General features: G+C 43.8%; 1 protein-coding gene across 1 annotated transcript; it reads right to left on the bottom strand.

The window, feature by feature from the left end:
* Positions 1-21,602: 21,602 nt before the first annotated feature.
* On the bottom strand, positions 21,603-44,315 carry NEFH (neurofilament heavy chain). Its single transcript, XM_069760010.1, has 4 exons — positions 43,335-44,315; positions 42,152-42,351; positions 32,873-32,997; positions 21,603-26,808 (listed from the first exon to the last, which is right to left on the bottom strand). The coding sequence occupies exons 1-4, from the start codon at positions 44,104-44,106 to the stop codon at positions 23,862-23,864; spliced, it is 4,044 nt and encodes a 1,347-aa protein (XP_069616111.1). The 5' UTR covers positions 44,107-44,315; the 3' UTR covers positions 21,603-23,861.
* Positions 44,316-72,089: the final 27,774 nt, after the last annotated feature.

Here is a 72,089-nt window from a genome sequence, read left to right as displayed (position 1 = left end):
ATATCATGAAAGATTAGTAGTACAGATGGGTATAGCCAATAAAATTGTCAGTTCTATTTTCATTTACCCTATGATTACACAAATGTGGGATAAATTGCTTAGGGCCACAGACTATCTAGATGATTAAATTTGGGATATATTGGATATACTTAATACTACTGTTGCTGTCCAAAACTAACTTATCATAGTCACTAATCAACACATTGTAGTACTGGATTATTTAACAGGAGCACAGGGTGGTATGTGTCAGATTATTGGACCCGCATGCTGTTATTATACAGATCCAAATAGTACTCTAAAGTTAAAGTTAGAAGATATTCAAAGACTCAGAGATCAATATGATAAAGACAATGACCGTAATAAGGACAGTTGGTGGGCAGACACCTTCTCCTTTTTAATCCAGCCAATTGGTTTGAGGGACTTGCGGCTGGATAGCTGGAATCTTGCAAAGTTTGTTTCACATCGTTGCCTTTATCCTTGTCATGTATGTAATACTAAAACTTGTTTTTTTTGGTGTATTTCTGTATGTATTAGGAAATTCTGCACTAAGACAACTAATGATGAAACCAAAAGCGTTGCCACCCCTGCTCTTCTCTACACCGATTTTACAAAGTTACCTGATGAAGATGTTGAAGCCAAGCGCATGGCTATCTTCAAAAGATCCCCACCACTGTTATCAATAATTGTTATTCGTAAATTCTAGTATACAGGGGGGACGGGTACGCCGCAACAGCCATGGCTGGTAACATGGCACCAGTCATGTGAAGACCAGTACCCCTCGAGCTTATAGCTTGGGATAGTACCTCTGATACTGGACATTAATTAACAAAATTTATCTAGGGGGGAATGTGAAGGAACAAATTAAGAAGGATTCTCCATTTTGTGCTTTTCGACTCCATTTTGTTGTTTTGAATATAAATTTTGTTAGTAGACTAAAGTTTACAGATGTTATGAAACCTTGATGAGACCTTGATTGTTGCAATCTGCCAGGACATGAGACTGAGGGTATATTGTTCTACGAGACTTTGACGTACAGACTGTTCCTGCATTCTTATAGGTTAAGAAATGTGAACGTGTTCTTATGCTGATTGGTTGAAGTATAATTTCTATGACTATGAAAAGTCAGAGAATAAACGGGGGCCCAGAGATCTGCTCGATCCCCCACACAGAGGCACGAGTCTCCGTCTGGTCATTTTCAGTTGCCGGCAACGCCCTTTAGATTAATTTGGAAATCACTGAGTCAACCGTGAAGGATCACTTTAGATCCTCCCTTAACAGCATACACAGCCTTCTTATTACTCAACAACCTAACATCCACATCACACAACTCATACTTCACCAAAAATGTATAAACCCACACATACCATCTAGGCACGTCAAAAGCAACCGGATACCTCAGATCCCTCTCTCGCCACCTCAAACGAAATAAATACGCCCCAAACAAAAACCTACACAGACAAGAAAACTTGCCATCCATCCTAATCACCCTCAACACAAAAACCACAATATTTACACCAAAAAACACCTTAAGGTTTGGAAAACCCAACCCACCTTTTTCTAAACGTTTCACCAAAACCTCCCTCCTAGCCCTCTCCATTCTAGAATTCCACAAAAACACAAACAGAATCCTATTTAACCCCCTCATACACATATACCCCGGCGGAAAGACCACTGCAATATATAAGAAAATAGGCAAAATTACACTTTTAATAACTAAGATTTTTCCAAAAACGAAAGACTTCTCATCTTCCAAAAACATAACTTCCGCTCAACCTTTCCTTTTGCATCATCCCAACTTTCTTTCCCATCCAAACTCTGTGAAAATTTCACCCCAAAACCTTAATAGACCCAGTCACCTCATTCACTCCTACATCCTTACTTAAAACCCCTCCCCCAAAAACCTTACACTCACTCTTCTCCCAATTCACCTTAAATGCTGACGCACCACAAAAAATAGACACTAATAACTTCACCCGCCTCACAGAATACTCTGAATCACACAACACACACACGTCATCCATATAACCACTAACCTTCCATTCCCTCCCCCCACCTCCTGGCACTTGTACACCTCTAATCACTTTATCTTTCCTCAACATACAAAGCAATGGTTCAATCGCACAAATAAAAACCACAGGAGACAAAGGACAACCTTGTCGCACACCTGAAAAAAACATTCACTTTTCTACCCACATAACCATTCATCAAAACACAACTATAAATGTCTTTATATAAGCTCCTCACCCTCCAAACAATATCAGGCGGAAACCCCATTCTCAATAATACCCGGAACAAAAAACTATGTGCTAACCGATCATACGCCTTTTCAAAGTCCAAACTCAAAACAAATACACTCTTCTTCCGACTCATACAGTCCCACAAACAATTTCTCAACATACACACGCACTCATGTATACGTCTCCCAGGCACCGCACAACACTGTTCATCCCCAATCACACTCTCTATCACATCACGCATCCTATTCGCCATTACTTTCGCATAGATCTTATAATCGCAATTCAACACCGTTATCGGTCTCCAATTTTTTAAACTCTTCAAATCTCCTTTTTTAGGTATTAACACAACCATCCCTGCACGCATACTCTCTGCCACCTCCATACTATACCACATATATGTACACACATCCACAAAATCCTTACCAATCACATGCCACATCACCCTATAAAACTCTATAGGAAGACCATCCTCTCCTGGAGTCTTATTTAACGCCATGCTATTCATTACCTTCCATACCTCATCACCTGTCACCTCACCCATCACTCTCTCTCTCTCCATCTCACTCAATTTATTTTCTAATACACTTAGTACATCCTCCTCCAAAGCCTCATCCCTCCACTTCACTGCATACAGCTCCTCATAAAACTTAGCCACCTGTTCACACATATCCTCCCCACTTACCTCTCTTCCATCCACTGCATTCAAAACACTCATACTCTGCTTTTTCCCAAAAACCTTTTTAAAGAAAAACCTCGAACACCTTTCATCTTGCTCCATTATATCAATTTTTGCCCTAAAAATAATACTCTTCCCTTTCTCCTCCAAAAACTCATTAATTTCTTTTTTAACCTTTTTTATCCCCTCCTCCACCTCCATTCCTCCTTCCCTCAATTTATACAATAAACATAAACGGGCATTCAACTTAACAAACTTTTCCCTCTTAATTGCCGCAAATTCATACCCCACACTTTTAAAAAACTTTTTTGTCTGCCTCTTAACCCAATCCCACCACTCACAAACATTCCCAAAATTTTCCTTACTCTTACACCACTGTTCATACTTTCTCACATACTCCTTCCTCACAGCTTCATTTTCCAACAATTTCACATTTAATTTCCACAAACCCTTTCCGGACACACCACTAACATTAATATCTAACTCGCACAACACACAAACATGGTCCGAAAAAACGACCCTATCCTGCTTATATCCAACAGGAAAAATATTTTTAGAAATAAAACAATAATCCAACCTGGACTGTGCTCTTCCACTATCAGAAAAAAAGGTATCTAACAAAGGGTTAACCTTACACACACGCTGCATATCACTCAAATCAAAGTCAGTAACTAAGTCCAGCAAAACTTTTCCAGACACATCCACATTCACTCCCCCCACATCACAATTCATATCACCCACAATCACCACAGGCACTCTTCCTGGAACAAAAAGCTTCACTTTTTCAAATAATAACTTACGCTCATTTTTTTCTACTGGCGCATAAATATTGATAACACAAAACTCAGCATTTTTATATTCAAAATTTGCTAAGATACACCTCCCCACCTCCACCACCAAATAATTATTCAAAACAACCTCCTGCCCCTTAACTAAAATACCCACACCATCATTTCTATTATTTGCACTACCAGACCATACAGACGCACCATAAGACCACTCATCCCCTTTCACACCATCCACAATCCCACATTCTTGCAAACAAAAAATAGATGCACTCTGCATAGCTAAAAAATCCAAAATTGCTGCTCTCCTCCTCGCTTTCTTAAAAACTCTCACATTTTGAGAAACTATAGAAAAACCCATATTAGAAAAACAGAAAACACAATGCAAAAATTACCACAAAACTACACACATTACACAAAAAAGCCCTTGACAAAGGTCAAGACTCAGAAAGGAGAGAAAAAAAAACAACAGATCCACTGAGCTTTCATTTTACCCAGTATCACCATTGTCCTCCTCTGCCATTCGGACTGAACAGCAAGTCTCTGAACCACTAACCCCTTCGTGCTCACTCCATTTTTTTTTTAGCTGGCCCAATTTTCCTCTTGGGCATACTACTGCATGCCTCATCACTTTCCCCATCCTCCTCCCTCTGACACTTATTCCCACCCCTGTCCTCATCTGAAGAAAGCCCTCCAATATTCTGAGGATCTGAGGGGTGCACAGGGCTCTCAGCTTCAGAAATGCGCACGTCTTCCTCCGTTGCATCCATTGCTTCCTCAAGAGAAAACATTTCAGGCACAGTAGAGTCATCATCTTCTTCCTCATCTTCTTCCTGATCTTCTTCCTTATTAAACCCCTTCTCCACTTTTTTTGCCGCCAACCAAAACTCCTTATCTTCCTTCTGTGCATCACTCATAGCACCACAGGGTGCTAGCACAATGTCATCTGGAGTCACAGAGCGTCTTTCCCTTTCCCTCTCCCTCCTTTCCTCTCTCTCCATTCTTTCAGATTCCTTTCTGATAATCGCCAACCTCCTCCTTCTCTCCTCCTCCTCTCTCCATTCACTCTCTGAGCGTCTAGGCACCCTCCGCGGACAATCCTTATACATGTGGTCACTACTACCACACACGTCACAGGTCTTAGCAATCGGGCAATCACCAGCCATATGCCCCTCCTTCTTGCAGTTTCGGCAACACTGCCCCTTCTGGCAGTCTGCCTGGACATGTCCAAAAGAGAAACATCTCCTGCAAAACAGAGGCTGCCCAGGGTACATGAGTAAACCCCTATGCCCTGCCACAGAGAAGTTCGCCAGAGGATGTCTGAACCCACCCACACTGCCAGGATCTCTTCTGAACCTTACACGATACTTGTATCGACAATTGAAGATTCCTAAGCAGTTCACTTGCCTCTCTCCCTTTGAAACAAAGTCACAATACTGTGAGAGGAAGCTCTCCAACAATGCAGGTTCAGTAAAGGGGTTATAGACAGTGATAGTCACCTGCTTTTCCTGAAGACCAAACAGTGGTTCACATTTCACTCCCTTCAAACAGGGATCTCTGGCATGATTCCGGAACCACTCATAGATATTCAGGCAATAATGCTCTGACATAAAAGTAATGTCGTAGTTACCTTGATTAGGGAACTCATTGATACTATAGATGTTTTCCCGCTTTCCTCCAGCCTTTTCCTCAATAAGGTCACGAACAATAAAGACCACGCTGTTCCTTGCCCGGATAGATGGCTCCAACGTCACTCGGATGGTGTTCTTCACGTAACTCATCTTCAAAGCTGTCGGCACAAAATACCACAGAAAAATAAACAGAATTCTCTGCAAAAGGGTCTGGATTCCTCCAGAAAACCTCACTCCTGACAGCTGTTTTCGGGTATTTGCCCCTCATCAGTGTGGAGTAGGAAACTGGCTATTAGGAGCAGTGCCTAGTAAAAGGACTATAAACATAAGGATGAATGACCTCAGGGAGATCAAAACATCCAACACCGCGGAGACACCATCACGTGTTTCTCAACGCAGTGATCCAGAACACTGCCCCCATCACTTAAGGGAAATATGCAAATGCATGTAGAAAATCCGCAGAGACACCATCACGTGTTTCTCAACGCAAGCAATAAATAGCCAGGTCTTTCACCGGGAAGGAACAACCACGGGAAGGGCAGAATCCAAAAAGGAAAACCACCTATGCCAAAATATGGTATCCATCCACAGACAGTTGTTTCGAGGTATTTGCCCCTCATCAGTGTGGAGTAGGAAACTGGCTATTAGGAGCAGTGCCTAGTAAAAGGACTATAAACATAAGGATGAATGACCTCGGGGAGATCAAAACATCCAACACCGTGGAGACACCATCACGTGTTTCTCAATGCAGTGATCCAGAACACTGCCCCCATCCCTTATGGGAAATATGCAAATGCATGTAGAAAAGCCGCGGAGACACCATCACATGTTTCTCAACGCAAGCAATAAATAGCCAGGTCTTTCACCGGGAAGGCACAACCACGGGAAGGGCAGCATCCAAAAAGGAAAACCACCTATGCCAATGTTAAGGTACATTAGGGGATCTGCAAACGCAATTTGACGCCTGCAGACCATTCCATATAAGTCTGCATTCCAAACGGCGCTCCTTTCCTTCCAAGTTCTCAACTGTAGTAAAGCACTTGGTGGGTCAAAGTGCTCATCACACATCTAGATAAGTTCTTCAGGGGGTCTGCTTTCCAAAATGGTGTCACTTGTGGGGGTTTTTTTGCATTGAAAAGTCAAACGGTGCTCCTTCCCTTCCGAGCTCTGCCATGCGCCCAAACAGTGGTTTACCCCCACATATGGGGCATTGGCATACTCAGGACAAATTGCACAACAACTTTTGGGGTCCAATTTCTTCTCTTACCCTTGAGAAAATAAAAAATTGGGGGTGAAAAGATCATTTTTGTGAAAAAATATGATTTTTTATTTTTACGGCTCTGCATTATAAACTTCTGTGAAGCACTTGGTGGGTCAAAGTGCTCACCACACCTCTAGATAAGTTCCTTAGGGGGTCTACTTTCCAAAATTGTGTCACTTGTGGGGGTATCAATGTTTAGGCACATCAGGGGCTCTCCAAACACAACATGGCGTCCCATCTCAATTCCAGTCAATTTTGCATTGAAAAGTCAAACGGCGCTCCTTCCCTTCTGAGCTCTGCCATGCGCCCAAACAGTGGTTTGATCCCATATATGGGGTATTGGTGTACTCAGGACAAATTGTACAACAACTTTTGGGGTCCATTTTCTCTTGTTACCCTTGGTAGAATAAAGCAAATTGGAGCTGAAGTACATTTTTTGTGAAAAAGAGGTAAATGTTCATTTTTTTTTTAAACATTCCAAAAATTCCTGTGAAACACCTGAAGGGTTAATAAACTTCTTGAAAGTTGTTTTGAGCACCTTGAGGGGTGCAGTTTTTAGAATGGTGTCACACTTGGTTATTTTCTATCATATAGACCCCTCAAAATGACTTCAAATGTGATGTGGTCCCTAAAAAAAATGGTGGTGTAAAAACGAGAAATTGCTGGTTAACTTTTAACCCTTATAACTCCCTTACAATAAAACATTTGGGTTCCAAAATTGTGCTGATGTAAAGTAGACATGTGGGAAATGTTACTTATTAAGTATTTTGTGTGACATATCTCTGTGATTTAGGCTATGTGCACACGTTGCAGATTTGACTGTGGAATTTTCTGTGCAGATTCTGAATTTCTCGGCAGAAAACGCAGGTCAGAATCTGCGCCTTTTTTTGGTCTGTGTACACGTTGCAGATTTTTGTGCAGATTTTTTCCTTTTTTTACCCCTGCAGATTTCTATTATGGAATGGGTGCAGAAACGCAGCAGATCTGCACAAAGAATTGACACGGTCCTTTTTTGCATCTGCTGCATTTTCTGTGCAGATTTTTCCACACCATTAGCACAGCATTTTTTTTTTTGCCACTGATTTACATTGTACTGTAAACCACTTGCCGAACTGCAGTGCTTCTGCGCGGAAACAAAAGCTGCAGATCTGCAGGAAATCTGCAACGTGTGCAAATAGCCTAAAGGGCATAAATATTCAAAGTTGTAAAATTGCACAATTTTCAAAATTTTCACCAAATTTCCATTTTTTCACAAATAAACCCAGTTAATATCAAAGAAAGTTTACCACTATCATGAAGTACAATATGTCACGAGAAAACAATGTCAGAATCATCAGGATCTGTTGATTCGTTCCAGAGTTATAACCTCATAAAGGGACAGTGGTCAGCATTGTAAAAATTGGCCGGGTAATTAACGTGCAAACCACCCTTGGGGGTAAAGGGGTTAAATGCAAAATAGTGCTGTATAGATATAGAGTAGCAGACAGCAAAAAAAAGTGGTACCCTGGCCTACAATGACTAAACTTGGAGCACGCAGATATATGAGGGCTGTCACGGAAATACCACACTGGCAAATATGTGGCCTGATTTTTTTTTATGCAAAATAGTGCTGTATAGAATTAGAGTAACAGACAGCAAAAAAATAGGAACACCGGCCTATAATGACCAAACTTGGAGCACGCAGATATGAGGCCTGTCACAGAAATATCACACTGGCAAAAATGTGGCCTTTATTTTTTCTAAATGCAAAATAGTGCTGTATAGAATTAGGCCGGCTTCACACTTGCGAGTTTTACGGACGTAAGAGCGCAGAAACTACGTCCGTAAAACTCGCAAAAAATACGGCACAATTATTCTCTATGCCTCTGCTCCTATCTGCCGTATTTTACTGATCAGTATTAGCCTGGGAGCTTTCTAGGTAATTTCCCACGATCTATGAACAGCCAGCAGAGGGCGCCTCACCGCAAATGAAGCTAAATATAGCTCATTGATCTATATTTAGACTCATTCTCCGGGGTTTTGCAGCGAGGAGTAGCATTGCATTAGCAAAGCTCCTTGCTGCAAACTGTTTTAACCCCTTCAGAAGGATTTACATCGTTGGACGTTACAGATCTGCGGAGGGTAAGTATATTGTTGGTTTATTATGTTTTTTCTTTCACAGAACGAGGGTCTTCAGTGACTGGATTGGGCGTAGAATAAAATACTCCAACAACCATTGTTTTTATTTCATTAAAATAATTTTAAATATTGTGTTTGTCTTTTATTTAACCCTTTACTACAATTGGATTAATAATGGATAGGTGTCAAAATTGACGCCTCTCCATTATTAATTAGGCTTAATGTCACCTTACAATAGCAAGGTGGCATTAACCCTTCATTACCCCATATCCCACCGCTACACGGGAATGGGAAGAGAGTGGCCAAGTGCCAGAATAGGCGCATCTTCCAGATGTGCCTTTTCTGGGGTGGCTGGGGGCAGATGTTTTTAGCCAGGGGGGGGCCAATAACCATGGACCCTCTCCAGGCTATTAATATCTGCCCTCAGTCACTGGCTTTACTACTCTGGCGGAGAAAATTGCGCGGGAGCCCACGCCAATTTTTTCCGCCATTTAACCCTTTATTTTAAGAGCTAGAACGGGCAAATTTTGCAGATACACACTACTGACATTAGTAGTGTGGAATCTGCAAAAAAAATGGAGAGAAGACATGGTTTACTGTATGTAAACCATGTCTCAAATCATGTCGGGTTTTAGGAAGGAGAAAGAAAAAGCCGGTAATTGAATTACCGGCTTTCAAGCTGTATAGCGCTGGAAAAAATATTAATATATATACATATATGTGTCTCACTGACATATATATATATATATATATATATATATATATATATATATATATATATATATATAGACAGTATATATATATATATATATATTTTTTTTTTCTTTTTGGGACACATGGATCATTTCTATAGCGGTATGTCGGTTTTGCAAGCCTGCGAGAAAACCACGCAGTACGGATGCCATACGGATTACATACGGAGGATGCCATGCGCAAAAAACGCTGACACACCCTGCCTACGGAGGAGCTACGGAACACTATTTTCGGGACATTTCAGCGTATTACGGCCGTAATATACGGACCGTATTTTCATACGCTGAGTGTGAAGCCGGCCTTAGAGTAACAGCAAAAAAAGTGGTCCACCGGCCTACAATGACCAAACTTGGAGCACCCAGATATATCTGGGCTGTCACGGAAATACCACACTGGCAAATATGTGGCCTTTTTATAATTTTGAAAGCTAAATAATGCTGTATAGAATTAAGAGTATCAGACAGCAAAAAAAGGTGTCCACCGGCCTACAATGACCAAACTTGGAGCGCGCAGATATATGAGGGCTGTCACGGAAATACCACACTGGCAAAAATGTGGCCTGTTTTTTTTTCTAAATGCAAAATAGTGCTGTACAGAATTAGGCTGCCGTCACACTAGCAGTATTTGGTCAGTATTTTACATCAGTATTTGTAAGCCAAAACCAGGAGTGGAACAATTAGAGGAAAAGTATAATAGAAACATCTGCACCACTTCTGTATTTATCACCCACTCCTGGTTTTGGCTTACAAATACTGATGTAAAATACTGACCAAATACTGCTAGTGTGACGGCAGCCTTACAGACAGCAAAAAAAGGGGTCCACCGGCCTACAATGACCAAACTTGGAGCGCGCAGATATATGAGGGCTGTCACGGAAATACCACACTGGCAAAAATGTGGCCTGTTTTTTTTTCTAAATGCAAAATAGTGCTGTACAGAATTAGGCTGCCGTCACACTAGCAGTATGTGGTCAGTATTTTACATCAGTATTTGTAAGCCAAAACCAGGAGTGGAACAATTAGAGGAAAAGTATAATAGAAACATATGCATCACTTCTGTATTTATCACCCACTCCTGGTTTTGGCTTACAAATACTGATGTAAAATACTGACCAAATACTGCTAGTGTGACGGCAGTCTTACAGACAGCAAAAAAAGGGGTCCACCGGCCTACAATGACTAAACTTGGAGCACGCAGATATATGAGGGCTGTCACAGAAATACCACACTGGCAAAAATGTGGCCTGTTTTTTTTTTAAATGCAAAATAGTGCTGTGGAGAATTAGAGTAAGGCGGGGATCACACTTATGCGAGATTCAGCAGAGTCTCGCAGGTGAAAACCCAGCTCTGGTGCCGGCACTCCAGAGCGGAGCGTGCAGCCACACAGCAATACATGGAGCTGCGCTCCGGAGTGTCGGTGCCAGAGCTGGGTTTTCACCTGCGAGACTCAGTCGTCTCTCGCGTATGTGTGATCCCGGCCTAACAGACAGCAAAAAAAGTGGTACACCGGCCTACAATGACAAAACTTGGAGCATGCAGATATATGAGGCCTTTTTTGGTGAATTTAAAACACACAAAAAAAAAATGGCACAAGGCTAGGACGCACAACTATGCTACGTATGCCTGACAAACTATGATTTTTCAACAGGCCTCAGTCTGACAGAACAGACTGTATATTTTTGTTTTTTGGGGGTGAATTTTTTGAAGAAAAAAAAATCCAACTAGGTATATAGTAAAGAAGCAGCAGCAGCAGGCCGTTATGGAGCTTTGGGAAGGATGCAGTGGGAGCAATGGACGCACATACAGTGCCTGCAGGCCTTGCACTGATGTGGATATGCTGTGCCCTGCCTATCTAGCGCTGCAATATCGGGACCCACGAATTAGCCCTAAAAAGGACTTTTGGTTTCCGAGGAGTTGTGGATTTAAGAGTTGCAGACATACACTAAAGGTACCTTCACACATAACGATATCGTTAACGATATCGTTGCTTTTGGTGACGTAGCAACGATATCGTTAAGGAAATCGCTATGTGTGACAGCGACCAACGATCAGGCCCCTGCTGTGCCATCGTTGGTCGCTGAACAAAGTCCAGAACTTTATTTCGTCGCTGGATCTCCCGTGGACATCGCTGGATCGGCGTGTGTGACACCGATCCAGCGATGTCTTCACTGGTAACCAGGGTACACATCGGGTAACTAAGCGCAGGGCCGCGCTTAGTAACCCGATGTTTACCCTGGTTACCATCCTAAAAGTAAAAAAAAACAAACAGTACATACTTACCTAACGCTGTCTGTCCCCGGCGCTGTGCTCTGCACTCCTCCTGCACTGGCTGTGAGCGTCGGTCAGCCGGAAAGCAGAGCGGTGACGTCGCCGCTCTGCTTTCCGGCCGCTGTGCTCACAGCCAGTACAGGAGGAGTGCAGAGAATTAGAGCGCCGGGGACAGACAGCGTTAGGTAAGTATGTACTGTTTGTTTTTTTTACTTTTAGGATGGTAACCAGGGTAAACATCGGGTTACTAAGCGCGGCCCTGCGCTTAGTTACCCGATGTTTACCCTGGTTACCGGCATCGTTGGTCGCTGGAGAGCGGTCTGTGTGACAGCTCTCCAGCGACCAAACAGCGACGCTGCAGCGATCCGGATCGTTGTCGGTATCGCTGCAGCGTCGCTTAATGTGAAGGGGCCTTAACTCTAAAAACCACAATTCTGACCCTATCTCGGCACCAGATCTCCCTACTCTCGCTGAATCAGGAACAGAATGCGGTGAGCAGGGCGGCGCTAGGTCTCTTATACTCGGGATGATGCTGTGCGGCCCAGCCAATCACTGCACTACCACAACAAAGATGGCTGCGGCATTTCATGGCCTGGCAGACAATCCCTGCACCGTGATTGGGTCTCTAAAGTCCGCCAAAAATGCTGGGTGGAGACACCAGTTACCACTGAATAATCCCGGAAATGCTCGCCGAGTACACCGAGCATAACGATACTCGGGCGAGTAACGAGTAGTGGCGAGCACATTCGCTCATCACTACTAAAGACAAACAATTTAAGAAATTATTGATTTTTGCTGTGTAATATATTCCACCCCCATTTCAGTGGTTTTACTACTGTCTAATAAGTGCACTTGGATCCAATTTTATAACTCCATAAACCAAGAAAATACATTGAAGATGTCACGTGCCTCTCGTGCGTTGCACACAATCTGCACAGACACCACTATGCTAAAAAATAGAACTGGACACTTGGATCCTACAAACTCTCCATGCTCTCACTGGATACACATGCCTCACATACTGATACATGTCGCTCGCACATAATGGATGCATACCCCTGACACATCACTAAAATATAGACCCCAACTGCTGACACACAATGCATAGCACTCATACATTAAATGCATTGCTTTATTCTACATACTTGGCAAACACTGATCGGCGTGCAATACAAACCTGTTTTACTTTGGCCACTGCTGACCTTGGCAAAACTGGACACTAGTGATAAGCGAGCGTGCTTGTGTGCTCACCGAGTGACTTTGGTGTGCTCAAAAAATATAATCGAGTCCCTGCACTTGCATATCTCGCAGCTGTTAGACAGCCACAACACATGCAGGGATTTTCTAACAGCCACGAGACATGCAGCCGTGGGGACTTGGACATATTTTTCGAGCACGTTGAAGACACTGTTAGCACCTGAACATGCTCGCTTATGACTACTGGACACCCATTCTCATGCACGGCTTTTGCCAAGCCATGCCATCTTATCCCAGTATATCACATCCACAATTCTTGGCAAACCTCCATGATCTGGAGCCTTGTCCCCACTGGTGTTGGCCACACCTGCGCTCTGGTTTGAATCAGCCCCCAATCTTCAAGGCGTGGGGCAGCACAGTCAGGCGTCCAGCGACTCTTTTGTGTCTGCCACGCCACTCTCCCTCCTCTGCCAGCCGTCCATCACTCCAGGGTGAACTCCGCTTCCGGGTAGCGCTGCCAGTGTCACTTGTGAGGCACGCTGGGAATGGCCGTGCCCGTGTGACGGTGTGACGTGCCGGATCCAAGATGTTGGCGCCCATGATGAAAACGCCAGCCGGTGGCGCGGAGAGATCCCTGTCTGCCTCCTCCTCCTCTTCCCTATCCTTGGACAGTGATATAGGGTGCCGTCCGTGCTTCCCAACAGAGGATGTGGACAGATTAAAGCGCTCAGATCGATCCACAATGGGCTTAAAAGAGGACAAAACACCTAGATCCTTGGAGGATGTTATGTTCGGGGGCCTGGAGGAAAAGAGGAATTGCACCTTCCCCGTTAATACAAAGGTGAAGGTGCTTATAGATAGAGTGGAAGAGGCCAGAGAGGTCAAGTAACTTACCTTCCTCTGAGAGCTGGGAAAAAAATCCCTAAGATTGATGGGGCCGTGGCTAGGTCCTCTAAAAAAAATTGTCCCTGCCCTTAGAGGACTCTGGCATACTAAGAGACCCCATTGGACACAAAGACAGATGGGTTCTTGAGGCAGTGGCAGGAGGCTTGAAACCAGCAATAGCTGGGACCTGTACTGCTCGCTCTCTCATGATCTGGCTGCAACTGATTAACGAACAACTGAGGAATAAAGTTCCAAGGGAGGAGATCTTGGCCAACATGACTCTGGTGCAGGGGGGAGCAGCCTTCTTACCGGACTCCTCAGCAGACTCAGTAAGGTTGGCAGCCAGGGCGGCAGGCCTGTCGAATGCAGCAAGACACACCCTGTGGCTAAAAGGGTGTCCAGGTGATTTGCCTTCAAAGAATAGACTCTGTTCCATCCCGTTTGACGGTCAATTCCTCTTTGGGCAGAAGCTAGAGGATATTTTGGAAAAATCAGGGGATAGAAAGAAGGAATTTCCCCGTTTCCCAGGTGAAACCAGGAAACCTTTTCAGAGAAGTAAATTTAATGGAGGTCGTCCCCCAGGGGAAAGGAAGAGCTGGGACAATAAGGACTGAAAGGGGTCGGGTTACATGCTCAGAGGGCCACGTCTTCAAAAAAGTCCCCCCAACGACGTAAGGTCAGAGGTAGGGGGAAGGCTCTCTCTCTTTCTCCCTGCCTGGGTGAATATCTCCCCCAGTGGTTGGGTTCTGAAAGTCATCAGAGACGGCTTAAGAATAGATTTCATCCATCCAGACCTTTGTGTTAACACCTCGCAGGAAGTTTCAGGAGGAACAACTAGCCCTGGAGACAGAGATCTTGGAAATTGTACAGAAACAGGTTCTATGGGAAGTACCGAGGCAAGCGGAAGGAAGGGGATTTTATTCCCCCCGCTTTTTGATACAAAAGCGGGATGGTTCTTGGAGAACCATTGTCAGTCTGAGAAACCTCAACCAGTGGGTAGAGAATTACTCTTTCAAGATGGAATCAATAAACACAAGTGTAAAGATGTTATTCCAGCAGTGCTTCATGGCGATGATAGACTTAAAGGGACACTGTCACCTGAATTTGGAGGGAACAATCTTCAGCCATGGAGGCGGGGTTTTTGGGTGTTTGATTCACCCTTTCCTTACCCGCTGGCTGCATGCTGGCTGCAATATTGGATTGAAGTTCATTCTCTGTCCTCCATAGTACACGCCTGCGCAAGGCAAGATTGCCTTGTGCAGGCATGTACTACGGGGGACAGAGAATGAACATCAATCCAATATTGCAGCCAGCATGCAGCCAGCGGGTAAGGAAAGGGTGAATCAAAAACACAAAAACCCCGCCTCCATGGCTGAAGATTGTTCCCTCCAAATTCAGGTGACACTGTCTCTTTAAAGGGTGCCTATTACCATATCCCAATCCATCGGGATCATCAAAATACCTGAGGGTAGCTCTATGTAGCCAGGGACAGATCAGGCACTACCAATATGCAGCCCTTCCTTTTGGTCTGTCTACAGCTCCAAGGGTTTTCATCAAGGTAATGGCAAAGGTGATGTCTTACCTTCATTCTCGGGACATAGTTATCATCCCGTACATGGACGACTTCCTCACAGTAGGGAGGTCGGAACGTCACTGTATAGATCAGGTGAAGGAAGTGACTTTAACTCTAATGGAGCTAGGATGGGTGGTGAACACCCTCAAGTCGAAGTTAGTATCAAAAATAGTACAATCCTTCCTCGGGTTGGGACTGGACTCCGAACGCCAACTTTGCCTCCTGCCAGAGAGCAATATTGTCAAGACTAGACTGTGGCCCGATTCTAACGCATCGGGTATTCTAGAATATGCATGTCCCTGTAATATATGGACAATGATGATTCCAGAATTCGCGACAGACTGTGCCCGTTGCTGATTGGTCGAGGCAACCTTTATGACATCATCGTCGCCATGGCAACCATTATGACATCATCGTCGCTGTGCCCGTTGCTGATTGGTTGAGGCCTGGCGGCCTCGACCAATCAAAGACGCGGGATTTCTACGTCGATGCTGCCAGGCCTCCAGGCCTCGACCAATCAGAGACCGGGGATATCCAAGACAGACAGACAGACAGACAGACGGAAAAACCCTTAGACAATTATGTATATAGATAAGGGGTTTGGTTCTGTCAGCAATTCAGCAGCCCATAATGACACTGAGAAGGACGATGTCACTTCTAGGCTCTCTAACATCTTGTATATCAGCAGTAGGATGGGCACAGTTTCACCTAAGGCAGCTACAGTGGGTAGTCCTGTCAGCGCAGAGATCATTGAAAGGGCATTTTGAAGGAAAAGTACATCTTTCCTTGATTGTAAGAGATTCCCTAACCTGGTGCACTGTAAGAAAGCATTTGGCATCGGGGGTCCAGTGGCTAAGACTAGTGGAGGATGTGATCAATACCAATGCGAGTGGTACGGGATGGGGCGCACATCTAAGATCCCACGCAGTGCATGGTCTTTAGATCAGGGTTCGAATATAAAGGAACTGTGGGCTGTGGAAAAGGCCTTGAGACATTTTCTCCCCTTGCTTCGAGGCCGCCATACCCGGGTCATATCGGACAATCGAGCAGTGGTGGCTTATATCAACCGCCAGGGGAGAACAAGATCCCGTACTCTTATGGAGGTAGCCAGCATCCTGTTTCAGCTAGCAGAACAACACCTGTTATCCCTCACTGCACTTCACATAAGGGGAGTCAAAAATATAAAGGCAGACTTCCTGAGTCGCAGGGAATGAGACAGGGGGAATGGTCCCTGAACCCTCAAGTGTTCCAGCAGATAGTACAGGCCTGGGGCAGGCCAGAGATAGACCTATTTTCCACCTTACACAACAGAAAAGTCAGAAATTTCTGCTCCCTAAATCCATCAGAAAATCCATTTGTGGTAGATGCCCTGCACATACCCTAGAAATTTGCCCTGGCCTACGTGTTTCCCCCAATAGCAATGATTCCAACAGTAGTTAAGAAGATGAGAGAGGATCAGGCGAGGGTGATCCTCATTGCTCCATTTTGGCCGAGGAGAATGTGGTTCTCCCTTCTAAGGTGGATGTTGGTTTCAGATCCATGGGTTTTCCCTGAGATTCTGGACCTACTTAGCCAGGAACCAGTATGCCATTCTCAGGTGAAGGGCTTCCATCTGACAGTATGGAATTTGAGAGGGTGTTACTGAGTCGCCAGGGGTTCTCTCCAGGACTAGTCTCCACCCTGTAGAAGAGTAGGAAGCCGATTACAACTAGAATCTATGGTAGAACATGAAGAAAATGTCTGGAGTTCCTGGGTCAACCTCTGGTGGGAGGAAGTGCCAGTGGGGCGAATTCTAGCATTTCTACAGATGGGATTACAACTTGGGTTAGCAACTAGTACACCAAGGTTCAGGTTTCGGCCTTGGGGGCCCTGAATAATTGCAACCTGGCATCCAATAGGTTGGTGTCCCATTTCATAAGATCCTGTAGTGGTTATAATACCAAAAATTCCTCCCGGGGATCTGAATCTAGTCTTAGAGGCTCTAACCAGAGACCCATTCGAGCCCTTACAGCAGTTGTCACCAAAATTCCTCATGCTTAAAACGGTGTTGCTAGTGGCCCTAACAGCCCATAGGGTGAGTGACTTACAGGCCCTGGCTATATGCCCTCCATGCACTCAGGTTTTTGAGGACAGGGTAGTTCTAAGACCAGATCCGGCCTATCTCTCCAAGAGCCAGGAGATCACCTTGCCATCATTTTGTAATAACCCTAGGAGTCCAGGGGAGGAGAAGTTCCATACTTTAGACATGAGAAGTTCCATGTTACGTTACATGTCTAACTAGTTGGTGGAGAAAAGATCAGTCCCTATTTGTAGCCTTCCAGGGTAGCAGAAAGGGGTACGGTGTATCTAAATGTACCATTGCCAGATGGATCAGGGAGGCGAGTGGCGCTCCAGTTCCTGAAGGCATCAAGGCTCACTCCACCAGAGGCGTGGCTACCTCTTGGGCAGAAAAGGTAAAGGTATTGATTGATCAGATATGTAAGGGCACTATCTGGTCCTCACCATCTACTTTTTATAAACATTACCGACTAGATCTATCCTCCTCTGCTGATCTAACCTTTGGCAGAAGGTTGCTGCAAGCGGTGGTCCCTCCCTACGGTTTTTTATTCTCCAAAAGTCTTTCAGGTGTGCTGTCATGGGGGAAGGGAAAACACCAAAGTAACTTACCGCTAGCCGTTTTTTCCTGAACTCATGACAATACCTGTATATTCCCCCCCCCCCCCCCCCGCCCCTTTTCACTCCTTTGGTGTGCACTATAGTTTGGGGTGGTTTTTTTGTTAATACCCTGTTTCACCAAAAATAAGACAGTGTCTTGTATTAATTTTTGCTCCCAAAGATGCGCTAGATTTTATTACCGTATATATACTCTACAGTAGTTGTCAACACAAACCCGCATAACCAGACAAACCGTGAATCCTATCAAGAATTTCTTGTTACTACTGTACCATTATTTCCATGTACAACAATCTATGGTACATTTACCGATCCCGATATTTATGAACACAAAGCAATGGCAGTCATGTCATCATCTTCTTGAACATCATCATAACAATCCAAACTCTGAATTTCCTGGTGAATTTCTTGTGACTCCATTTCTTTCAGAATCATTGGCCCAAATCGCTCATGTCTAGCAATAGCACTGTCCTTAAATGAATAGTTCTTGTCAAGGTAGCCTGCTTGTAGTGCATTTGCAACGCAACTGTCAGTGATTTTATCCCATGAATTCTTCACCCAAGTCACAACCTCTTGCAGTTTAGGCTTCACAAAGTTTCCACGTTGATTTCTCTCCATTCTATTTTCAATGTAGTCATTAATTTCCATGTGTAAATTGTCCTTGAATAGCTTGTTTATTGCAATATCAAGAATCTGGTCATTCCTGCAGGAATCATTATTTGATCTACTAGATGGTGGCCCGATTCTAACGCATCGGGTATTCTAGAATATGCATGTCCACGTAGTATATTGCCCAGTCACGTAGTATATTGCCCAGTCACATAGTATATTGCCTAACCATGTAGTGTATTGCCCAGCCACGTAGTATATTGCCCAGCGACGTAGTATATTGCCCAGCCACGTAGTATATTGCCCAGCCACGTAGTATATTGCCCAGTTACGTAGTATATTGCCCAGCCACGTAGTATATTGCCCAGCCACGTAGTATATTGCCCAGCAACGTAGTATATTGGCCAGTTACGTAGTATATTGCCCAGCCACGTAGTATATTGCCCAGAGACGTAGTATATTGCCCAGTGACGTAGTATATTGCCCAGTGATGTAGCATATTGCCCAGCCACGTAGTGTATTGCCCAGCCACGTAGTATATTGCCCAGTTACGTAGTATATTGCCCAGCCACGTAGTATATTGCCCAGAGACGTAGTATATTGCCCAGTGACGTAGTATATTGCCCAGTGACCTAGTATATTGCCCAGCCACATAGTATATTGCCCAGTTAAGTAGTATATTGTCCAGCCACGTAGCATATTGCGCAGTTACATAGTATATTGCCCAGCCACGTAGTATATTGCCCAGCGACGTAGTATATTGCCCAGCGATGTAGTATATTGCCCAGTGAGGTAGTATATTGCCCAGTGACGTAGTATATTGCCCAGTGACGTAGTATACAGCACAGAGCCACGTAGTATATTGCCCAGTGACATAGTATACAGCAAAGAGCCACGTAGTATATTGCCCAGTGACGTAGTATATTGCCCAGCCACGTATGTCACAGGTTAAAAAATAAAAAACATACTCACCTAACGATCCGGGGGCCCCTTGTAGTTCTAAAATACTCACCATTCTCGTCACTGCTCCTCAGCGTCCTGTCTCTCCTCCTCCTGGGATCCAACGGCGCTGTGGCATAGGCAGCATCAATAGTAAAAGGTTGGGGACACACAGGGTTAATAGCGGCGGTAACGGAGTGCGTTACCCGCGGCATAACGCGTTCCGTTACCGCCGGCATTAACCCTGTGTTAGCGGTGACCAGAGGGGAGTATGCGGGCGACAGGCACTGACTGCGGGGAGTAAGGAGCGGCCATTTTCTTCCGGACTGTGGCCATCGCTGATTGGTCGCGGCAGCCATGACAGGCAGCTGGCGAGACCAATCAGCAAATGAATAACTATGACAGACAGACAGAAGGACAGACGGAAGTGACCCTTAGACAATTATATAGTAGATTCTTCTTTTGTGAAGAAATTTCTTCATGTCTTTAGCGTAGTTTATGCTGGCTGCATCCCAGACTAGCAGACCTCTTTGGCTCCCTCGCATAATAAGCGTCAGCATTAAATCGACCCACTCCCTTATAACTGCTTGTGTGGCCCAGGCTTTTTCAGTTTCAAGAATAAAAATGCCTGAAACACGTTCAATCTTATCTTTCTTGCCCTTAGAAATTTTTAAAGGTGGGACTTTAGTGTATCCAGACGAATTGCCAAAATACAGGTAACGCCTGCACTTTCATAACCAGTGGAGGGAATGTACACTGAGGGGGCACACCGCTGTTCAATTGTTGTTTGAGATGCTTGGCCCATAAACACTGCACCACACACATTGGGCCCCACACACATTAGGCTCCCATACACATTAGGCCCCATACCATACACATTATGCCTTTCACATGTTGAATTTTAACACCCAATACTGTAATAGTTTACTCTCTTCTTCCCACATAGGCACAGGGCTCCCTGGTACCTGTAGTTCCCCACAGTTCCTCGCATTACAAGTCGGGGTCTTGCAATCACTATTGCGGCACGGCACCTCAGACACTTGTCCGGCACTGCAGAGGATAATGAGCGCTCCTGTCCCTTCGTGGTCGGGTGACCGCAGCGCCCGCACACATCATCACTCTGAGCTGTCTGTGCGTGGGTCCCCGAGGGTGTGCCCTGCGGGTGGAGGCTGCCGGTGGTGCCTGTCTGCGTGGGGATGGGATGGCCGCTCTCCATGCACAGTACAGGGGAATATCCATGTGGTGTCATTGCAGGAGGGGGACCCCGTAGTTGCGTGGTGTGCCTCAGAAGCAGGAACAGATCGAGGGGCCCAGTACAGGCACAGTTGACAACAGGGAAGGCGATAGGCGATGGGCCTCTCGATGCTTTGCCTGCACCTTTACAAGTGATGGCTGCAGAATCGAACATCGGGGTTGGCGGCCGGTCTTCATATCCTGCAACAGACTATGAGGGTAGGGGACGGCGGTGGGCGAAAAAGAATCACAGCTGTATGCTTTGGTGTTCTAGCGGGCATGCTACCAAAAAACAACCTTGCTAGGTCTTGCTTTCGGGGGAGGCCTTATATTTAGCAGTTCTATAAAACCACAGCTAGGTCTTATTTTCGGGGGATGTCTTTTTTTCAGGGAAACAGGGTGTAATGTGGTGATAGCTTTCCATGTGAACTAACCAGGGGGGCCTCTCATGCTCTGTTAACCAACTGAAGCGAGGGAGAGGTACCGCCCTTTTATTTTCAGTAGGGTTCCTGTCCTGACTGGGCGGATCCCCTCTCAGGCGTGCTGTCATGGGTTCTGGCTACCGGTAAGTGTTTTCTCCTCCACTATCAAAGGGTCAGGATAGATTTCATTGTTTGCATCTGTGGCTAAGACTTTCGTATTATATAGAAATGGTTACATGCGAGGATCAGAAACCATAACGGATCCGTAATCTATTTGTAATGTTAGAAGATTTACAGAAATATTCAATCACGCAAATTTCCAAATAAACCAGATATCCTGTCATACTTTAGAATCATTTTATTAATATATCTATATATTGCACAAATTGGTAAGCAAGATAATCGAGACTACAATAGTGCATTGGTAATCACATTTAAGCCATACATCTTACGCCACAAACCATTTCATCTGCTGCTTCATGTCCTGCTTTTCCATCTTCGTTGAAACAACCAGAATTAGTGCCTGCCCTCACCCAAGGCCTGAAAATTCAGGAGTACTTGCAACTAACCCCAATATCCCTCTATCCCAGACACTGCACTCATAGGAATCCAAAATAAGGAGAATTGATTGAAGAGTCTCCAGTTTGGAGCTGCATTAGTTGTCTCTGTGTTTGACTGTAAAGGTGGCAGGAGATTTTCTTAGGCTTGGGCCGCATTTACACATTTGGGTGTTGCCCCTTTTTTTTTAATTGGATTGGATAATTGAGTAAAATGGCTCTATCCATACATCCATTAAAAGGAATCTGAGCTCACCATGATGTAAGGGCTGAGACCCTGATTCCAGCGATATGTCACTAGCTGATCTGAAAGCTGTCATTTTGATAAAATCAATGTTTTCTCTGCTGAAGCTCTAACAGCGCTCTGATTGCTGAGCCCTGGATAATTGAGCACACACCACTGATTTGTAGCTAGCTGTATACACTGTGCTCAGGCACAAAACTGCTATTCAGTGGTGGGGGTGCGGTTACACATAGCAGTTAAGTAGGAGGCGCAAGACACCTAGTCTTGAAGTAATAATCTCCTGCTGGTAAAACACTAATTTTCTTGAAACAGCACCCTACAGCCTAGTAAATGACACATCACTGAGATCAGGTTCTCAGCCCCAACATTATGCTGCTCTCATATTACATAGCAAAAACCAGCTGAAACATTCCCTTTAAAAGGACAGATCCTAGAATGAGATCCTGGAGACTCAGAGCTTGTCTTATGCTGATACAATTTTGAAGCTCAGAATAGGAAATACTCAATAGATTTGTCCTGTGTTACGGAAAAAAAAATAATCAGCGCGTTTACACATCACACAAATATGTGAATGCAGCTTTACTGACAAAATTGTCTGTAGGAACAATTTTTCTATTTAGGCACCTCTCACTCCACCAAACACCTGCCGACATCTTAGCTTCCTGGCCCCTCTTTATATGAGGGTAACAAGGTAGGCCTAGTTTATGACAAGTTGCAACGAAGAAGGATGGAGGACTGAAATGGTCACATTACCAATAGCTGACAAGAACAAAGAGTGCAGGTGGGTGTGAAGTGTCGTCTTCATGACTGCTCTCATATGGCTGTTGAAATACACTTGTGTTACTTCCCTGAAGTTTTATATCACTACATTCATTATTTTACTAAGAAGGCATCTTGAACTGGAAGAGGTTTGTGGCTCAGGTGTCTACAGGCAAGTGCGGTACTTCTATGGACTGGTAGTGGGGGATGTGGACTCCGCACTTATACATGGCTTCTATACATCACTATCATATTCCATATTTTAGAGTAGAAATTATTGCATGTGTCCCCTGATGCACTCAACCTTCCTAATCGAGTTTTCTATATCCAAGGGTCTTGTTTTCAATATACTATTATCCCCCCCCAACTCTTTGGTGTGTTTATAAGGGCAATAGTCTGGTAACTTCATAGTTCCAGGTGTTTACTGGTCTAATAAATGAAATCAAGTAGGAAATGTTGTCCATAAGACGACTAGGTGAGATTGTTGAAAGGTGTTGGAAAGAATCCTACATGGCCATGTAACAGGAACTCCAAATGTTGTAAAATATGCAATTATACCCTCACTATATATTCATTAACTTACCCATAATCCATTGTATATATTACCATCTACTGTATGTGCCTAATACGATCAATTTGTTTTAAAGTGCATTCCTACTACATCTTACTTTCAAGACTCTCTAATAGTTACTACAGTGGAAAAAAAAGAATGCATTGCATTTGTCGTATTGCTAATAACCCCTTTATGTGACCCTTGGGTTATACCTCTCGTGTATTCTACATGTACAGTAGTATATAGTGTTACTGATTCTCAAGAATAGAACTGGACCACTGGACTAGAGGAACCTGCAGAGCTGCTGTTGCTCCTGATCACCCTAGTAAGCGGCTGGCTATTTGTCCATGTTCTGCTCAGCAGTACAGTGGGGTTCACCATCAAAGCAGTGTCTCTGAGATTGACAGTTCCAGAGCGAGATTCTTGGATCTCTTTTGACCTCTTTGGTGGTTCCAACCATCTGTGCGCGCTGGTGTTTTATAAGCTAGTTTACTTTTCACTTTTCTTTGCTTCTTGAGAGGGCTCACTTGCAATCTGATCTGTACCAGAAGACTTCTCACTTTTCTCAGGCTTAGTTTTTGTACCTTGAGTAACCCCGCCGCTAGACTGCTTTGTAGTGCTTGTATCTATCACCTTTTTTGGTAATTTTGGACTATCTCCTTTTTCTTTCATTTCTTTAGTAGGTTTCTCTGTCTCAGGGGTTTTCACTTTTTTAGGCGTTTGGTCTGTTTTTACCTCACTTGTTTTCTTTACCTTCTCTTCTGCCTTAACGGGACCATTTTCTTCTTTGACTAGCTGCTTTTCTGCTTCCTTGCTCAGCTTCTTCTCCTCTAATTTGGATTCTTTTGTGTCATGTTCCTTAGCAGACTGTTTTTCCTCTGGTTTTTTCTCTGCCTTAGTTGGTTTCTTCTCTTCTGTCTTTGATGACTTTTTTCCATCTTCCTTAACTGTTTCCTTAGTTGATTTATGTTCATCTTCATTTGGTTGCTTCTGTTCCTTAATTGGCTGCTTGTCTTCTGTGTTAACTGGAAGTTTTTCATCTGTTTTAGATATTTTTTTATCCTCTTTCACAGGTTGCTTTTCTTCTACCTTAGTTGTTTTGTTTTCTGTTTTAACAGACTTTTCCTCTTCCTTCACTGGCTGCTTCACTTCAGTGCTTGTCTTATTTTCTTCTCCCTTTACTGGTTGTTTCTCCTCCTTCTTAGTCATTTTTTTGTCCTCTTCTTTAGGGGTTTTCTTTTCCTCTTCCTTTACCTTCTGTTTTTCCTCTTTATTAGCTGGTTTCTTCTCTTCTTCTTTGGAAGGCTTCTTTTCTACCTGTTTTTTTTTATCTTCTTCTTTAGTTGGTTTAGCTTTCGCTTCTATATCTTGCTGCTTTACTTCTGCCTTAGCTGGCTTCTTTTCCTCTTCCTTTAGTGGCTGCTTTTCCTTAACTTGAGCTGGTTTCTTCTCCTCAACCTTAGATGGCTTCTGTTCCTCCTCTTTCACTGGCTGCTTTTCAACCTTTTTTTCTTTCACAGGTTCTTTTTCCTTCTTTGCCTCCTCTTTAACTGGCTCCTTCTCATCCTCTTTTCCTTTTGGCTTTTCCTCGACCATAGGTGGTTTCTTCTCCTCCACTTTAGTTGGTTTCTTTTTCTCTTCTTTTATTTCTGGCTTTTCATCAGCCTTAGGTGGTTTCATCTCCTCTACTTTAGTTGGTTTCTTTTCCTCTTCTTTTACTTTTGACTTTTCGTCAGCCTTAGGAATTTTCTTTTCTTCCACTTTAGTTGGTTTCTTTTCCTCCTCTTTTACTTTTGTTTTTTCTTCAACCTCAGGTGTTTTTTTTTCTTCTTTTACTTTTGGCTTTTCCTCCACCCTAGGTGGTTTCTTCTCCACTAGAGTTGGTTTCTTTTCCTCTTCTTTTACTTTTTGCTTATCCTCAACCGTAGGTGGTTTCTTTTCCTCTTCTTTTACTTTTGGCTTTTCCTCAAACTTAGATGTTTTTTGCTCCTCCACCTTAGTTGGTTTCTTTTCCTCTTCTTTTTCTTTAGGCTTTTCCTCAACCTTATGCGGTATCTTCTCATCCACTTTAGTTGGTTTCTTTTCCTCTTCCCTTACTTTTTGCTTTTCCTCAACCTCAGGTGTTTTTTTCTCCTCCTTTGATGGCTTCTTTTCTTCCTCCTTAATTGGTTGCTTTTCTTCAACCTTAGTTGGTTTCTTCTCTTCTGTAGGTGGAGCTTTCACTTCTTCATTCATAGGCTCCTTTTTTTTCTCATCATCTTTGGTTTGCTTTCTTTCTTCTTCCTTATCTTGCTGCTTTTCTTCTGCCTTGGATGGTTTCTTTCCCTTTGCTGGCTTTTCATCTTCCTTTACACTTTTAATTTTGTCTCCTCCTTTATCAGGTTTTTCTTCTTTTTCCTTAGTTTGATCTTCCCTGCTGGGTTTCTGTACTGTTTTAGCATCTTCTTTACTAGCTGGCTTTTTATTTTCTTCCTTAAAAATATCACTATCTTGAGTTTTGGATTCAGCTTTTTTTTCTTCTGCTTTAGAATGCTCTCCCTTTTTCGTTGACTTTGCATGTTCTTCTTCCTTATCCTCTCCCTTCCCTTCATTCTTGATGACTGTTTGCTTATCTTCTATTTTTCCAGAATCTTGCTTTGTTTTATCTTCTTTTTTATTACTGTCCGTTTTTTCTTCATGGCTAACTACCTTTTTTTCCTCCTCCTTGCCTGCTGTCTTTTGTTCATTTTTAGGCGTTTCATCTTTCGGTTCAATTTTTACAGTTTTCTTAGATGGTTTTTCATCTCTTTCCGTTTGTCCATCTTTCTCTTTTTTTGCTGCTCCAGCTTTTTCTTTGGCATCCTCTTCTTGATTTTTGATTGGTTTGTTTTTGTCTTGTTTCTTTTTTAGCTCTTCATTGTCAATCTTTCCGGACTTTCCTTGTTCTCTATCTGCAGATTTATCCTCTTGTTTCTTGGTGACATCCTTATCTTTTACCTTTATTTCACCCCCTTTGTCTGATATATGATTTTCTTCTTCCTTTCCTGGCTTACTGTCTACTTCTTTTTCTTCATCTTTAGTACTTTCCTTAACCTCATTTTCTCCATTTTCTTCTCTATCTTCTTCCTTATCTTCTAATTCTTCCTCTTCTGTTACATCAGTTTCTGCTTTTTCTTCTGCCAACTCTTCAGGTGTCTTTCCATCTTCATCTTCTTCAGGCTCCTCTATTGGAGATGTGATTACTTCTTCCTCTGTCACTTCTTCAGTCACATGAGTTTCTTCTGTCTGTTTCTCTACAATTACTGTTTCTTTGTCTGACTTTTCCACAATCTTTATTTTTTCTTCCTTTTTCACCTTAATATGCTTTGGTGTGCTTGGTATCCTTATACTTCTTGCATCAAATGGAAAATAGTCAAAACTAGTTCCAATACGACATTCTTCTCCCTCGAGTAGCTTTCTAAGAACAAAAAAAGTGGTAAAATGCATTTTTTTTAATTATTCCAAGAAAAAAAATCTTAAAATGACATTTTATGTGTTTCAACATGTACAAATACTGCAGCAGCTACAAATAGTGTACTTTATTCATTATTCTTTGTTCTTAGATTTGTCGATCATTCAGTCAATAAAAGATGATTAATCAGTTATTTCTGTGGCTATATTTTGCTAAATATTAAATAAAGGCCAATTGAAGTTTCTTTACTTACTATTCAGAATTATGCTTTATGCTAAGATATTTAAAAATGGTACGATTAATAAATGTCAAACGTTTTATGTATAAGGACTTATAAACTTACAACTTATTTACAACATAGTAACTAAAGTCTTCATTTGTTTACTATGGAGATTGAATATATGTTTCATTGCTTTTACAATGTTATGTACATAATAGAATTTGAGTAGGTAATTGTACAAATCTGATGCAGATAGTGATAACTTTTACCTTGTGTGGAACCAACAACCAATTAAAGCATTAGAAATTCAAGAAAAGAGGGTTCAATCTTTAACCCCTTCCTGACATATGACATACAGTTACATCACATGCCGGGTCCTTGACTTTGATGTGGGCTCAGCTTTCCTGACAGATGATGATTGTGTTATTGAGCCATCATCTGCTTCTAACAGCCATGGGTGAAGCAAATCATTAACCTGTAATTCAGATTGCGAGGCACCGATGGGTTGCCATGACAGCCATTGCTTGCTGAAGACCCATGTCCCTGTAGCTGGCATTATTAGGAGACCATATTTTCTCTATACATACAGTTAGGTCCATATATATTTAGACAGAGAAATTTTTTCTAATTTTGGTTACAGACATTACCACAATGAATTTTAAACAAAACAATTCAGATGCAGTTGAACTTCAGACTTTCAGCTTTCATTTGAGGGTATCCACATTAAAATTGGATGGAGGGTTTAGGAGTTTCAGCTCCTTAACGTGCCACCCTGTTTTTAAAAGGGACCCAAAGTAATTGGACAATTGACTCCAAGGCTATTTCATGGACAGGTGTGGGCAATCCCTTCGTTATGTCATTCTCAATTAAGCAGATAAAAGGCCTGGAGTTGATTTGAGGTGTGGTGCTTGTATTTGGAAGGTTTTGCTGTGAAGTAAACATGCGAACAAAGGAGCTCTCCATGCAGGTAAAACAAGCCATTCTTAAGCTGCGAAAACAGAAAAAACCCATCCGAGAAATTGCTACAATATTAGGAGTGGCAAAATCTACAGTTTGCTACATCCTGAGAAAGAAAGAAAGCACTAGTGAACTCATCAATGCAAAAAGACCTGGGCGCCCACGGAAGACAACAGGGGTGGATGATCGCAGAATAATATCCATTGTGAAGAGAAACCCCTACACAACAGCCAACCAAGTGAACAACACTCTCCAGGAGGTAGGGGTATCAATATCCAAATCTACCAAAAAGAGAAGACTGCATGAAAGTAAATACAGAGGGCTCACTGCACGCTGCAAGCCACTAATAAGCATCAAGAATAAAAAGGCTAGACTGGACTTTGCTAAAAAAACATCTAAAAAAGCCAGCACAGTTCTGGAAGAACATTCTTTGGACAGATGAAACCAAGATCAACCTCTACCAGAATGATGGAAAGAGAAAAGTATGGCGAAGGCGTGGTACAGCTCATGATCCAAAGCATACCACATCATCTGTAAAACACGGCGGAGGCAGTGTGATGGCTTGGGCATGCATGGCTGCCAGTGGCTCTGGGTCACTAGTGTTTATTGATGATGTGACACAGGACAGAAGAAGCCGAATGAATTCTGAGGTATTCAGAGCCATACTGTGTGCTCAGATCCAGCCAATTGCAGCCAAACTGATTGGTCGTTGTTTCATACAGATGGACAATGACCCAAAACATAAAGCCAAAGCAACCCAGGAGTTTATTAAAGCAAAGAAGTGGAATATTCTAGAATGGCCAAGTCAGTCACCTGATCTCAACCCAATTGAGCATGCATTTCACTTGTTAAAGACTAAACTTCAGACCGAAAGGCCCAAAAACAAACAGCAACTGAAAATCACCGCAGTGAAGGCCTGGCAGAGCATCCAAAAGGAGAAAACACAGCGTCTCGTGATGTCCATGAGTTCAAGACTTCAGGCAGTCCTTGCCATCAAAGGGTTTTCAACCAAGTACTAAAAATGAACATTTTATTTAAAATTATTGAATCTGTCCAATTACTTTTGGTTCCTGTAAAAACAGGGAGGCACATGTTAAGAAGCTGAAACTCCTAAACCCTTCATCCAATTTTAATGTGGATACCCTCAAATGAAAGCTGAAAGTCTGAACTTCAACTGCATCTGAATTGTATTGTTTAAAATTCATTGCGGTAATGTCTATAACCAAAATTAGAAAAATGTCTCTGTCCAAATATATATGGTGTGTGTAGTGGGATAAAATATAACTTTTACTGATTATAATTAAAAACAGTCCAAAAAAAGTGCAAAGTGCATACACCGACGAACAGACAAACACACATTTTGTCTGTGGTGCAAAAGGGTATCTGTCCTGAAGGATCAGGATAATTGTTTTTCCTGCATGCAACTTACCAAGGACAGGTTCCTACAGTAGGATCTGCGCTGTATATCCTTAATATGGCAATCTGACATGCTGATGAAACTAATAGTTTGATGTGCAGAGGTAATTAATGCTATATAACAGACTTGGATAGCGAGACCTACACATCCATGTATATGTATGTTTGTCTGTTCGTCGGTGTATGCACTTTGCACTTTTTTTGGACTGTTTTTAATTATAATCAGTAAAAGTTATATTTTATCCCACTACGTACACTTGATATTCTACTTTGGGATCATACCACCTGCTGCATCTATATACCAAATATATATGGACCTAACTGTAGCAATACTCTGGTATTGCTGTGCATAGTACAAACAATCAAGCGATTGCAGATTACAATTTCCTAAGGAGACTAAGAAGTACAATAGAAAGTGCAAACATTTTTATTAAAAATATGAAAAAATAAAAAACACAAAAGTTCAAATCACCCACCTTTTCCCCATTAAAAATTAAGAAATTAAAAAATGCACATATATGGTATCGCTACGCCCATAAAAGTCTGAGCTATCAAAATATATAATAAATTAGTCCAGAAATTGAATATCTTATAAGTCTTTGAAAATTGTGACACAAACAATTTTTTCTTTTTTACAAATTTTGAAATTTTGTGCAATTGTGTTGACCAGTAGAATTACGGTATATTTCCAGGTCAGTTTTACCATATAGTGAACTTGGTAAATAAAAAAAAAACAAAAACAAATGTGGAATAGCACTTTTTTTTACAATTGCAATCCATTTGGACTTTTTTCTTGCTTTCAAGTCCATCACATGATAAATTGATTGATGTCATTCAAAAGTACAGTTTGTCTTTCAAAAAACAAGCCCTCATGTGGCATGAGGATGGAAGAATAAAAAAAGTTATGGCTTTTGGAAAGGAGAGGAAAAAATGAAAATGTTAAAACTGAAATTGGCTGCAGTGGGAATGGGTTAAAGAAAACATGTTTCTTTAAAGAGAGCATGTACACTCTCCTAAATAAGAAAGGTAATACTTTAATACCCCATGAAAAAAAATGTTTTAGCTTTTTTTTTTTTTTATTAGTACTCTGTGTTGTTCTGTTCCTCTGTTGTTTTTCCTCCTAGAAATGTAGAAATTTACAACTTGGTGTTAACAGTTCCCTCATCAAAGCGGTACTGATAATGTCAGACAAAAGTAATCAAATTATTAGTGTATTTCCAGAAGCAATAACAGAGGAACTATATTCATGGATCCCACAGAATGTCACTTCTTTCCACATATGAATGTCTGCTTGGACAAGAAGTACAAACTTTGTTGGTATTTTCAGAATGGGTTCTGATCTATCTTTGTCCCCAAGTTTAAGCTTGATAATTGCTGGATAGACTATCTTTTATTTAAAGCAAACCTGTCAGCAGGATTTTGCTAAGTAACCTACACACACTGTCAGGTTGGCAGCTTTTTTTCACTGATTAAAATTATATCTGGGGTGAAGAAATCCGTCTTGTGGTTCTTGTGTAATCAGTGTTAGAAGTTTTCGGCTAATAAGATGCCTGTACTCTGGGGCGGGACTGTAGGCAGAGTGTTATCTTCCTGCTCTAAGCCAGAGAAACCAAGACCTGCTCACAGACCGCCCTGAAGCATAGTCTATTTTTTGTTCTGTCTCTATGACGAGGAACATGTTTGTGATTCCATGCGGCCTGTGGGAAGGTTTTTCCTTGGTTTCTCTGGCCTAGAACACCAAGATAAGACTCTGCCTACAGTCCCACCCTGGAGCACAGGCATGTCATTGGCTGAAAACTTCTAACACTGATTGCACAAGAACCACAGGACGGATTTCTTCACCCCAGGTATGATTTTAATCAGTGTAACACTGCCGACCTGACAACATCTGTATTTTATTTAGCAAAATCCTGCGGACTGGTTCGTTTTAAAGAGGTTGCCCAATACTTTGAAACTGATTATTAGTGGGCCCAGAGTGGTGTAGAAATAAAAAATGCCTAGCGCATTCCACAAATCTTCTATTCTAAGCACTGTGTACCCCATCGGTGTTCTGGAAGAGGCATCAGGTTATGGCTGGAGCTAATCATCAGCTGCAGCAGTCACTCTTCGTCTGAGTGAAAAGAAATAGCCAGGAGACGAGCAGGGGACACGGTACGGATTACAAATGAGCAATAGGCCCATTAGTAATAAGTAGTGCACAACTCCTTTATTTGTCGCAATTTACTTTTCCCAATCAATTGATTTGCAGCCAACCCCTTGTTCACGTATGCAGCTGATCAAAAGGCCAGCTTTAAGTGCAAAAGGAGTTGTCTTCTTAAGAATTTACAATATACGTAATTAATAGAATAATATTTTTAATTAGAAATTAAAAAGAGGATAGACATGTACAAAAGATCAGTTGCACTTCCTAAATTTAAACAATGTAAATCTTTATTAAGTACCAAATACGAAAATCTATTAATGAAAAATAAAAACATTTAAAAATGAGCATATTGCGCCAGCACCTGCTTCCTACACCAAAAATTGGCACTGAGATTCATCCCATACTACCAACATGATAACCAATAGAGCCATGTAAAAATGGTGGATATCTGAGATAAGTATGAATGGACACTATCAGTAAAGTGATATCAAGTAATACTCAGAAAAGAATAATGCAGCATCAAAAGAATATATAAAAGATATAATATACAAAAGAATATGTAAAAGAGACTAAGCAATATATACAGTATGTGCAACAAAGCGTGCATAGTCACCTAGGTAAACTGGCCCATAGGAAAAGCATCATACTGGAACGAGGACCCAACATTCACCACAAGAGGTGGCTTCTTCAGGGGTAAAGGTTGTTGAGGTTTTTGTGTTTGTTTTTTAATTTAAATTTAGAAAGTGCAACTGATCTTTAGCATTTGTGTTTTTTTCCTCTTTTTTTAATTGCATCTGTCTTAGGCCGGGGTCCCACTAGCGTATCACATCCGATGCGAGAGCATTGGATGCGATATGCTAATGACTCTTGGCTCTTGCTCTGATGATCCGATCCTCTCGCATGACAGGATCTGAACACAGCTGAGGAGAAGACAGAGAAAGCAATTTCTCCATCTCCTCTGAACGCAGGTGACATCCGAGTGCAGTGTGATGCTTCACACCCACCCATAGACTTGTATGGTTGAGTGCAAACCGATGCTGGGATTGTTTTTTTCATGGTGAATGACTACTTCATAGTGTAACGCTGGGCTGAGTGCAATCAGATTTTTTTATCAGATTGCACTTGTCTGATTTATTCGCTCGTGTGAGTGAGCCATTACACGTATTTTGGTTTGCACTCCTTCCATGCACAGATGGTGCTCATTCCATTGTTACTTTTTTGTAAATTCTTATAGACAATCAGTTTTTTTTAGAAAAATAAAGTCAGACTTCAGTAGGAATTTTGAAGATAAAGCTGGGTTATAGCCTAAGTTGTATAGCCAAGACCACTCTTACCTATATGCAGCAATCTCAATATCCAGAGCCATCTTGACATTCAGCAAGTCTTGGTACTCGCGTATCTGAGCAGCCATTTCCCACTTGGTATTCCTTAGTTCATTTTCCAATTGATGCAAAGTTTCCTGAATTGCAAGAAATGTTAGACCATGTCAGTACGAAGTTCCATAGTGAATATTCACAGATGTCTTGCTTATAGCTGGATATAACTGTGACTTTACAAAGTATGATATTTTGTTATGTGGATTGGGCCACGTATGGTTAAAACAATAAGCTTAGTGTAACGCCGGTAATGCTGTGAGAGTTGACAAAAGAGGAACTCTGATCTGCAATTAATATTTTTGTAAGCAAATTAAAATCCTTTTTTTTGTTAGAGAGAGCCATACTGTTGTAATGCTATAATATTACAACATGTGCCATGATTTTAGTGTGTGATTGGGTTGGTTAGTGGTAGACAAGTGTCTCAACCAAAAAGACGACTATCTAAAATGATATGTAAAATCATCTCATCATTTTTGTATAGCTTTTTTTTATTTTGTAACGTTTGCATCCTTATCTGGTCCTGCTTCAATGGCGCGCCATGTCACCAGGGGCTACCGTATTCATTTTGCAGTCAGCGCTAAAGATGGCGGAGACATCATGGGCAATACCTCTGGATGGCACAGGCATGGTCTAGCAAGAGATGGGACATGAGATGCCACCCAGTCAGGCAGAATAGGTGGGTTTGTGTGTGCATACAGCTGGGAGTTGCCATTTATAAGTATATACTGTAGTTTGCCTGGTCTGTGTTACACTGCTACCTCACCCAGTTATTTGATACCTGTTGCCGATCCTTGGCTGACTTAAACTTCCGTTTATCTACCTGTGACTCCATCTTCCTGGTTCTGACCCCAGCTATCCTCTTAACCTTGTCCATGCATCATGATTTTGTCTAGGACCTGCCCTCGCTGGTTTCAACATAAATAGTTTACTTTTCTTTTCCAAAGTTGTGCCACTGGCCAGTACCTACTCCATATACGCAACCCAGGGGTCCCTGTTATAAATCAAGATATCTGTATAGGAGCTAAAGGAAGAAGGTCAGGGTACCTCTTAGACCTGCAAAGTGGAGTGTCTTGGACAAAACCTGTTTGTAGAAACCCTATTAGGAGCAGCCAGTCTTCCACGAACAGTTCACCTTTATAGTAACATTTTAGAAATAATATTAACTTACTATGTAGAGGTAGAAGTCACAGTGTATTACTTTAGCATTGTATAGTGTGAATGTTGGTCTTTATATAGTGTGTTTTGCTCATTAAAGTATAATTCCCAAAATCAAAGGATAGAGATAACTCGCAATTCTGTGAGTGGTAGGAAATGCCTCCTTGGAATGGAGTAGTGGCTCCTCACGCTATTTGTTTTCTATGGCACTGCCAGAGATAGCTGAATACATTACTGTGTATGCAGCAGTGCCATAGAAAATGAGTGGACCAAGAGTACACATGCTCTTTCACCACTCTATTCTTCTGGGATTTAAGAGCCCCATTACTGGGAACACTAGGTGACCCAGTGACTGCAACTGATCCATAAGTTATCATCTATCATTTTTAGTAGGTGAAAACTTTAATGTGAAAATTCCTTCAACATTTTGAAAGTAATATCGTGCAATGGCTATTATTTCTCTGAATGAAGTCTGAGAGACTTCTAAACTCTGTTTTTTGTCTAGTCAGCTCTCTGGAGGTTCTGCATTAGTTCCTGACTAGGAGCAGCAGTTTCAGGCTCTGATAGCAGATGCTGTCCTTCCTTGGTCAACTTCCATACTATGCATGGTTTCAAGGGCTTGGAATGCTCTACACAAAGAGACAAAGGGGGTTCTGTTCTCTTTCAATCAAAATACAATGAAAATTACTTTCATCTTCCACTGTTCTGCCTCACAACCTTCTCTGACAGACCAACTTGTTCATCTGTACAGCCAGAAGTAGAAATTGCAGTACAAGTTGTCATGACACAACTCACATGAAGATGCTGTAAGTAGAGGTAGAACGACAGCAGCTGTACAGATTGAGGCACCATATGCGGGTACAGTATATGGAGATATTAATTGTGGGTATAGTAAATAGATTATTTTATTACTCACCTGTAAAATTCTTATCACTGATTTCTATGAATGACACAGAAGACTGAGGGTATAGGCTACTGCCATTACTTGTCTCATCTCTGGCCATGGTCCCTGGCTGGATCCTCTAACTACTGTATATTCATACATATCTGTCTGCATTTGTGCAGTCACACTCTGATTCATTCTGCCCGTGATTTGGGTTGCATGAAGCAGGTGACAGATTCCCTTTCAGTGGAATGGAGACACCAGTGTTCTCAATTTGAGCGTCTCTTTGACGGCAGCAATAAGACTGCCCACCATGAAAACCATGATTGTTAGTTACTGGATGCAATGTTCACACAATTGGTTTACCTACAGAGGGGGCAATATGGCCACCAGACTCTCACAGTAACTGCATAATAATGTTGTTTAAAAGGTTGTACATTAGCACTCTACGAAAAGGGATAATATATAATCTCTGAGAATGAGCCTACGCAAATGAAAGGAAGACCAAAAAAAAGTACTCTCGCAAATGCTTTGTAGGCTGAAAATGAGATGGAGGCTTAATTAAAAAGCACTATCGGGCTGCATTGTTATGTGCCATGGATTTTAATAAGGCTCTGTGGAGCTGAGGCCTGTGTGAGCAGTAGGAACAGAGTGCAGCTTGAAAGGTTACTGTGATTCACCTACTAGGCCTCAAGAAGCCGGGAGCTAAATTTTGCAAAACTGACAACTGAATCTGGCCTGGAAAAAATAAGAAGCTGCCTGGAGGAAGAAGGCAGCTGTGGAGGACGAAGACACTGTGCTTGAAGGCCAAACAAAAAAGTAAGAAGAAAGTTGGCTAAACATAACAATGGAGGTATCAATGATCAATGAAGCTGGGGGCTAGACTGTGTAGGGGATGCCAACATGTCTAATCAGAGTTGAGATTATGGTCTTCTCTTTCCCCTAATCGGACAATCAAGACCATGATATTCACAGTTTATGAGGGCATAATTCGTACAGATACATGTAATATAATATCATAAAAGTCCTTACTTTTTGGTTTTGTTATACATGGGAGGAGACTCAACTTGAATGTTTGTGTCAAGTCCCATGAACCCTTATCATTCATCTCTGCGTAAAGTCTGCTTGTCACTGATTCTTATTACTTTACAAGTGCAATTCTTACCCAACCCTACACAAAATGGAAAACCACTACTCCCAGGATGTTGCTTCATAAATCTCTGTCGTAAAAAGCAATGCACTCTAATGCTAATAGAGGCTTCTAAATTGAGACATGAAATTACAGAGTCAGAGAGAACCTTTTCCTCAGCATGGTGTGCACGGCTGGCATATTACATCCAAACACAGTTGGTTCCGACCTTCCTATAACTGCAGGCTTTACCATGTTATTAGCCAGAGGTAAGTGTTCACACTAGGTAGACAGGTCAGGGACCCATCCGATCCATGAGATTACCTTGACGTTTGGTGGATGGGCTCACATTTTTTGGCCAAATCTTGTGCTAAGCATCTCATGTGTTTTTCATAGATTTCACAAGCCATTATGCTATTCACATTTCATGTAGCACACATTTCCTTGCTTTAGTACAGTTGAGTGCAGCCATTAATCTATTTGCTATGTTAGTCTTTATTGGTTATGCACCAGTTCAGACTAGATCAGTGAGTTTTCCTATATTTACTATGTGCTATTTTTTTCTGACTTGAATGCCCCGCCCTTCACCATGCTGTGATTTTAATTACATCCAAACACAGCTGGTTCCAACCTTCCTATAAATGCAGGCTTTACCATTTTATTAGCCAGAGGTAAGTGTTCACACTATGTTAGGGCTAGCGGAACGCACCGAGTAGAAATAGATATTTATTATAAATGGTGCGTTCGCAGCCCGGGGTCCACCGTGCAGGAAGAACCTGCTGCTAGTGAATGGCGGCACTGTTTGGCGGTATAGACTAGCTCTGTTACCTCACAGAGCAGCCGCGAGAGGAAAGCACTGTGCCCTGTTAGCCTCACAGGAGCACAAGCTTACTGCCTAGCTGATAGCAGTCTGTGGTTATTCAACATGCAATCTCCTCACCGGAGAAGCCGGTATTCTAGGGGCTTATTTCAGCCGGGTCCCTGAACACTCTCATACAATCTCCTCACCGGAGGTGCTGGTATTCTAGGGGCTTATTTCAGCCGGGTCCCTGAACACACTTATGCATAACCACACTGGCGCAAAGAACATATGACTTGATACTAGCGCATGGCCGTGCGGCCATGCGAGCCTTAAATAGTTACAGCACGTTTAGGACCTATCAAAGAAGGACCAATGGAGTGCTGCAGCACCTGAGCATGTGACCCTAGATCTCCAGTGAGAGATCTCGCCCTGGGCATGCTCAGAGTGCAAAGCAGGATTTAGTCCTAGCACCTACAAGGACCTTAGCTGCAGTATCTGATCATGTGACCCTCGATCTCCACTGAGAGATCTTACTCTGGGCATGCTCAGAATGTGAAAAGCAGGACTTAGCCCCAGAAGCGTCCGCTCGCCGCTGCCCAGCACTGACTTCAATGGCAGAAGCAGGAAAAGCAGCAGTAACTCTTAGCACAGAGTCAGACTGAGCGAGACGCTGGGATCGACGTCTCCGCTGAGCAGGCTCCACTGCGGCAGGAGAAGAATGGGAGACCGCAGCGGAGATGGCCCGAGATTCCCCCTGTGCAGAGGCAGGAACTCGACCCCTAACACACTAGGCAGTCAGCTCAGGTACCCATCCGATCTGAGATTACCTTGACGTTTGGTGGATGGGCTCACATTTTTTTGGCCAAATCTTGTGCTAAGAATCTCATGTGTTTTTTTTCATAGATTTCACAAGCCATTATGCTATTCACATTTCCTGTATCGCACATTCCCTTGCTTTAGTACAGTTGAGTGCAGCCATTGATCTATTTGTTATATACAAAGGAGGTGCACCAACAGAGAGCAATGCTCTGGCAAGCACAGGAGTAGATGATGACTACAACATCCATAACTAGTGATGGATGACTGGTTATTACAGCTTAGTACCTAGTGATGCTTTAATAAAACATGAATTAATCACAAATCCTGTAAACCGTATTTCTGATTGCAGATCAGCAAAGGTCTTTTTTATTTAGTATCATGTGGATAACATCCAGGCAGAAATATGAGGCATAGTAGACAGATGGATTACACCAAACTCTTTGCCCATAGTTTTTTTTATTGTTGCCAAAAACAGCAAACCGTTTGTTAAAAACTGGTCCTCTTAAACCTGTCCATAAAATTATCTATGGTTTTAATTTTCTTGGTAAATAATGATTACTTTATGAGTCAATATCTATAGTATCCAATCAGGAACCCAAAATCAAAGGTCCACACTGGACCCTCAGCTGCCATTAAAAAAAATTATTAGGCTCCCATGATTGCCAATGAGAGTAACACAGAGTGACCCCTCTCCTAGTCTAACCATTTAGATGCCTTGATAGTCATCATGGCATATTAGGAGTTAAACTTCTGCAATTAGAGCTAGCTCCCAAAGCAGTTAGCAGCAGCATTCTTCCCAGTTCTGCCGCACCTATACGGAGGATGCTGGTAGAAGTGAGCAGATGCCAGCACTGGGGCCCACTGGTGTGCAGTACGCCACAGCAGCCAATTTTGTCATTTAAAACCCTATCTTGGAATATAAAATTATTTCTAGCTCACCGCAGAACTATTTAATATGGTAAAATGCAGGCCTGGATGGTGACATGATTCCACTGTGAGGAAGAAGCCTTCATTTTAAATCTGAGTTGTCTCATCAAGTTAATTCCTTTTATTAGTATCCCAATTATCAGCCCAGTTGACTAGCTGCTACCTCTGAGTAAAACTGACACTGTCGTAAATCTTCCTGCATGTGGTGTGCCATTCGGGCAAAAAAAAAAAGAAGCTAACCATATAATTCATGGGCAAGAAATGGAATACAGAATGAGACAATACATTTAAATGAGAGTTCGTCAGTTCTCCTGAATATATTTGTATTTTCCCCCTTCGTCCTAGCATGGATTATGTCTACCTAAAGCAGAAGGGGAAGCCATGTTGGGACTATGGTGCATGCAATGGATTAACAGTTGGATGTACCCAGAGATCGAGGGAATCGGGAATTACAGTTGAGATCTGTGTTCTGTTATTTAAAGTAAGTGGACCCCAAAGAGTGGCATTTAGGTATTTATGGCTTCACACTGTGTAATTTTTAGTCATCTATAGGTTCATCTATGGTCTGGTGTAGGGACAGCCACCATTGAGCAAAGCTTCCATTGACGCTGTATATAGGGTGTCAACCTTTGCAGTTAGGTAAGGACTAATGTTTCATCATAGAGTTTACTAGGACATAATAGATATACATGTAGCCTTTCACTTTTGGTATATCTATCTTATTGATTTGTTTTATGCCGTTACTATTTTTAAGGGCCTCGATAGACTTCATTACTATAGCGTGCAATTGGTTATAATTACTGACTCTCTTAATATAATAAGGCATTTGGTTTTATATTGGCCATATAGATTTTGTTGTTAGTTGTTAGACAATTATTTACTGATTAGTACATAATTACTACATGATTGTATGTTCATTTGTGGTCTACGTTGTCCTGTCCTCCTATTATTGCTGGATATAGCTAATAATTGGCTCTGCTGACTAATGCAGTGTATTTTAATGCTAGAGTGGCTAGTTGGTCATTGGTCCCTACCGTTAGTCTTTTCAAATATAACGGTTTTAGACTTACATTAGCTTATTGGGTTCAACAAGTTAATATTTAGAAATTGGTTTATAATTGTGTTTTCTAGTATGCAGCTAAAAGTCTATCTAAATCATTGGGAATTAATATTACTCCCGATATTTCCACTTTCTAATTTTCTATTGTGTCTCCTTGATTTTGAACTGTATTTAAAAGTTTATGTAATAAAGTTTTCAATCATATTTCCTGTTTCTTCCATAGTCTTTACTTCTAAAGGCAATGCACATATTTAATTCCCTTTAAGGCCTCATTCAAACTTAAATTTTTTTATGCGCTTGTTTTATGAGTTTTTTTCATGGATAGAGCACAAACCCATTATCGTCTAAGGTTCTTTTCAGTTGTCCATATTTTTTTTTTTTTGTGGATCACGTGTTTATAAAAAAAAAAATCCCAGACACATCTATGTATGATCCGAGTCAAGGATCAAAATCACGTATACAAGATTATGGGTCTTGAAGTTTCACAGGTTGAGCAGTCATCAAAAATTGCATCTAACGTCTTGAACACCTCTTTTACGTAAAAGGAAGGGATCTTGCCATACGATTCACAGCAACTGCATGGTGTATGAAGCAGTGGCATCAGATATTGATGACCTCTCCCAAGGACAGGTCTTTAATAATAAAGTTCTGGAAACCCCTTTAAGAAATAGATTTCAGTGAATATCTCAAATCTCCCCTGATACATTTTATAACCCGCAGTGACACTGATACTGTGAATTCATCAGTATATCCTACTGCACATACACTACCATTCAAATGTTTAGGGTCACTTAGAAATTTCCTTATTTTTCAAAGAAAAGCACAGTTTTTTCCAATGAAGCCAACATTAAATGATTCAGAAATACACTCTATACATTGTTAATGTGGTAAATGACTATTCTAGCTGCAAACGTCAGGTTTGTATTGCAATATCTTCATAGGTGAATAGAGGCCCATTTCCAACAACCATCACTCCAGTGTTCTTATGGTACTTTGTGTTTGCTAATTGTTTAAGAAGGCTAATGGATGGTTAGAATACCCTTGAAAATCCTTGTACAAGTATGTTAGCACAGCTGAAAACAGTTTGGCTGATTAGAGAACCTATAAACCTGACCTTCCTTTGAGCTAGTTGAGAATATGGAGCATTACAATTCTTGGTTCCATTAAACTCTCAAAATGGCCAAAAAAAAGAACTTTCATGTGAAACTCGACAGTCTATTCTTGTTCTTAGAAATGAAGGCTATTCCATGCGAGAAATTGCCAAGAAACTGAAGATTTCCTACAACGGTGTGTACTACTCCCTTCAGAGGAGAGCACAAACAGGCTCTAACCAGAGTAGAAAGAGAATTGGGAGGCCCCGCTGCACAACTGAGCAACAAGACAAGTACATTAGAGTCTGTAGTTTGAGAAATCGACACCTCACAGGTCCTCAACTGGTAGCTTCATTAAATAGTACATGTAAAATGCCAGTGTCAATGTCTACAGTGAAGAGGCGACTCCAGGATGCTGGCCTTCAGGGCAGAGTGGCGAATGAAAAGCCATATCTGAGATTGGCTAATAAAAGGAAAAGATTAATATGGGCAAAAGAACACAGACATTGGACAGAGGAAGATTGGAAAAAAGTGTTATGGACAGACAAATTCAAGTTTGAGGTGTATGGATCACACAGAAGAACATTTGTGAGATGCAGAACAACTGAAAAGATGTGGGAAGAGTGTCTGACGCCATCTGTCAAGCATGGTGGAGGTAATGTGATGGTCTGGGGTTGCTTTGGTGCTGGTAAAGTGGGAGATTTGTACAAGGTAAAAGGGATATTGAATAAGGAAGGCTATCACTCCATTTTGCAACGCCATGCCATACCCTGTGGACAGCGCTTGATTGGAGCTAATTTAATCCTACAACAGGACAATGACCCAAAGCACACCTCCAAATTATGCAAAAACTACTTAGGGAAGAAGCCGGCAGCTGGTATTCTATCTATAATGGAGTGGCCAGCGCAGTCACCAGATCTCAACCCCACTGAGCTGTTGTGGGAGCAGCTTGACCGTATGGTACGCAAAAAGTGCCCATCATGCTAAACCAATTTGTGGGAGGGGCTACTGGAAACATGGGGTGAAATTTCTCCAGATTACCTCAGCAAATTTACTGCTAGAATGCCAAAGGTCTGCAATGCTGTAATTGCTGCAAAGGGAGCATTATTTGACGAAAGCAATGTTTGAAGGAGAAAGTTATTATTTAAAATAAAAATATTTTTTTCGAACCTTGTCAATGTCTGGACTAGATTTTAAATTCATTTGGCAACTCATTTGATTAATAAAAGTATGAGTTTTCATGGAAAACCCCAAATCGTCTGGGTGACCCTAAACTTTTGAACAGTAGTGTATTTAGGGAAATATATAGAACACGTACTCTTACCATAACTTTTATTAGTCAGAATCTGAGCCATAGTGATGACATGTTACCTGGTAAGACGTCAGCTCTGCCTGGTGCCGATCCTCTAAATCCATGCATTGTCTCTCCAAAGACTGCTGAGATCCTTTCAGAACTTCAAGTTGGGTGATTTTGCTTTGAAGCTGATGTCGGTAGCTGGTTATTTCATCGCTAGCCGAGCGAATAGCTTGGGTATTCACGTTTGAAGCCTCATTTAGTTTCTCCAGCTGAACTGTTTAGAAAAATGAATAGAAAATCTATGTAAAAATATATATTAGTAATGTAAGATGTCCGGACCTATAACTGGTACTGCTATAGTGTAATAACGGCTGCAGAAGGGACAAGCAGAGTCAATGATGGATTGTCCATATTACAAAAATCGCATGGAATTTTTCGTCTTTTTATCTTTTCTTCTAATATAAATACTAAATTGATGAGTATCTAATGGTATGACGTACTGTAGATGCGGAGAGAGTTAACACTCCTGCATGGTTAAGAAATTATAGCTGATAGGTGTGGTCCCTAAGTGGGGGGGGGGGGGCAATTTGTGACCACGTATTGCCAAATGATCCTACTAACGAGTAGAGATTGTCCAAGGTAAAGAGGCTTTTTAAAGCTTTTTTTTAAGCTATAAACCTTGGCTTATAAAGATTTTCAAACAAATGAAATGCACAGAGAAAAATATCAGAAAAACACCCACTAGGTATAAGGACACTTTCTCTAAAATAGCAATATTTTTAATATTACAATATTATCTATCCCTTGATTAAAAATTAGCATCAGTGAGGTTTATTGCAGCACAAGAAAGGACTGCGAATGAGAAGATGAGAAGACGTGTGGAGACTAATATAGAAACCAAACATGACTCAGGAATTTCAAGTGCTAGGCTGTAACCCCTTCCTAGCGCGAAGGTAAAATCAAATGCATTGCTTTATACTTAGTTATCTGCTGGAAAACCCTGCGATGCCAAGACTGAACAACACAATAGATGATTCAATACACATCATATAATCATATGCTGTGCAAGAGAAAAAGAACATTTTTTTCCAGTCTCTATTAAATATTTAATATAAATCATAGCAATATCTACAGTATAATACAATGAAGTAGTAAAGAATGTATGTATGTGTGTTGGTATCAGCCCATGCAGATAATTTTAAGACTAATGATTGTCAGATGGATGTAGATGTCTGTACGTGATGTGTGCGTGCTCACCTTGGAACCAGTCTTGGGTCTGCATGTTATTTCTTCCTATATGGCCTTCCAACTGAGCCCTGATTTCCTTCAGAGCAGATGCCAGGTCCACTCCAGGCATTTCTCCAAATTGTTGTGTTGACACTTGACTGCCTTGTATCTGCCTAAGCATCTCATCTACATCTTCTTGGTGACTTTTGCACAGGTGGCTTACTTCATCCTGCAGAGCCTGGACCTTCCTTCCAATCTGTTCACTTTCTAGGGTACAATCCTGTAAGTATTGCCTAAGTGCCCTCTCAGCAGACACAGACTCTTCCTTCATTCTCTCCTCTTCTTGTGTCTTTAACCTCAGTAAGTCAATGTCCTCATTAAGTCGGTTTGCTTCCAACTGTTCTTGAATATTTTCAGAGTTTATTTTCAGGAGCTGGTTGCGAATATCTTTAATCTCTCTTTGATATAACTGGCCAATGGCAGAGATGCCAGCCTGCTGCTTCCTTAGGGCTGCTGCCTCTTGTTGTAAACTCTGGTTCTGTTCTTCCAGTCTCCGCACCTTGTCTATGTAGCCAGCAAACCTTTCATTCAGCCCTTGCAAGGCCTCCCTTTCATCCCTTGGACCATTGGGGGGCTCAGGACTTTCACTGTAAGATGGGGCACTTCTACGACTCCGAGTCTGAGATTGAAAACTACTGCTACCACTGTGGGTTAAGGATACAGAACTAGATCTAAGGTAGCCATCTGCAGGTCTTCTGTAGGTAACAGGGCCTACTGAGCGATCCATGCCGAAGCTGAGCATTATGAAGAAATGGAGGCAGCTAGAAGGTACAGAGAGAAGAAGAAATGCAAAGAGTCAAAAATGTCACATGAAATGGGAACAGACAAGTAGGCAATAGAATCACAAAGAGTGATGACTCATGCACAGAATGAAAGACCAGGTAGATGTATGGAGCTGTCCACAGCCTAGAGTTCTGAAGCACACACAAGGAGAGAGATGCAGGGCACTGCGGCAGATAGAGGACAGCATCAGCTTTTATACTGCAGCAAAGTTCTCAACTCAGCAAAGCAGAGACACCACCCCTGCATCACACTCATCATCTTACACGCTGACTCTGAGCGAGCACAGCATTACAGGCTGTCACTACCATGCACCAACATTTCCTTACATACAGCATTGTGCAGGAAGAGATGTCTATAGATGTTATATGATATTGACTCAGGATGAATGCTTTCACTTACACAATGTATAATCATAAGAATGCAATGTATAATAACGCACATATAATGTATGATGACATCTAAGTGGCAACATTACATGAAACCCCGCATAATAATATATATAACAATGTAATCTGTGAAAAAGACAGAGCAAGAAAACTGAAAATGCATGCTGCAGTAAAAGAAAGTCAGATACTGACCATCACATATAATATTATCTCCTCACCAGGATATTGCAGTGAAGAGTTAGTTATTGCAGTGAAGTGATAACTAAGTAGCTTAGTGAATAAAATATATCTCAATCCCACTGAGAGTCTATGGTCAATCTTCAAAAAGCGGGTGAGCAAACAAAAAAACACAAATTGTGATAAATTACAGGCACCAATTAAACAAGAATGACTTGTGATCAGTCAAGATCTGGCCCAGCAGTTGATATCTCGCATGCCAGGATTAATGACAGAAGTCTTGAAAAATAAGGGTCAAAAAGGAAAATATTGAGCCATTGCATAAACTTGATGCATTTGTCAATAAAAGTGTAAAACGTGAAATGCTTCTAATAGTACTTTAGTAACTATAGAAACATCTGGCCAAAAGCAATAAAGCATCAAATCTTTGTGAAAATTAAAATTTGTGTCAGTCTCAAAAATTGGCCATGACTGTGCAATCAATTTGAGCAATAACGGATGTTCATACATAATCCTGAGTAGCAATATATTTCGCACAAACTGACCAATATGAAAGATTATACAAAATGGCTGTTTGAATGCTGGTCATACATACTAGAAAAAACTATCCTGGTGTCCATTGTAACATTGGTGAGTGTGGACCCATTGTGACACGGGCCGGGCTTACCCTGGAGGGGAGTGACTAAGTGTCTACCGGGTCTTCACTAGGACCTCTGATGGTGAGGATATGCTGGGCTGCCGGTAGACACCAGGTACCAGTCCAGGCCAGTCTGTGGGGCTGCAGCAGCCAACCAGAGGGTCAGAGGCACGAGTATGAGGAATAAGAGGGCAAGACAGAAACGTAGTCAGAAAGTCTGAGGTCGGGGCAGGCAGCACAGAATCAGAGTACAAAACTGAGGTCAGGAGCAGAGAGGTTATGATAAACAGTAAACTAAAGCTGGGTCAATAGCTGGAGAGACAAAACAAACATGCACCCACAGAATCCAGAGACAAGCAACTGGGAAACAACGATTGGGTTAGGAGTAGTGGGTGGAGCTGTCTAATAAACCTGCTGCTGCATATTGATAGGCTGGGGAAGGCAAACCTTGCAGAAAACAGCAGGGTTAAATTCCTGTAGGATGTGACTGCACCTCCCTATAGCCAAGTGGAGATTCTCTAGGAGCACAGCAGGCAGTGAGTACAAGGCAGCACAGGAGGAAAGTCTGATGCGGGGGAAGCAAAGTGGTGAATACAGTAAGTAGGGCGTCACTGAAGCTTGGATCTCAGTGGAGATATACGTTTTCCTAACATGCAATGCAGCACATCCTCCCTTCTTGTTAATCCTGATTCTAATAAATAAGTTGTAGCCTTAAAGGTCTGTATTCCAATCATGTATATCATCCCACCAAATTTCAGTGATGCCTATGACATCATATCTCTCTTCCTGTGTTAGCAGCTCCAAATTCCTTGTTTGTTTCCCATGCTCTGTGCATTTGTATAGACACAGTTTAGTTTGTAGCAGGTTTCTCTTGTTCCTTTTGTTTTCATTCAGAGTTTGTTATATTTGTTTTCTATATACACTTTTAATAGCAGGGTTCTCAAAATAATTCATAGCTGCATATTTTTTCCTGACTGTATATTTCCCATCCCTTAATGCCTTCCTGATGAGTGTAGCAAGGCATCTACCAAATATGTGTTTTCCTGTTTTCATAAGATTCAACCCACTTATAGCAAGCATTCCATCATACAGGTAATTCACTCCATGGTCAAGAAACTCAAAACATTGCTCATGGCACCATCTACGTAGCCATTTGTTCACCTGTAGAATCCTGTTCAATCTCCTTGGTCCATGTTCATCCACTAAGAAGATGGATGAGAAGACGACCTGTGCTCCCAGTTCCTTCACTTTCGAGCCTAGGTCTTCAAAGTCTCTGCATATAGTTTCCAGGTCCTTTTTTGCTATGTCATTTGTTCCTATGTGTACTAATAGATGTGGGTGGTCGTCTATAGCACTGAAGAGTCTTGATTCCCTATCAGACACAACTTTGATTTGGGCACCTGGAAGACAGCAGACTTCTCGTGAAGTAATGTCCAGTCGACAGAGGCTTCTGTTCCTGTCAGTAGGGAATCCTTCATAACCACAACTCTCCTTTTCTTCTTCACAACCAGTGGCATACCGCCAATGGCGGCAGGCCACGAGACTGCTATGGGGCCCCGAGGGGCGAGGGGGCCCACCGGAGTTGGACTGCAACGGCTGTGCCAGGGATGGACATACCTCACGTGCAACGGGTGCGGCTGCACAGGGGCCCAGAGGCTCCAGGGGCCCCTGCATTGCAGCTAATAATGAGGGCAATCTGCCCTGTTTATGCGGCCCTGAGGCTCTGGGGGGCCCTGACCATATTGCCCTCATATGTGGTGGGCAGGGAGAGATCCCTACAGCTCTGCTGCCTATAAGAGAGAATGGCAGTGGAGCTGCAGCGATCCATCCTGCTTCCTGTCTCACACAGCAGTCAGCGGCATGGCTGGATGACATCATCACTCAGAGCCGTGGCCGCTGTGCCAGTGAGAGGAAGCTGCCGGCGATTGTAATGCTGTGGCTGCGGGAGAGTGTGCCAAGAGGTGAGAAGTGCTGTCTGCTGTGTGTGTGTTTTGAGATGAGTGGTGGTGTGTGTGTATGTGTGCGTGCATAGTGCTGAGGGGGAACATGCAGAAAGGTGAATGGTGCTGTGTGTGTCTGTGTGTGTGTGTAAGTGGAGGAGGCAATGATGGGGTGATGGGGAGAAGGCAAGAAGGCAATGATGGGGGTGATGGAGAGGGCAATAATGGGGTGGTGGAAAGGGCAATAATGGGGGTGGGGGAGAAGGAAATGATGGAGGTGGTGAAATGGGCAATGATGGTGGTGGGGGAGAAGGCAATGATGGAGGTGGTGAAAAGAACAATGATGTTGGTGGTCAAAAGGGCAATAATGGAGTGGTGGGGAGGAAATCATGGAGGTGGTGGAATGGGAAATGATGGGGTGATGGGAAAAGGCAATGATGGTGGTGGAAAGGGCAATGATGGGGATGGTGGGGGAGGAGGAAATGATGGAGGTGGTGGAATGGGCAATGATGGGGGTGGTGGGGGAGAAGGAAATGATGGCGGCAGTGGAAAGGACAATGATGGAGGTGGTGGGGAAGAAGGCAATGATGGGGGTGGTGGTGTGGGAGAGGGCAAAGAAGGGGTGGTGGGGAGCAGGAAATGATGGAGGTGGTGGAATGGGCAATGATGGGGTGGTGGGGAAAAGGAAATGATAATGCAAAGGGCAATGATGGGGGTGATAGGGGAGGAGGAAATGATGGAGGTGGTGGAATGGGCAATGATAGGGTGGTGGGGGAAAAGGCAGTGAGTAGTAGTGGAAAGGACAATGATGGTGGAAAGGGCAATGATGGGGTGAGATGGGAAGAGGAAATGATGGAGGTGGTGAAATGGGCAATGATGGGGTGGTGGGGGAGAAGGCAATGATGGAGGTGGTGGAATGGGCAATGATGGGTGTTGGGGAAGGCAATGATGTAGGTGGTGGAATGGGCAATGATGGGGGTGGTGGGGAAAAGGCAATGATGGTGCAAAGGGCAATGATGGGGGTATTAGGATGAAATGATGGAGGTGGTGGAATGGGCAGTGATGGGGTGGTGGGGGAAAAGGCAGTGATGGTGGTAGTGGAAAGGACAATGATGGTGGAAAGGGCAATGATGGGGTGATAGGGGAAGAGGAAATGATAGAGGTGGTGAAATGGGCAGTGATGGGGTGGTGGGTGAGAAGACAATGATGGAGGTGGTGGAATGGGTAATGATTGGGTGGTGGGTAGAAAGAAATGATAGAGGTGGTGGAAAGGGCAATGATGGGGTGCTGGGGAGACGGCAATGATGGGGTGGGGGAGAGGACAGTAACGGGATGTGGAAGGAGGAGGACAATGAGGGTTGTGGGGTATTGGGAAGGGAGGAAGGGGGATTCATAATGGATTTAAGAACAGGGGGAAGTGGAGGAAGACGTTATCGCTTATTATGTTTAACACAGTCCCTTAGGTATATAGTTTACTCACTTATTATATATAGCACAGTCCCTTAGTATATAGTGTACTCGCTTATTATGTATAGCGCCATCCCTCAGTATATAGTGTAATCACTGTTTATGTATAGCACAGTCCCTTAGTATATAGTGTACTCACTTATTATGTCTAGTACAATCCCTTAGTATATAGTGTACTCACTTATTATGTATAACACCATCCTTACATAGTTTCCTCTTTTATCATGTATAACACTGTCCCTTATTACATACCATCCTCTCTAGTTATATATGGTGCGGTTCCTTATTATATAGCTTCCTCTGCTGTTATGTACAGTGTTGTCTCTTACATAGTGTATTCTCTTACATAGTGTATTCTTGTTATTTTTGTTATTCACAGCTCCCTCTTTTATTACATAATCCGCTCTCTGGTTAAATATAAAATGACTGCTGATGGAGGAGCCGGTGACCAGACTACCAGTTTATCATCTCCTCCATTAGAAAACAAGCTTTCTCATGCTCAATCATCTATCATTGTATTATATATCTAACAAGAGAGGACGGTATGTAATAAAAAAACAGGGCTCTATATAATCTTATATGTAAGGGACGGTGCTGCACATAGCAAGAGAGGTCACTGTATAAGGGACAGCAATAAACATAATAAAGGAGACTATGTAATATATATACATGTATGTGTGTGGATAAATATATATATATATATATATATATATATATATATATATATATATATATATATATACAGCTCTGGCAAAAATTAAGAGACTACTGCAAAATGTTCAGTTTCTCCGATTTTTCTCTTTATAGGTATATTTTTGAGTAAAATGAAAATTGTTCTTTTATTCCATAAACTTCTGACAACATGTCTCCGAATTTCCAAGCAATACATTTTTTACAGGGTTTTGATTTGGTGGTCTCTTAATTTTTGCCAGAGTTGTATATATTTATATATACGTAGCTTCGTCGCCATAAAAGGAGGGGGCCCAGACACATTTCTTGGGGCCCCAAGCTGTCAGCGTCCGCCCCGGGGCTGTGCTGTGCCGTGTGCCTTTAATTAAATGTGCGCGCCGCTGTCACTCTGTACCTGGCTCCTCCCAAATCCTCCGTTCTAGTCCTGCACTACTCCCGGCTGAACACTCTGGCTGGATATGCATAATGATGCCACGCCTCCTGGCTGACGTAGCTTTCCAGCCAGAGAGAGTAGTGTACGCTGGGCCCAGCCGGAAGTAGTTGCACATGTGAAGGTGGTTATCGGCTGTTGGAGGCGGAGCGTGAGGAGTTGAGGCTGTGTGGAGATGCAAGACGGTGAGCTGGGCCTGGCGGTGATTTTTTCTATGATTTCTATGTACGCCCCTGTTCACCACATCTTTATTTCCCTTCAAGAGGCTTCTGATTTCTTACTGGCGTGTTCTTTATGGACAAAGCACTTTTTTATGTACATCTACATCCTGCCTGAGAGCCTGGTTGCGGTCCTTCAGCGGTATGGGTGCTGACTGCCACCTCATCCTGCTGCTTATTTGGGTCACACGCTTCCATTTTGCTTTTTCTGCAGGTACATTGAATGGTGCTTCTCTTCGACCATTCTGAACAGTTATTTCTACTCTGTCATTAGCTTCTGCAAGAAAACTGAAAAGCTCTTCTCTTGCAATATTCTGAAGAGATTCTTCTGCTCTGTCAAGGAAATCCTCATCTTCTTTGATGAGCTTCAGTATAGCTATTTTCTCATGAATACTTTGCACCTTTTCCTCTAACAGAGTCACAAGCTTTCATTTCTGGCACGTAAAGTTTGTGTTTTCCTCAGGCAAGTCTGTCAATATGTGGCACAAATATGGCAACACACCATATGGGTAATCTCCTTCTCCATGTTAAACAAAATTAATTTCTGTGGAATTGTCATAAAAATTTCTAATGGCGTGGTTTGACGATTTCCTCCAAGCAGTTTGATCCAGCTACACCCAAAGATCCTACGACTCGCAGCGACTCTTCATTCTTTCCAGAATGCACCAGGAACATGCAAATTATCTCCCACGAGCTTCAATTCCTGGTTTGACAATTTCCTCTAAGCAGCTCGATCCAGCTACACCAGGGGTGGGCAATTCATTTTCCCAATGGGCCACATGAGAGACCGTGACTGTTGTAGACGGCAGAACCAATAGGCTGAAATTAATTCTACTCAATATTAATATCAATATATTATAATTATTATATTATTGATAATTATATTATTAATTGTATAACTTAATATTGAGCAGAATTAAGCATGCTGACATCCCCCTATATATCGTTTGAAACCGAGTACAGCCCCTCCTGTATATCGTATGAGCCCCCGTACTCCCCTTTATATACTGTAAGAACCCCCACAGAGCCTCCCCATTTACAGCATGAGCCCCACACAGCCTTCCATATAGTGCATGAGCCCCACACAGCCTCCTCATATACAGCATGGGCCACACACAGCCTAACCATATACAGCATGATCCCCACACAGCCTCCCTATATACAGCATGAGCCCCACACAGCTTCCCCATATACAGCATGAGCCCTACACAGCCTCCCCATATACAGTATGAGCCCCACACAGCCTGCCATATAGTGCATGAGCCCCACATAGCCTCCTTATATACAGCATGGGCCACACACAGCCTAACCGTATACAGCATGATCCCCACACAGCCTCCCTATATACAGCATGAGCCCCACACAGCCTCCCCATATACAGCATGAGCCCCACACAGCCTCCCCGTATACAGCATGATCCCCACACAGCCTCCCCATATACAGCATGAGCCCCACACAGCCTCCCCATATACAGCATGAGCCCCACGCAGCCTCCCCATATACAGCATGAGCCTCCCACACCCTCCTCATATACAGCATGAGACCCTCACACCCTCACTATATACTGGGTGAGCACCACACAGCCTTCCTATATACTGCAAGAGCCCCACACAGCCTTCCTATATATTGCATTAGCCCCACACAGCCTCCCTATATACTGCAAGAGCTTCACACAGCCTTCCTATATATTGCATTAGCCCCACACAGCCTCCCTATATACTGCAAGAGCCCCACACAGCTTCCCTATATACTGCAAGAGCCCCACACAGCTCCCTATATACTGCATGAGCCCCACACAGCCTTCCTATATACTGCATGAGCCCCACACAGCCTACCTGTATGTTGCAAGAGCCCCACACAGCCTGCCAATATACTGCATGAGCCCCACACAGCCTCCCTATATACTGCAAGAGCCCCACACAGCCTCCCCATATACAGCATGAGCCCCCACACAGCCTTCCTATATATTGCATTAGCCCCACACAGCCTCCCTATATACTGCAAGAGCCCCACACAGCCTCCCTATATACAGCATGAGCCCCACACAGCCTCCCTATATATTGCATGAGACCAACACAGCCTCCCCATATTCTGAAAGAGCCTTACACAGCTATATACTGCATGAGCCCCACACAACCTCCATTTATACTGCATGAACCCCACACAGCCTCCCTATATACTGCAAGAGCCCCACACAGTTCCCCTATATACTGCATGAGCCCCACACAGAATCCCAATATGCAGGATAAGCCCCACACAGCCTCCCTATATACTGTATGAGCCCCACACAGCCTCACCATATACTGCATGAGGCTCCCATAGCCTCCCCATGTTCTGGATGAAGCACCCATAACCTCCCCATATACTGCACAAGACCCCATAGCCTCCACATGTCCTGTATGTGGCCCCCATAGCCTCCCCATGTGCAGCATGGCATCCCCATAGCCTCCCCATTTGCAGCGTGACACCCCCTTAGACTCACTAAACAGCAAAACTACAAAAAGAGGACTTAAAAATCCCCCCAAAATTAAAAAACAGCAGAAAAAAAGGCAGCAATGTTTACCTGACCAGGCCTACAAAAAATGCACTTTCAGGATGCAGTGGACCCATGTAGTTAAGATGACTGTAACAGAGGTGCAAAAATACCGATGAGACAACCACTCTCGGCCTACTAATCCATGGAGGGGGTGGTTGCTTGGTATATTAATGCACAATAGAGGCTGTTCACATACAGGCACACCGTCTCAGAACGTCCCACATTATGTAGCGACGACAAAACCTAGCGCAACAAACAGGGACCCGCAAGTTCAAAATACCGCTTGATCTCATAGGTTTTGCTGGTGCATCGACAGACTGACAAATCAAAGCTGCAGTAATAGATAAGAAATTTTATTCTTAGACTACCTGAATTTATCTTGCTCTCTTGGCCTGGTGTGATTGGGTAAGTGGGTCTGCAGGTCACTTGATCTGTTCATAGTAAGTGGGTCCATTATTAGACTAAGAACCCTGATGAGACCTTGTGCACTGTGTTGAACTCTTGTGCTGTTGTTGTCTGGGGAGTGTGGATTTGGCATTTCACTGGTCATCTGTATGTAGGGTTAAATTGTAATGATTAGTTGATTGTACCCGCTGGAGCAGAAGTGTGTAATTGCTGACAGTAGCCTCTTGTATTGCTAAGAAGTAGAGGCTGATGGTTTTCGTCTGATTATATATAAGAAACCATAGTGAGTGTGGCAGTCCCTGCTGGATGGCCTCTCTAGTCCTGTATTCCTGTTTTTAAAGAAACAGAAGATGGGTAATCTGTTCATTAAGGGGCAGATTGAACATGGTAGAGGTGTGCTGTTAAAATTCGTGATACAGAAAGAAAATAAATTTGTGCAGAAAATTTTGTTCAATGTCTGTGTCCACCAGGTAGAAGGCTAAGGCTACGTTCACATTAACGTCGCGTCGCTGTTGCGTCGGCGACGCAGCGGCGACGCACGGAAAAACGCACGCAAACGCGCGCAAAAACGCGCGCGTTTTGCGACGCGTGCGTCGTTTTTTGCCGAAATCGGACGCAAGAAAAATGCAACTTGTAGCGTTTTCTTGCGTCCGACGCTAGCGTCTAAAACGACGCACGTGTCGGAAAACGCGTGCAAAAAGACGCACGCGTCCCCTATGTTAAACATAGGGGCGCGTCGCCGCTGCGTCGCCGCTGCGTCGCCGACGCAACAGCGACGCACATTAGCGTAACGCTAATGTGAACGTAGCCTAAATGAGAGTTTCTGGAAGTGTATTGAAGGAACTGAGAGGAGGTTTAAATGATACTGGCTTGTTAGATCAGGCTGACATATGGTGGGAAAACCTCTAAATGTGTAGCTAGAGGCAAGTAAAAGGAAGAAAATATGGTGATAAGTTTTTTGTATGCTAGAGTTTGAATCAAAGATGGTGCTGATCCCCGTGCCACTCCCACTCCCTTGCATTGTCCCCAAAGGATGGACATGTTGTGTATGTAGGAACCAGAATTTAGTTTGGGTGGGGATTGGAACTGTTGTGTATGTGGTGCCCCCTGTTGGCACATAGAAACCATTAAAACCTCCTACTCCTAAGCCAGGAATGTACCCACAATCCATTTGCATAGTGTGGCCTCCCTGTCCAGTGCCCCATGTGCTAAGCCCCATAAGTCTTGGCTAGGGTTGAGCAAAACGGGTCGGTCATTTTCAGAAGTCGCCGACTTTTGGCAAAGTCGGGTTTCATGAAACCCGACCCGATCCCTGTGTGGGGTCGGCCATGCGGTACGCGACTTTCGCGCCAAAGACGCGTTTCAATGACGCGAAAAGCGCCATTTCTCTGCCAATGAAGGTGGACGCAGAGTGTGGGCAGCGTGATGACATAGGTCTCAGTCCCCACCATCTTAGAGAAGGGCATTGCAGTGATTGGCTTGCTTTCTGCTGCGTCACAGGGGCTATAAAGGGGCGTTCCCGCGGACCACCATCTTACTGCTGCTGATCTGAGCATAGGGAGAGGTTGCTGCCGCTTCGTCAGAAGCAGGGATAGCGTTAGGCAGGGTACATTAACCCCCAAACTGCTTGTGCTGTAGCGATTTCCACTGTCCAACACCACCTTTTCTTAGCAGGGACAGTGGAGGCTACATTTTTTTCCCCTCTGCGCTGTAGCTCATTGCGCTGCCCTAGAAGGCTCCCAGATAGCTGCATTGCTGTTTGTACACCGCTGTGCAAACCAACTGCTTTTTTCAAAGCACAAATCCTGTTGCTCCTTCCTTTCTGCACAGCTTTATTGTTTGTTTGTCCACACTTTTGACTTTTTTTGTGCAGCAGTCCACTCCTTGTTATTGCTGCCTGCCATACATTGCTGAGATTACTGCAGGGAGATAGTAATTGTAGGACAGTCCCTTTTTTTTTTTTTTTTCGTTATATCTCTTCAAGCCACTTTCTGCCACAGAAAATATACTCTAATACAGTGGCCCAGATTTATTCACTAGTCTCCCTGAAGAAGAAAAAAACAAAAAAAAAGGGTGCAGATTAAAATTGGCAAATCTGTATCAGTGGCAGTCCTGTGTGTGGCATCTGTGTCTCATTTTCTGGCACAGAAAACATACAGTCTAAGGCCGGCTTCACACTTGCGAGTTTTACGGACGTAAGAGCGCAGAAACTACGTCCGTAAAACTCGCAAAAAATACGGCACAATTATTCTCTATGCCCCTGCTCCTATCTGCCGTATTTTACTGATCAGTATTATACGGCTTTCTACGGCCGTACAAAATCGCAGCATGCTGCGTTTGTCACCGTACTGCGCAAGAAATACGCCAATGAAAGTCTATGGAAGCGTGAAAAATACGGATTTCACACGGACAAGCAGTGTGACTTGCGAGAAATACGCAGCGCTGTTAGAGAGAAAAGCCGGTAATTCAGTGCGGTGTACAGTAAAATCACACTGACAGCTTACAGTAGAATAGGTAGAATAAATGTGTACACATAGAATAGGTATATATATATATATATATGTCATTAGACACATATATGTATATATATTAATATTTATTCCAGCGCTATACAGCTTGAAAGCCGGTAATTCAAGCCTGGGAGCTTTCTAGGAAATTTCCCACGATCTATGAACATCCAGCAGAGGGCGCCTCACCGCAAATGAAGCTAAATATAGCTCATTGATCTATATTTAGACTCATTCCCAGGGGTTTTGCAGCGAGGAGCAGCCTGCATTAGCACAGCTCCTTGCTGCAAAATGTTTTAACCCCTTCAGAAGGATTTACATCGTTGGACGTTACAGATCTGCGGAGGGTAAGTATATTGTTGGTTTATTATGTTTTTTCTTTCACAGAACGAGGGTCTTCAGTGATTGGATTGGGCGTAGAATAAAATACTCCAACAACCATTGTTTTTATTTCATTAAAATAATTTTAAATAATGTGTTTGTGTTTTATTTAACCCTTTCATTCAATTGGATTAATAATGGATAGGTGTCATAATTGACGCCTCTCCATTATTAATTAGGCTTAATGTCACCTTACAATAGCAAGGTGGCATTAACCCTTCATTACCCCATATCCCACCGCTACACGGGAATGGGAAGAGAGTGGCCAAGTGCCAGAATAGGCGCATCTTCCAGATGTGCCTGTTCTGGGGTGGCTGGGGGCAGATATTTTTAGCCAGGGGGGGGCCAATAACCGTGGACCCTCTCCAGGCTATTAATATCTGCCCTCAGTCACTGGCTTTACTACTCTGGCGGAGAAAATTGCGCGGGAGCCCACGCCAATTTTTTCCGCCATTTAACCCTTTATTTTAAGAGCTAGAACGGCCAAATTTTGCAGATACACACTACTGACATTAGTAGTGTGGAATCTGCAAAAAAAATGGAGAGAAGACATGGTTTACTGTATGTAAACCATGTCGGGTTTTAGGAAGGAGAAAGAAAAAGCCGGTAATTGAATTACCGGCTTTCAAGCTGTATAGCGCTGGAAAAAATATTAATATATATACATACATGTGTCTAATGACATATATATATATATATATATATATATATATATATATATAGACAACATATATATATATTTTTTTCTCTTTGGGACACATGGATCATTTCTATAGCGGTATGTTGGTTTTGCAAGCCTGCGAGAAAACCACGCAGTACGGATGCCATACGGATTACATACGGAGGATGCCATGCGCAAAAAACGCTGACACACCCTGCCTACGGAGGAGCTACGGACCACTATTTTCGGGACATTTCAGCGTATTACGGCCGTAATATACGGACCGTATTTTCATACGCTGAGTGTGAAGCCGGCCTAACAGTGGGCCTGATTTCTTGCCAATTCTCCCATAAATAAAAAAAAAAATAGTGGGACATTAAGATTGGCAATTCTGCCTCATTGCCAGTGCTGTGTGTGGCATCTGTCTCTAATTTTGTGCCACATAACATATACTGTATAAGAGTGGGCCACATTTCTTCAATATTCTCCCAGAAAAAAATAAAAAGGGGGAGATTTTAATTGTTAGTGTCTGCATCAGCGTCAGTCCTGTTAGTGGCATATCTGTCTGCCACTGAAGCTGTGTACTGTTATACATTGGGCCTGATTTTCCCTGCAGTCTCACCCACCTATAAAGGGATATATAAATCCAACAGAAGTTTGAGTTCACCTTGTAACTGGTTTTACAGTAACAAATACCGTTAGTTTGGTTACATTTTTCAAACAATGAGGAAGTCTGGTGGAAGAGGCCGTGGGCGGTCATTGCCAGCTGGTAATGATGATAGTGGTGGTGGAGCATCAGGTGGTCGTGGGAAAAGCAATATAGCACCTAAGTCTCGAGTTGTTGAGCCAGGTTCGTCGTCTGGCTACACAAGGCCTCGAACGCTCCCTTTTCTGGGAGTAGTAAAACCACTTTTAAAGCCGGAGCAGCAAGAACAAGTTTTGGCTTTCCTTGCTGACTCAGCCTCTAGCTCTTTCGCCTCCTCTTCTGAAACTGCTAAATGTAAAAGCAGCGCGTTGTTAGTGGATGTTCACGGTCAGGGACAAGTCGCTTCCTTGTCTTCTTCACCAAGAACAACAGAGAAGGATGCGTCAAGCGACACAACGGGTTACTCCATGGAGCTCTTTACACATACAGTTCCTGGGTTAGAAAGTGAAACAGTTAACAGGCTATGCCCATTACAAGTTGAATCGGACATGGAGTGCACAGATGCCCAGCACAGACAGATTACTATGCTGTTCCTTTGACTCAGACCAGAACATTGCCCTCGCAGTGTACTGATCCAGAATCAGACCCTGATGAGACTATGGTGCCCCATCACGAGCGCTATACCACCGGCTTACACGGTGACACAGACGAAGTTGCACATGAGATAGAAGAGGAGGTCATAGATGACCCAGTTGTTGACCCCGATTGGCAGCCATTGGGGGAACAGGGTGGAGGCGGCAGTAGTTCTGAAGCGGAGGAGGAGGAGCGGCAGAAGGCACCAACATCGCAACAGGTTCCATCTGCCAGGCCCGTATCTGGCCAAAAACGCGTGGCAAAACCAAAACCAGTTGTAGGACAGCGTGGACATCCGGTTAAAGAAGCTCAGTCTGCAATGCCTGAAAAGGTATCCGATAGTAGAAAGAGTGCAGTCTGGCATTTTTTTAAACAACATCCAAATGATCAGCGCAAAGTCATCTGTCAAAAATGTTCAACTACCTTAAGCAGAGGTCAGAATCTTAAAAGTCTAAATACAAGTTGCATGCGTAGACATTTAACCACCATGCATTTGCAAGCCTGGACTCACTACCAAACGTCCCTTAAGGTTGTAGCACCCTCAGCCAATGAAGCTAGTTAGCAACGCTACATCCCTTCCCTCACTGTAAGCCCACCATTTCCCGCACCACCTGCAGTAAATGTGCAGATTTTGTCGCCAGGCCAAAGCAGTCAGGGAATCACCAGTTTCGTAGTAGGAAAACACTGCATGTAGGGCACCAGCAAGAATACCATCTCCAACCCTCTCTCAGTCTGCAATGTCCACCGGCACCCCCGCTAGTTCCACGATCTACAGCTCTCCAGTCCAGCTCACCCTACATGAGACTCTCGTTAGGAAAAGGAAGTACTCATCCTCGCATCCGCGTACACAGGGTTTGAACGCCCACATTGCTAGACTAATCTCATTAGAGATGATGCCCTACCGGTTAGTTGAAAGCGAAGCTTTCAAAGCCCTGATGGACTACGCTGAACCACGCTACGAGCTACCCAGTCGACACTTCTTTTCGAGAAAAGCCATCCCAGCCCTCCACCAGCATGTAAAAGAACACATCGTCCATGCACTCAGGCAATCTGTGAGTACAAAGGTGCACCTGGCAACAGATGCATGGACCAGTAGGCATGGCCAGGTACGTTACGTGTCCATCACGGTACACTGGGTTAATGTGGTGGATGCAGGGTCCACAGGGGACAGCAATATTGGGACAGTTCTGCCTAGCCCACGGTCTAGGAAACAGTTGGCTGTAGGCGTTCGCCCCCCCTCCTCCTCCCCGTCCTCCTGCAGAAGCGAGAGCTTGTCCACAGACCGCAGTCGCACGAGCACTCCATCCGCAGCTGCCACTGTTGCACGCGAGGTGTCCCATTATGGGACAGCTAGTGGCAAGCATCAGCAGGCTGTATTGGCAATGAAGTGTTTGGGCGACAACAGACACACCGCGGAAGTTCTGTCCGAGTTCTTGCAGAAAGAAACTCAGTCATGGCTGGGCACTGTATATCTTGAGGCAGGCAAGGTAGTGAGTGATAACGGAAGGAATTTTATGGCTGCCATAGCCCTTTCACAACTGAAACACATTCCTTGCCTGGCTCACACCTTAAACCTGGTGGTGCAGTGCTTCCTGAAAAGTTATCCGGGGTTACCCGACCTGCTCCTCCAAGTGCGCAGACTTTGCTCGCATATCCGCCGTTCGCCCGTGCACTCCAGCCGTATGCAGAACCATCAGCGGTCTTTGAACCTTCCCCAGCATCGCCTAATCATCGACGTTGCAACAAGGTGGAACTCCACACTGCACATGCTTCAGAGACTGTGCGAACAGAGGCGTGCTGTTATGTATTTGTGGGAGGATACACATACACGGGCAGGCAGTTGGATGGCAGACATGGAGTTGTCAGGTGTGCAGTGGTCGAAGGTACAAGACCTGTGTCAAGTCCTTCAGTGTTTTGAGGAATGCACACGGCTGGTTAGTGCAGACAACGCCATAATAAGCATGAGCATCCTCCTAATGCGTCTGCTGATGCAAAGTTTGACGCACATAAAGGAGCAGGCGTCTGTAGCCGAGGAAGAGGGAAGCCTTGATGACAGTCAGCCATTGTCTGGTCAGGGCAGTCTACAGGAAGAGGTAGCGGGCGAAGAGGAGGAGGACGAGGGGGATGATGGGGATGAGTATTTTTTGAATGAGGAAGCTTCTCCGGGGCCAATAGCAACTGGTGGCGTTGCAAGGCCGGGTTCAGGTTTTTTGAGGGAGACAAGTGACGTAGATTTGCCTGAAACTGCCCCTCAACCCAGCACAACCGCAGATTTGACAACTGGAACTTTGGCCCACATGGCGGATTATGCCTTACGTATCCTCAAAAGGGACCCACGCATTATTAAAATGATGACCGATGATGATTACTGGTTGGCCTGCCTCCTTGATCCTCGCTATAAAGGCAAATTGCAAAATATCATGCCACATGAGAACCTCGAACAAATATTAGCAACCAAACAAGCAACTCTTGTAGACCGTTTGATTCAGGCATTCCCAGCACACAGCGCCGGTGATGGTTCTCACACGAGCTGCAGGGGGCAACAGGGCAGAGGTGTTAGAGTTGCACAAATCAGAAGTGGCATTGGACAAAGGGGTTTTCTGGCCAGGTTGTGGAGTGATTTCGCAATGACCGCAGACAGGACAGGTACTGCAGCATCAATTCAAAGTGACAGGAGACAACATTTGTCCAGTATGGTTACTAACTATTTTTCATCCCTTATCGATGTTCTCCCTCAACCATCATTCCCATTTGATTACTGGGCATCCAAAATAGACACCTGGCCTGAATTGGCAGAATATGCATTGCAGGAGATTGCTTGCCCAGCAGCTAGTGTGCTATCAGAAAGAGTATTCAGTGCTGCTGGTTCAATATTGACCGAAAAAAGGACTCGTCTGGCTACCCAAAATGTTGATGATCTAACCTTCATTAAAATGAACCACTCATGGATTTCTAATTATTTTGCCCCACCTTTCCCGGCTGACACCTAGCTTTCCTATAAAAAGGTCTTGCTTGTGGACAGCAGTGGGGCTACTAGTTTGGTTGGGGCCTACTAACGGTGTCTGCAGCTCCAAGGTGTTCTCCTGGTTGTCTTTCCTGAGCTTCTATCTTCAGGCTCTTGTTAAATAGTTGTTAAATGGAACAACTGCATTTGGCCTACTAGTTGGGTTGGGGCCTACTAACGGTGTCTGCCGCTCCTTGCTGTTCTCCTGGTTTCCTGTCTTGAAATTCCATTTTCAGGCTCTCCTTAAGTAGTTGTTAATATTACACTGAATTTGGCCTACTAGTGTGGTTGGGGCCTACTAACGGTGTATGCCGCTCCGTGCTGTTCTCATGGTTTCTTGTCCTGAAATTCCATTTTCAGGCTCTCGTTAAGTAGTTGTTGAAACAACACTGCATTAGGCCTACAAGTTGGGTCTGGGTTGTAGAGACGGTGTCTGCCGCTCCAAGGTGTTCTCCAGGTTGCCTCTCGCTAGCTTCTATCTTGAAGCTCTCATTAAGTAGTTGTTGAAACAACACTGCATTAGGCCTACAAGTTGGGTCTGGGTTGTAGAGATGGTGACTGGTCTGCCGCTTCAAGGTGTTCTCCAGGTTGCCTCTCCCTAGCTTCTATCTTGAAGCTCTCAGTAAGTAGTTGTTGAAACAACACTGCATTAGGCCTACAAGTTGGGTCTTGGTTGTAGAGACGGTGTCTGCCGCTCCAAGGTGTTCTCCAGGTTGCCTCTCCCTAGCTTCTATCTTGAAGCTCTCATTAAGTAGTTGTTGAAACAACACTGCATTAGGCCTACAAGTTGGGTCTGGGTTGTAGAGACGGTGTCTGCCGCTCCAAGGTGTTCTCCAGGTTGCCTCTCCCTAGCTTCAATCTTGAAGCTCTCATTAAGTAGTTGTTGAAACAACACTGCATTAGGCCTACAAGTTGGGTCTGGGTTGTAGAGACGGTGTCTGCCGCTCCAAGGTGTTCTCCAGGTTGCCACTCCCTAGCTTCTATCTTGAAGCTCTCATTAAGTAGTTGTTGAAACAACACTGCATTAGGCCTACAAGTTGGGTCTTGGTTGTAGAGACGGTGTCTGCCGCTCCAAGGTGTTCTACAGATTGCCTCTCCCTAGCTTCTATCTTGAAGCTCTCATTAAGTAGTTGTTGAAACAACACTGCATTAGGCCTACAAGTTGGGTCTGGGTTGTAGAGACGGTGTCTGCTGCTCCAAGGTGTTCTCCAGGTTGCCTCTCCCTAGCTTCTATCTTGAAGCTCTTGTTAAGTAGTTGTTGAAACAACACTGCATTAGGCCTACAAGTTTGGTCTGGGTTCTACAAACGGTGTCTTCCGCTCCAAGGTGTTCTCCAGGTTGCCTTTCCCTAGCTTCTATCTTCAGGCTCTCGTTAAATTGTTTTTAATATAACACTGCATTTTGCCTACTTGTTTTGTTGGCCCTACTAACGGTGTCTGCCGATCCTTGATGTTCTCCTACACTGAACAAACCAGTGCCGCCTGTTTACTTCTGTTACCAATTTTGAACTGCATTTAGCCTACTTACTGATTTGGGCCTACTCACTGTGTCAGCCTCTCATTACAGTTGTACTCCACTGAACAAAGCAATGCCCCCTGGTTAGTCCTGTTACCAATTTTGAACTGCATTTAGCCCACTTTATTCTTTGGGCCTATATCTGTGTTTCCTCCTCATCCTGCCCGTTGCCCAGCCAGTGATAGATGAGTCTGCTGGTACATTGACCCATAACGCAACATTCCCCGTGCACGATACACAGCAAGATTGTGACCCTGCTGAAAGTCAGGTTACCCTTCCCGCATACCATAACACCTTACACGGGGACAAAGAGGAAGGTGCAGATGAAAGTGCAGGTACCTTCATCAGGTGTGTGGGGGGGGAAACTCGTTGGAGACGTCACTGGCACAGGGCCCCTCATAGTACGCAAAAGTGTCGCTGCCGGTGGGAGGCGCCCCTGCCGTGCAAACACACCGCCGTACTTTGAGGGGCCCTGTGCCAGTGCCAATGCCAACGAGTGCCCCCCCCCCTGCTTGCTCAAGATCACAGCACTTGCAAAGTTGAAATAATTACCTCTCCCTGCTCCACTGCCGTGACGTGGTCCAGATTTCCTGGGCCCACTAAATACTTGAACCAGTCCTACCCCCCACAACTTTAGCCAAATGACCCCCAATTTCCAATGCCTTACTATTATAAGGTAAATTAAGATTGACAAGCTTCAGTAACAAGAATGTATGTTTTTGCCATTAAAATGGGCACTGTACATGTTTTCCTGGCCTCCACTCACTGCCGACTATGCTCCCCCATTGACTTGCATTGGGTTTCGTGTTTCGGTCGATCCTCGACTTTTCGCGATAATCGGCCGATTTCACTCGACTCGACTTTTGAGATAGTCGGGTTTCGCGAAACCCGACTCGACCCTAAAAAACTAAAAGTCGCTCAACCCTAGTCTTGGCCATGACCCCAACTAATATCATGTCTGCACTGGATGAGACTAACGCCCCTTCAGGCCCTGTCCTGACCTCCAGCTCCTCCCCTGATACAACCCAAGTGGATTGGATGCAGCAGTTATACTTCAGTCTTTTACTGTCATCCAAGACTCATTAGGACAATTACTTAGTCAAGGTGAGCTAATTGTAGATTGTAACTTATGGGCAGGGTAGTCCTTATTTTGCTTTAATTATTGTATTATTTTGAATGTTACTTATGATGTGTATATGAACTGCTGAATTGTAAAGCGCTGCAGAATATGGTGGCGCTATATAAATAATAATTATTATTACCTCAACCATTGCTGCTCGCCCACAGCATTCACCCAGATTGCTACCACCAGACCTCACACCCCAGTCTAGTGGACCCGATGCTGTAGAGCCCCAGGAGGGTGTGTGGCATTCCTGGATTTCTAGTGTAATGCTGGCTATGATGAGACCCTAGTGCCAGACCCTGAAATGTTTCACATGACATTTGTTATAGAGAAAAAAAATTAGAAAGGCTTTCTCCTGTTGTTGGTGAGATTTAGAAGACCTGGTGTCAGAAGAGGAAGGGGACACCTTCTACTCCCTTGTGGCAGGGGCAATAGGAGGCCCACTTGCAGATGATACTTCACTAGATTAGTCTGCTGGATAGGTCTGTTCTAAAGGTACCGTCACACATAACGATATCGTTAACGATATCGTTGCTTTTTGTGACGTAGCAACGATATCGTTAAGGAAATCGTTATGTGTGACAGCGACCAACGATCAGGCCCCTGCTTTGCCATCGTTGGTCGCTGAGGAAAGTCCAGAACTTTATTTCGTCGCAGGATCTCCCGCTGACATCGCTGGATCGGTGTGTGACGCCGATCCAGCGATGTCTTCACTGGTAACCAGGGTAAACATCGGGTTACTAAGCGCAGGGCCGCGCTTAGTAACCCAATGTTTACCCTGGTTACCAGCGTAAACGTTAAAAAAACAAACACTACATACTTACCTTCAGCTGTCTGTCCCCGGCGCTCTGCTTCTCTGCACTCCTCCTGCATCTTGTGTCAGCGCCGGCCAGCCGGAAAGCAGAGCGGTGACGTCACCGCTCTGCTATCCGGCTGACCGTCGCTGACAGTGCAGAGGAAAGCAGAACGCCGGAGGACAGACAGCTGAAGGTAAGTATGTAGTGTTTGTTTATTTAATGTTTACGCTGGTAACCATGGTAAACATCGGGTTACTAAGCGTGGCCTTGCGCTTAGTAACCCGATGTTTACCCTGGTTACCGGGGACCTCGGGATCGTTGGTCGCTGGAGAGCTGTCTGTGTGACAGATCTCCAGCGACCAAACAGCGACGCTGCAGCGATCGGCATCGTTGTCGGTATCGCTGCAGCGTCGCTTAGTGTGACGGTACCCTAACTTTTTCCCTCACTGTCTATGTCTCTCATGATGTTATAGCCATTCCTTCTCAAGTACTGCTTGACATCTCAGGTTTCAGTGTGCCCTCCTTATGCCTGATAACATCACCATTCACCTTTGCATTACTGAATCCAGCCACATTGTTGCCTTTGTAGGGGAGAGGGGTGGTAGTAGTAATCAGGGTGACCTGCTTGTTGAACCAGGAAAGGAACATGACTGTGTTCAACATTTGTCACCTGGGGGGTGGGTAGGCTTGGGGGCTGGGTCGGCTTCGCATTGGGGTGAGGAGGGTCCCTTGGTCGATTTCGGTTCTGGCTCCAGGTTCAGGCATCGACCGCTGTTTTTTTTAACTATAGGTAATATATCCACCCTTTATTGTGGTTATGGTATATATATTTCCTGGATGGGTCATTTTATTCAGTGATCGTGTATATTTATTTATAAATATTTAAATATTCATAGCGTCCTCTGTCTGTTTTACCTTCGCCCCTGGATTGGTAGTTCAGTATATATTATATAATATTCATTGTTTATTTTGACTCTTTCATTGACTAGTTTGGAGCTGTACACTTACTATGCTTGATATGTTGAGTCGTCATTTGCCGTACTGAGGGCCCCTCCTATTGGACTCATCTGTTAAAATTCCTTAGATCCTGTTTGTATCTTCTTAGATTTTTAGAAGTTGTTTTGCTTTTATACCCATGGTTCGCTGCTTTTGGACTGCTAGGTTGTAAGTCCTTTTGTTTTAGTACTTCTTACAGTTGTGGCCAAAAGTATTGACACCCCTGCAATTCTGTCAGATAATACTCAGTTTCTTCCTGAAAATGATTGCAAACACAAATTCTTTGGGCTTGGAAGTCCAATGGGAGTTCAAACTCAAAGACTGATAGTCATCCTGATATGCACATGCAGCGCCCCAGAGTCCTGGTCGTTGCAGTAATGTCGTTCTTCCACCAGGGGGAGCGATGTTACGTCTGATGGCACCAAAGGAGTACACCCTGCCAGGTATCACAGCCACACACACACACTTCACACGCCGGCCACCAGGGGGAGCAAAAGGTTCTATCTATTAGGCCACTCCTCACACTTGGGTAAAACTGGGGGTTGGTTAGGAAGTGGGTCAGAGAAAAGCCAGGAGGAGAGAAGAGGAGAGACTGGGCTCGGCCCAGGAAAGGGAAAGAAAGACACGGAGCTGCGCCTGCAACCCATGCGGCAGCCTCCTAAGAAAGGACAATAAAGGAAGTGTGCCATAGTGAGTGAGCACAGAAGTCGTAGCAACAGGAGTGAAACAACAGTGGGAGACCAGCTAGAAGCAGGCTGCATCCATCTGAGCACAGATGCGGTGGAACACCGAGAGAGTAATAGACTCTACGCTTTACTTCAGAGACTGGCAGGACAGTCGATTCCAAGTTGGCTGTCCGACCTAAGAGCCTAAGCAGACAAGGTGGCAACGCGGAGGAGGGGCGTCTCTAGGGTCCCTATAAAATAGCCTCAGGCCACTACCGTCATACGGGTTTGTCCTATCCATCTGGGGGACAGAGAGAGAAGTAACAAGAGTGAAGAGCTTATGGTAGCTAATGCAAGTAGGGACCTACTACGTTACTGTGCTCAAGGGGAAGGCTACTGATTTCCACCTGGATCAGGGGACTCTGGAATTGCCATGAGACCGGCCGGACTCTGCCTACCCTGTCATCCGGCACTCTGGACTGGGGATGCTGAAGCCTTCAGTAAAGGTAAAGAGACTGCACCCATTGTGTCCTCATTATTTGTCGCGCCTTACATCATCCACCATCAACATCTACACTTCTGGGAAGCCCTGGGGATATACTTCACCTGTGGGAAGGTATACCATCTAGCTGCCATAACACCACCCCAGCGGACCCCTAAGCAGCGTCGGTCACCCTGACCGAATACCACAGGTGGCGTCACGAACACTACCGTTATCTATAAACTCTACCCTTTTATCGGGCGCCTTTCATAGGGCCACGGTCCGGGTCGGGCCACCGTGACATCCCCGCCGAGGGAACTGAAGGACCCGGTACCCAGTACCCCATTGCCCTTACGTGGGGGTGATCCACACACTCCTATTCTGTTGAATAAAACTACAATGCACTCCGCACAGAACTTAAGGTAGATATTACAACAATTAATAAGGTGATGCATGGACAAGCTCAGTGATAAGCCCTTTTGCATTACAGACAATGTTCCCTTGTAGCAGGTGAACACAAGAAATCACGGGGCCCTATAGCAGAAGCCCTAATTCCTCCCCCCCCCCCCCCATCCCCCACAACAACCAGAAAAAAAATATTTGGTGGGTTCACAGAAGAGTATATCCCACAACTTTGCAGCCCTTACAACTTTGTCCCTACTGAAGCCCCTTAGTGTTCCCACACTCTAAGATCCCCCTTTCATGACCCACACAAAGTATCATGCCAACAAATGTGCCCTCCAAACACAGTAGGATACCCCAAAATTGATTTCATTCACAGTACCCTACACACGCAGAGTATGATGACTCTACAGTACTCCCCGTAAAGTATGATACCCCCTCAGTGACTCCAACACAGTATAATGGCCCCCATAGTCCCTCACACACAGTGAGCCCCAACACAGCCCTCTACACAATATGAAAGCCCCCACACAGCCTTCCATACAGTATAGTGGCCTTCCATACAGTCTAGTGGTCCTTCAGACAGTATAGAGGCCCCTCACACCCTTCCACACTGTATAATGGGCTGCACACATTATAATGCCACCCCCTAGCCCTCCAAACAGTATAATGGCCACCCACATAGCCCTACAGATAGTAGAATAGCCTCTGAACAACAACCCTCCACACAGTATAATAATGGACCTCATATAGTCTTCCAAATAGTATGATGGCTCCTAAATAGCCCTCCAAATAGTATGATGGCCCCCCAAATAGTACGATAGCCCTGCAAATTGTATGATAGTCCCCCAAGTAGCATGATGGCTCCCACATAGCAGTACAAATAGTATGATGTCCCCTAAACAGTCCTCCAAATAGTACAATGGCCTCCCACATAGCAATACAAATAGTATGATGACCTCCAAGTGGCATGATGGCCCCCATAACACTCCAAATAGTATGATAGCCCTCCAAATAGTAGGATGGACACACAAATGAACCTCCAAATAGTATGATGGCCCCCAAATAACCCTCCAAATAGTATGCTAGCTCTCAAAATAGAATGATGGCCCCATGAATAGCTCACCAAATAGTATTATGTCCCCACAGGTAGTATGATAGCCCCATAAATAGTATGATGGCCACCACAAAGTACTCATTGGTTAAAAAAGTACTCATCTCTCCCTGTTCCCGCACTGCTCCCATCTTTGAGAGCGTGTGGTCTGCACTGCTTGGCACAACAGTCGCAATATAATGACGTCATCACACCTGCTGCGCTGAGACGTGAGACTGAAAAAGCAGATCCTTTTCAAGTGGAAAAATGGATGGCTATTTATTGGATCCGTTTTCCTTTGACTTCAATGTTAAAAATGGATCCTCTTGAAACCACTATTTTTCAGGTTGACAAAAAAAGTGTGCCTGCATAACTTTTTTTTTAAGCGGATTGCTGCTGGTTCAGTTCTAAAGCATGAATACAGGACATGGGAACATAGCCTACATTCTAATATCTCACATTAAAGAGACCAAATGGTTTGAAAGTACTGTAGATAATTATTATTAATAATAATAATAATAAGTGTGTATAAAAAAAAAAAAAAAAAAAAATCGGTCTCATTCTTATCCAGAAGAGTAGGATGATTTTTTCTCACTTGTCAAACATGTGTGCTATCCGCATACAATGTGTTCTTACTCAGCAGCTATTAATATTTTATAGGATGATTTTACAGGCTCCTATGCTACAGAATTGTAATGTATCTGTCAAAATCAGATGTCATACTGATGGTCCATATGGAATGAGATTTTTTTTCTCTCACTGTCCAATTTTGGAGTAAAATCACAGCATATACCAAATATAACTGAGAAAAAATATGCAGATCTGCACTGCTTCATTGAGTAACATTGCTCCGCGTGCAATCCGATTTTTTTCAGATTGCACTCGTCCTATTTATGCGCAAGTGTGAGCGAACTCTAACAGAAAGGGCTCACTCTCACTGGCGAGTAACAAGCGTATAACTAGGACAAATCCTATCTGATGTTTAATTGTATAGCACTCACTCCAATGTTATGCTATGGAGCAGTGCCAACTTGTGTTTATTTTCTCATGAGGAAAAAAAAAATAAAAAATCGCTGCAATTGGCAAGTCATTGGGATGTCATCCCAGTGTAGTCCGATATACGCCGACTCACAAAATGGAGAAGATTAAGAAATTAAGTCCTCCATCCTCTCCGCACCTGTGATCCGATTGTCACATACAAGAGAATCGAATCACAGGTAGTCCGGGGCCACATGAGTGTATGTTCTCTCGTGCAAAACAATTGGGGCCGACTATGCAAATGACACTCAGTTCAAACTCTGTCAGCGTCTGATCCGAGTGTCACCTTAGTGTGATCCGATTCTCTCACATGAGAGAATCCCAGCACAGGTGCAGAGGAGATGGAGAAAGTAATTTCTCCTTCTACTCTGTTGCTAGCGTCCGTGGTTTCACATGCACCCATAGACTTGTATGGATGAGTGCGATCCAATTCTCAAATTGGCATGAGAAAATAATTGCAGCCTTGCACTCCCCATAGAATAACACTGGTCCAATTGATATGTCCATGTGAGCGAGCCCTTAGATCACATTCAGGTTGAAACATGTAGGATTCATTCCTTGCACTGGGATTGCTCATATCTGCATATCTGTGCTTTTTAATATGATAAATAAACGTCAAGTTTTAAGAATCATATGTTCTGTGGTCGCTGGAGACTTTTCTTGCTTAAAGGACATTCGGGTCAAACTTGCAGCAGAGTTTTAGCCAAGGGTCATTTCCATATACAGCCAATTCACTGGCATGAGACAATCATTGGATGCTACTCGCCAGTGTGAGCGAGCCCTCACAGTAATAATGGCCACTTGGATAAAGCCTGTAAGACATGTCTTCTCACTAAGGATATTAGCTCCTGTAAGCGTCTACATGCCAGCGTTTTCCCTTAATGTAGTGACTTTGAATGTCTTTGAACAATGCACAATATGCGAGCGGTATTTGAACCCTTTCCTTTATGCTGTCACACAAAATTGATTACGTCCCATTTCTCTGTCAGGTGTATTATTCAGTCTAAAATATGACTGTACACAGAGCTCTGCAGAGTCCATATTTCTGCTGCATTAATGCAGCTTAGTCTTATTCCACATTGTAAATGGTGAATTGTCCTCAGAAGACTGAAAGGTTGGCTATGAGGGTGAAACGTCCCCTTTGGCCCCCTCCACGTGTGGCATCGATTAAAAAAATAAATTAAAAATAAATGAATGTAGTGTCAGTGTGTTAATTTACTCACCTACCGCTACTCTCTTTAAGGCCAGTCCCACACGTCCAGATAATTCCGGTACCGGAAAAATCGGTACCGGAATTATCCGTGCCCGTGCGTTTCTGTGGCACATCAGTGTGGCACACGGGCGGCACACGTGTGCCGCCCGTGTGCCCACTGGGTACCACACGCACCGTGCAGGAGACAGCGCTAAAGTTTAGCGCTGTCCCCTGCATCTGGTGCTGAAGCCATCATTGATATCTTCTCTGCAGCAGCGTTTGCTGTAGAGAAGATATGAATATTCCTTGTTTTTTTTGTTTCTCGTGTTTAAAATAAAGATCCATGTCCCCGCCCCCCTTCCACCCCCTGTGCGCCCGCTGTTCTTAAAATACTCACCCGGCTCCCTCGCTGGCTGGCGCTGCTTCCTGTCCTGGCCGCACCTACTACTGTATGAGCGGTCACATGGGGCCGCTCATTTACAGTAATGAATATGCAGCTCCACCCCTATGGGAGGTGGAGCCGCATATTCATGACTAATCGGCGGCCCCACGTGCCCCTGTGCTCTTCCCTATGTCCTTTAGGTTGTACCCGGCTTGTCCCGTCTTGACCGTTACTGCAGCGTATTCCCTGTTCAGCTTCGCACGTTCAAGTGTTCCCAAGTCAGTTTCACATCAGACATAAGGGCATCTGCCCAAGTAGAAAGCTACCACATTTTGGAGCGACCTGCGTTTCTGTTCTGCGGTGACTTCTGCTATCACCTTTGCTTTCACTTCTGCTATCCTGCTGCTCTCACTTCGGCTGTCCTGCTGCTCTCACTTCGGCTGTCCTGCTGCTCTCACTTTGGCTGTCTTGGATGACTGGGCTTCACACTTAACGTTATGTGGCCCTCTGCTTAGCTGGGGGCCCCCAGGCCCAGCTGACCTGCCTGGGCTCCCTAACCTGACTGACCCAAAAACAGGAAATCCTCCTGTCTTACCCACAGTTGGCCCCTCCTAAGTTAACTGTTACTGTTCCTGCGTTCCTATCTCTAATTTCAATGTGCTATATTGCCCCCCCCCCCCCCCCCCCCGCGGCTAACCCAGACTCTTAGAGTTGCTTAAAATGTACAGAAACTGTCCAATACCCCATCACCATTTTTAGAAAACTTAAGGGAAACGACCGTGTAATAAAGAGACACAAGTCTCCTTTAGGAGCATCTAAAAGCCAACAATTTGTGAACAGACATACTGTATATGCTGACAAGGGACAACTGAACAAGGACTGGACGTGGTTGCTGACTGTTGTGTCTGTGCAACTTGCAGGTTGTTGGCAAGAGGCATCAGCGCCTCCTTCCTGGACAGCAAATTAGGAAGGCTGTAACACAGGGGAATTGAATTACTCCATGCATTTAAATCAGGTACATAAAGCACCCATCCGGAGTTATTTCATTGATGCAAGAAATGCAATTTGTAAAACAGTAACAGGCCTACATAGTGCCAGGATGGCACCGAAAAATGCTATGATGATGTGCCCCAACCCTCTGGTAAGGAGGGGGCACTATTCAGAACACTAACACTAGCAACACTAGCACCAAACACCAGACCTCCCCAGGCCAGGGAGGGATTAGGTAGAAGATGTGGGTGGAGAGTGAGGGGTTGTCATGGGAGACAGGAGGGAGGAGTCAATGAGTTGGTGAGAAGAAATGGAGCAGAGCAGACGTGTGGGCCTGAAGCTCCTGACAATCTGAGTGAGAAGTTTGAAGTTGGAGCAGAGGACTGGAGCTGTCAGGAGCTAGTCCCAGGGAGAGAGAGAAGAGAAAAAAGAAAGAAGGTTCCAAAGGGAACGAAGGGGTCCTAGGGGCACTGGAAGTGTGGAAACCACCCATGGTGCCCGCATCCACGCTGACCATCTCCAGATGGAGGGACCAGGTTGCAGTGGGGGA

The sequence above is a fragment of the Ranitomeya imitator genome, chromosome 1 (genome assembly GCF_032444005.1).
Source record: "Ranitomeya imitator isolate aRanImi1 chromosome 1, aRanImi1.pri, whole genome shotgun sequence".
NCBI classification, from domain to species: Eukaryota; Metazoa; Chordata; class Amphibia; order Anura; family Dendrobatidae; genus Ranitomeya; species Ranitomeya imitator.
Note: the sequence above shows the minus strand (reverse complement) of the source record. Positions and strands in the feature narration are given on the sequence as shown.

What these genes read in the sequence shown, in the direction of transcription:
- NEFH (XM_069760010.1), bottom strand. Translation starts at nt 44,106, where the DNA reads ATGCTCAGCTTCGGCATGGATCGCTCAGTAGGCCCTGTTACCTACAGA. An exon ending in GACCCAAGACTGGTTCCAAG is followed by an intron (nt 42,352 to 43,334) that starts GTGAGCACGCAC and finishes TTTTCTAAACAG; the next exon opens with TTCAGCTGGAGAAACTAAAT. An exon ending in ATTGAGATTGCTGCATATAG is followed by an intron (nt 26,809 to 32,872) that starts GTAAGAGTGGTC and finishes TTTTGTTCTTAG; the next exon opens with AAAGCTACTCGAGGGAGAAG.